General features: G+C 31.2%; 3 protein-coding genes, 1 long non-coding RNA gene and 2 other non-coding genes across 13 annotated transcripts; 3 read left to right on the plus strand and 3 right to left on the minus strand.

Annotated features, from left to right (window-relative positions):
• Positions 1-17,672: 17,672 nt before the first annotated feature.
• On the plus strand, positions 17,673-18,920 carry LOC149878675 (uncharacterized). Its single transcript, XM_090072050.1, has one exon. It carries the CDS (start codon positions 17,673-17,675, stop codon positions 18,918-18,920), a length of 1,248 nt encoding a protein of 415 aa, XP_089928176.1.
• A 7,906-nt stretch (positions 18,921-26,826) lies between these two features.
• On the plus strand, positions 26,827-38,947 carry LOC145193175 (uncharacterized). Its single transcript, XM_090071646.1, has 13 exons — positions 26,827-27,154; positions 27,743-27,773; positions 28,526-29,238; positions 29,889-30,134; positions 32,460-32,588; positions 32,800-32,916; positions 33,316-33,401; positions 33,520-33,704; positions 33,812-33,884; positions 34,073-34,178; positions 36,201-36,315; positions 37,594-37,748; positions 37,909-38,947. Exons 1-13 carry the CDS (start codon positions 26,843-26,845, stop codon positions 38,338-38,340), a joined length of 2,700 nt encoding a protein of 899 aa, XP_089927772.1. The 5' UTR covers positions 26,827-26,842; the 3' UTR covers positions 38,341-38,947.
• On the plus strand, positions 38,491-48,829 carry LOC149878676 (uncharacterized). Of its 5 annotated transcripts, none has more exons than XM_090071651.1 (6): positions 38,491-38,755; positions 39,063-39,177; positions 46,205-46,462; positions 47,301-47,402; positions 47,515-47,567; positions 47,854-48,829. In XM_090071651.1, the coding sequence occupies exons 3-6, from the start codon at positions 46,215-46,217 to the stop codon at positions 48,351-48,353; spliced, it is 903 nt and encodes a 300-aa protein (XP_089927777.1). In that variant the 5' UTR covers positions 38,491-38,755; positions 39,063-39,177; positions 46,205-46,214; the 3' UTR covers positions 48,354-48,829. The 5 variants fall into 5 exon arrangements, with proteins under 5 accessions (XP_089927777.1, XP_089927774.1, XP_089927776.1 ...); XM_090071650.1 differs by lacking the exons at positions 38,491-38,755; positions 39,063-39,177 and adding exons at positions 45,120-45,361; positions 45,805-45,937; XM_090071648.1 differs by lacking the exons at positions 38,491-38,755; positions 39,063-39,177 and adding an exon at positions 43,412-43,540.
• Positions 38,975-45,869, minus strand: LOC149878677 (uncharacterized). Of its 4 annotated transcripts, none has more exons than XR_016446891.1 (3): positions 45,736-45,869; positions 45,038-45,147; positions 38,975-39,111 (listed from the first exon to the last, which is right to left on the minus strand). It is a non-coding gene; the product is annotated as an uncharacterized LOC149878677 (long non-coding RNA). The 4 variants fall into 4 exon arrangements; XR_016446888.1 differs by lacking the exon at positions 38,975-39,111 and adding an exon at positions 44,516-44,681; XR_016446890.1 differs by lacking the exons at positions 38,975-39,111; positions 45,736-45,869 and adding exons at positions 44,516-44,681; positions 45,416-45,687.
• Positions 41,761-41,833, minus strand: Trnak-uuu (transfer RNA lysine (anticodon UUU)). The gene has a single exon. It is a non-coding gene; the product is annotated as a tRNA-Lys (tRNA).
• A 2,846-nt stretch (positions 48,830-51,675) lies between the features above and the next one.
• Positions 51,676-51,748, minus strand: Trnak-uuu (transfer RNA lysine (anticodon UUU)). The gene has a single exon. It is a non-coding gene; the product is annotated as a tRNA-Lys (tRNA).
• Between the last annotated feature and the right edge of the window lie 2,418 nt (positions 51,749-54,166).

The following is a 54,166-nucleotide window of genomic DNA, read 5'->3' on the forward strand; positions in this document are numbered from 1 at the left end:
ATCAGCATAATTTCAACCCGACTTGGAAAATCGAACAACAAATACATGGGAGATTCGTTCGATTCGAGCAAAGAGCCGTCCTTCATTCAATACTTGGACGCCAACAACTTGTACGGATGGGCCATGAGCAAACTCTTCCCACTCACGGTTTGGAATGGATGGTTGAAGACGAACTTTCCAATTGGAAATCGATTCCGTGCATTTTGGAAGTTGATTTGGATTATCCAGAAAGTCTTCATGACGAACACAACGATTACCCTCTGGCTCCTGAAAGAATGAAAATTGAAAAAGTGGACAAACTCGTTCCAAATTTCAACGACAAAAAGAATGACGTCCTTCTCAGCGAAAACCTGAAATTGTATGAACGATTGGGAATGAAAATTTCAAAGGTGCACAGAGGCATCAAATTTGAGGAACGAAATTGGATGAAACCATACATTGACCTCAACACCAATTTGAGAACAAAAGCCACCAACGACTTTGAGAAGGATTTTTTCAAGCTGATGAACAATTCGGTGTTTGGAAAAACCATGGAAAACATTGAAAAGCGAGTGGACGTGAGACTGGTTACAAAAAAGGAAGAAGCAATTAAATTGTCGGCCAAACCAAATTAAACCAGGCACACGATTTTCGACGAAAATTTGATCGCCGTTCACATGAAAAGAACAAAGCTGCTTTTCAACAAACCGATTTATTTGGGAATGTCAATCTTGGATTTGAGCAAGACTTTGATGCTTGAATTCCACTACGACTACATCAGAAAAAAATATTCCGACAAAGCAAAGTTGTTGATGACGGACACGGACTCGCTGATTTATTAAATAAAAACGGACGATTTTTACAAAGACGTTGCCGAGGATATGGAAAGCAAATTCGATACGAGTGAATTTGACAAAAACCATCCTGCCATTTAAAGCGTTGGGTTTAAGGTTGGTGCAAACAAAAAGGTTGGGATATTCAAACACTAAACCGGAGGAAAACAGATTGAAGAGTTTGTCGGTCTGAGGTCGAAATCTTTCAGAACTCTTTCAAAATCCATGAAAAAGAAAACAAAAGATGCAAAGGAGTCAATAGAAATGTCGTACAAAAATACGTCACCCACGACGATTACAAAAAATGTCTCGAAACAAAAAAAGAAAAGGTAAACAAAATGAACGTCATCCGATCCCATTTGTACAACATTTACACGGAAGAAATCAACAAAGTCTCTCTCAGCGCCGCTGACGACAAAAGAATCATTTTGGAAGATGGAATTCACACGTTGGCTTATGGATATTTCAAATTAAAAAAAAACCAAAACAAGAGGCACATCCAGAGCAAGAGGAAAAACCCGAGCAAGAGGAAGAGTCAGAGGCAAAAAGGTTGATCACAGAGTGCAGAAAGATAATCGCAGAGAACAAAGAAATTTTAAAGAAGTCAAAAATGTTGATCGCAAAGTCCAAAGGATTTTAAAAAATTTAACAAAGTAAAAAAAATGAGCAACAAAAAAATCAATGTGGAGGGAATTGTTTTGCCGAACGAGGGTTTGTCCACTTTTCAATTAATAAATGCAACAAAAAAACTGAAAATAAAAACTTTCGAGGAGTTTTTGTCAGAGACGAATTGCCCAAAAAGGCGATGAAAAAAGAATGCGGAATTGTCAACACGGGGGAATCGAGCACAGAAGGGTTTCATTGGGTGTGTTGGTACAAAGACGGGAATGAAAAGTTCAGCTTTGACTCTTACGCCCAACCACCTCTCGTCGAGCTCGTCAAATATTTAAAAAGCCCCGTCTTTTACAACAGCGAAAGAGTTCAATTTGGAAACACGTCTTATTGTGGTCACTTGTGCGTTTACGTCTTGAAAAAATGTGAAGTGGGAAACAGCTTTCAAGACATCGTCAACACCCTTTGGTGATTGCAAACCGAATTTTAAAAAATTTTCTCCATTTAAAAAATCATTGACAAATTCAACAGAAGCGATTTCAGCGTTTATTTCGACAATAATTCAACAGACTCAGCAAGCAACGTTTTTATTAAAACAGACGGTTCCAGCACCATCACTTCAGACATTGATTTTAATTCTCAAAAAATCATTAATTTGGCAGAACCAACCAACTCACACGACGCCGCCACAAAAAATTATGTGGACACGCATTCGTCTAGAGGAACTGGACGTTTATTGGAGCTGCAGACTTGAATTTAAATTCCCATAAATTAATCAATCTGCTTAATCCATCAAACGCGCAAGACGCCGCGACGAAAAGTTACGCAGACGTTTTGTTACAAAAATCCAACTTTTTAGGACTTGTTCCAGGATCAGGATTCACCAGTTTGGGTTTAAAGTCGCAAACTGTGACAGGATCAACCATTGCACCAGTATTCAGCTACGTAGACGGTCCTGGAGTTCTAACAAGGCTATGGCTTGCCATAAATGGAACCGGAACAACAGTTCCTGGACGCATCTTTATTCAAGTATTGGCAGATGGAGAGATTGTATTTGGAAATACTTCAACAACCAACGAAGGAATAGGAGTGGACAGCACTGCCTTTGCTTGCGACTTGCTCTTTTCCCCTCTTGGCGGACCGGTTTACGCCAACTCTTTGCAAGGTTGCTACGTCTACAACACCAATTCATTGGGAGGATATCGACTTACCGTTTACAACAAACTTAATCATCGAACTGGTCAATAATAATACTATATCCATCACTCACTGGATTCAACCCTTCATTTCCACATTCACCTCCATCCCTCCTCTTCTCTCCTCTGTTAAATTGTTCTCAGTGACGTTCAGATATCTAAACACTTCGTGGAATGGATCAAACTTAACCTCTTTTAACAACAAATCGACGGGACTCCTGTACCAATCCACCGCCTCCATCGGCTCCACCACCACCATTTCCTTCATAGAAATTTTGCAGAGGCGGACTCCATGCCCAGCGTCGCAGCTAGAAGAAGACTCGTTGTCACACTCAACTCCGGTGATTCGAAAGTTGGTTAATACGGAAGCTTTTACCTTCTTCTCGGACAAGCGTATTATTACGCCTAATTCTAAACCTTTTTAAATTTAATTTTGTGAAAAAAAAATTTCTTCGCGTATTAAAATGAATGAAGCTCGCAAAGTTAGAATCATACGAAATGAGGACGGAAAACTTCGAAGTTTTAAAACACATGATCCCATTCAAGTTTTAAAAAATAATGGAGCACATTGGCGCGAAATTGAAATTTTCAAATCACTCATCAAAGCAAAAAAAGAACAAGACCAAACAAAAAAAGAAAAAGAAAATTTTCGCAATGAAAAATTTAAACACCTTTTCAAAAATTGAAATTTTTTCTTTGCTAAAAAAAACTTCAAATTTTTTTTGATTTTTTTTTGAAATTATTTTTTTAATTTTTTTTTTGATCATTTTTTTTTTTTTAATTTTTTTTTCCAAAAATTTTTTTTTCCAAAAGATTTTTTTTCCAAAAATTTTTTTTTTGCCCCAGAAAATTTTTACCCCGCGATTATCGAAGTTTTCACAACGAAGATGAAAAAATGATTTTGTCCCAGATCTCTCATATACATGTAGTAGTTCAAAAAGTGACTCTATAATGTCTCAGGGAAAGTCTAAATAAATCCCCACAGCATAAAGGGCATTGAGCTTCAAGTAGCAACGGCCTTAAAAAAAACATCTTTAAATTTTAGAAAAAGTGTCTTACTGTACACAGTATTTATAAAAAGGCTCTTTGATGTCCCAGATTGACACAGCTCGTAATCTCATATATTGCGATTGCGGAATGCGTCAGAAATTTACCCCAATACCATAAAACCTTAAAAAAAACACAGCAAAAACTTTTCCTTCAGCATGCTTAAAAAATATGCATGCAAATATATTAAAACAGAGATATGCTTCGTACTAGGCATAATCAAATTTCACCACCACAAATCAATGTGTCAATGTACATTACTTTTTATGTCTCACTGCATACCACTTTTTTTTTTGTTTCAATGTACGTCATCAGTTCAGAAAACATAAACTTTCTATTGACTAAAACTTGTCATGCGAAATCACTAGAGGCGGCTGCACAATATGATTGAGAACAACTAGCTTGTTTTATCTTTATTACTTTACTTACAAGAACTGACTTTTATTTATTCGCGCACTTATTGCTTAATTTTCTAAAATAATATTTTTTGTTTTCTAGACTCAGTGCGTGTTTACAAACCTTTTTTGTACCATGCTCTGCCCTTTCTAAAATCTTTACGCCCCATTTGTACCATGCTCTACCCTTTCTAAAATTCTTACGCCCCCATATGTAACGTATTCATGAATTTTGATATTCAAAATTAATTTGTTCACTGAAGAAACTGAGTTTCCCTATGGTTTACTTAAATTTCTACCTCTCTGTGGGGCCAATGCCTTGTGCATCAATCAGAAGTAAGCATCTGCGTATCGTTATCGAAGTATCGAAGCTAACCAATACTTATTTACGATAATGTGTTTCGATATGATTTGGAATAATCCGATATGTTTCGATATGATTTCGATAAAATATCGTTTAAGTTTCGATATTAGCGATATCAATTTTGTATCGTATCGTTACCAGCGATAAATATCGGTTTAATTATCGTAAGAGTGTATAACGATATTTTTTGAGTTTCGATATGAAACCGATAACTTAACGTTTGGGTTTCGAGACTTTTCGATATTTTACGATACTCTGTATTAGATATAACTAAATGTTAAGTTAAAAAATTTTTTTTAAATTGTTTTGCGATATATATTTTCTTAATCTATTGATTAAAATATTGCTAAAAATAAAAATTCCCTGTTTTTTAACGCCATTTTTAAGATGTTAAAAACGTCTTAGCCGGTTAGGAGGACAATTCAACTGTTTATTTTTTCGAATAAAAACAAAAATACTCAAAAAAATAATTCATTTTTTAAAAAGGAATGAATTATCTTTTCTAAGCGGTTTTGTTTTTTCTTTTAAATAATTTTAACAATGGTGGTCAATTCAATTTTTAAATTAATAATAAGTACTTGTTATGTAATTAAAATATTTAGTTGAAATGTCGCCACTAATTGTAGTGAATGGAAACTTTCGGCTTCGGTATCGATTTTTTCTGCCTGATAAATATCTGATAAATATCGAAACTTTATCGTGAACATTTTATGAATACGATGTTATCTTGATATATCAAAACTTACAATATGCACATTCCAATATCTTATCGTATCGTAATAAGAAAAGTTTCGACACCCAGATTCTTAATCAGAAGTCAGATTCTTGATATAGCGAAACCCTGATAAGCTCAGGCGTCTCGAAACGTTTCGGGAAATTTCAATCGAGATTTTTATATCAAGATGATACGAGGTGATACGAGAAGTTAAGAGATTGGGTTTGAAAATTCATCAAAATATCTCGAAAATTTCGTAATGGCTCGTCAAAAAAAAAGGGTTAAACTAGTTAATCTGTACAAAGTACGCATTGTTGGGACAATTGACGCACGCGACAGCTGAATTGTTATTTTTTTTTTTTTTTTTTGCAGTGTAAACAGAGTTAAAAGTTAAAAAACTTTAAATGTTTAATGAAATTATTTCAAATTATATTACTACTATGACTTGCCGATTCTGGCGCATTGACATTTTTTTATATGCATTGACAGTTTTCAAGACACAATATCGATTCTGGCGCATTGACATTTTTTTATATGCATTGACAGTTTTCAAGACACAATATCGATTCTGGCGCATTGACATTTTTTTAATACCACATTAACATTTTTTATAATTCCGCATTGATACTTTTCTATACTTAAGGATTCAGGCGCATTGACATTTTTTTTAATACTTAATGAATTCAAGATGGCGTCGTGTTTTTAATTTTCTGCAATCATTTTTGTTGACTTACCTTTTTGTGTCTCTGCCTCGTGTTCTGAGTTTATATTTAATCATCATGTCCGAAGAGTTGATCATAGTCCATAAATGTAAAGCACGGTTTTATAATTAAAAGGTGGGTGTGAATTTCCATCCGAGTTTTTCAAACAGATGAGAGCAAATGTCGTCGTAAAATCGTTTCTTGTCAATGGTCTTTAAAACTGAAAAATCTTCCAAGCGACATGGATGACTTCTATTTTGAAGCAGCTGAAACAAAATATACTGCGCGTTCATGAAACTCTTTCTTTTTAATTCTTTCGGCTTGTCTTTTCCGTACACTAAATCGTATAAGAAAGACAGATCCTTAAAATCTTTAATCAACTGCTCTTCCAGATATTTTATATCGTCTCGCTTACCGACGAGCACGTAATAGATATAATTGGCATTTTCATACTGGTTCGTGTAGTTGAGTTGTTTTAAAAAGATCAAAATGTGTTCTTTGGTAATGCGGGAGTATTTCACATTGGTGTTTTCAGAATCGATCAGCAAGTTGAGCGCCTTAAATTTTTTCTCCAAATTTTCAAAGACTTCTTCAGGAATCTTGCAGTTTTGTTTGCCTTGATATTGTTTTATACACTCTTGAAAATGAATGATGCGCGAGTAAGTGTACTTGTTTACTGAATTGGATCGGTCGTAGTCTTTATATGAGACAGTTGTTTGTAACATTTCTTGTTGCCCTGAACACAAGAGGCAGTATTTTTTATTGCTGTCGTCCATTTCAAACTGGCTCAGGTCATCGTTGATGCAAAATTTACATTTAGTATGCAAGACAATTTTTTGGGCAATTTTAATATCGGTCCACTGTCGTTGAGAAAGCGTTTCTTCTGCAATGGTAAAATATTGACGTTGAAGTTGGTTTTTTTCTTCGTCAAATTTAGCACGGTCTTCAAACGAAAGCTGCGTCTGCAGGATGTCTTGATATCGCTGGATGAGATGGTTTGTCTTGGCGATGAACGTTATTTTTTCAGTCTTGCGTTTATCCAATTCATCTTTGGTCTCCATCAGATGCTTTAGAGCTTCATCTGACAGGTCGTGTTTGTTTTCTAAAAGAAGAAATATGGATCTTTAGTGCGTCATATCGTCAATGTTATCCTTGTCAAACTTTTCCATGATTTTCGTGTTTAATAAGACAATGCTCATTTTTTAAATGAGAGCGAGTTCATTCTTTTAATTCGTCATCGTATTTTTCTATTCTACAATAAACGATGTACAATTAAAAAAATTTGAATTTTGAGTTAAATAAATTTCTTATGTAATAAAAAATGGATGAAATAGATGAATTCGATCTTCTTTATATTCTTGAAGGTGAAGAAGTGAAATATCGTGATGAGAAATCTAGAAAATTTCTTAAATTAGAAAGAAACGTTCGAAAGCTTCCAAAGTGTGTTAAAAAATCGTTTATACAAATGATTCAAATGCTATCATTCGAAGAAGTTTTAATAAGATTAAAATCTGCTATTGATACATATAATCATATTGAAATGAGAAAAACAGTGAATAGAAGTTTAGTGCATGCTAACGATGACAAAAGAATTTATCGTGATTATAGTGAAGATATTGTTAAGAATACGAAAGCAAATTTCAATATGAGTAAAATTAAGGAATAATTTTATATATCTTTATATATAAAATTTACAAGAGTTTATTCATAGAATAGCACCTAAAAAGGGAATGCTATTAAAGGGTGAGTTAGGTCCGAGCAATAAGCCAGATCCAATAGATTGATAGCCTTTTCCATTTTTAACAAAGAGTCCTTCACCAATAGTAGGTTTCACCCAAGGTCTTAAAAAGACTCCTGATCCTGCAGCAGTCATTTTCATTCCACTTCCATTCTTTTTCAAGTAAACGATTCCTCTTCCTGCAATTTTATCAACCATAGCAGAGCCAGCAGAAGAGCCTACTCCTGCTAACAATCCAGTGGCGAGAGCAGGAACTACTCTTGTAGCAATAGTGCTGCCTAACATACCTAATAACGGTAGAAGAGCTCCGATGAATCCACCTTCAATGGTTGAGTTGTGTGCAAGTTGTCTTTTGCTTAATTTAAGAGTGACTCCTTTACCGGATTCATACGCTTTTGTAATTTTGTTCAATTGCGCATGAGTAATAGCGAGAATATGTTCACCGTTCAAGTCTTGATGAGATAGCCTTATATTGACATCAGTCTTGTCTTGAATCGCTTTTTTTATTTTGTCAGATTGACTTTGTGAAATGTTTAATTTTACTTTTTGGTAACTCATTTTTTAAATAAAAGAAAAAAATTATCGTTGAACAGCGCTGCTCGTAAAAAGGTCTTGAAGCACAGAGGTTATTCTTTCTCTCACATGAAATCGGAGGATAATGTCTTCACCTCTAAAGTCGATCAAGTTACCGTTTTGATCTACAATTCTTGTTTCCATTCTTGAAATTCTGCCTACTACTATGGGAAGGTAAATCAAGTGGAAAGGTTTTTCGGTAATTTTGTAGCCTGGAGGAGTGTCAGGATGAAAAGAGTAAATGTCAGATGTTCTTTTTCCGTTATCATAAGATGCTCCGATAACATCGTTTGTGATTCTGATGATGGTCACGTCGTCTATTCTCGAAATTGCTTCAGACTCGTAATAGTCAATATAACTTGTGACTTTATCCGGATTAGTCGGATCTTCTTTTTTCTCTACATAGGTATATTCCGCTTTATTAAATCCGAGAACAGGAGCTAAACTGTTATTCACGTTGAAATCCACCCAATATTTTGTTGTAGATCCAGGTTTTCCAAATTTCAGTGTAGATCTTAAAGTCATTAGGTTTGCACCGATAACAACACCATCCTTTCTATACAAGGTTCCAACTTGTTTTTCCATTTCCTTCTGAAGATAATCATTAATCTCGCTAATTTCATACGCTCCTTCTTCGATGTAAATGGTGTAGCTGTTTGAACCGGCGTTAGGACTGTATCTGAAAACATTATTTGTCGAATTGATGTTGGTATAGCTGTGAATAGTGTCAAAGCCAACAAGAGCCATTTCATACTTTTTATTAGGATCAATATCAATGGGGTTGTCAAACTCGGTTTGGATGACGCTGTTTCTTATGGTTGGAGTTTCTTTTTTTGCTTTTGTAAGGAGATAAAATCCGCTCATCTTTTTATATAGAGTTGGGAAAATAAAAATTGTCGAATCCGCTTCGATATTTCCCACAATCCTTTTTAGAGGATAAATCAATGACGGCGAATCCGTGAGGTTGTGACCAACAATATTTACAAAACTTTTTAAACTCTTCTATCTTCATATCGCTTGAAACATGATCTTGATAAATGTGGTTTATGTTTTTAAAGTCTTGAGGAAACAAGCAAATGAAATTGGCATTTTCTCTGATGGTTTGCCTAGGCAGCATAAAATAGTTTTGAGCAAGGTAAAAGCAGTCAACGTTAGAATGTCTTCCTCGGATATAGTATTTTTCACATTTGTTTTGTTTAGTCAATTGCAAATCGTCAAAGATCATTAAATTGTTTTTGGATGAATCAAGATCTTCAGGATTAGGCACATCGTCAGCCGTTTCGAAAAATTGGCATTCCATATCTTCTGTGGTATCCCATTTTTTTGAAATTTCATTAATAACGCATTCAGGGCTTACGTTTAATTCATCAATTTTGTTTTGAATGTTAAACAAATTAAGAATAACTTCCTTTGGCAATTTCTTCTCGAACGAGTTTTTGAGTATTTTATATTCTGGCTGAAAAAGGGATTTTCCAAACACTTGCAAATGATTATAGTCTAACCACCCAGGTCTTAAAAGTAAATTGAGTAGCAACGTTGTTTTTCCACATCCTGATTTCCCAATAATGATTCCACGTATACTTTTAGGCAAAAGCTTGTTGTTTTTCCTTTTGCTTTTATTTACATTCCATGACAAATCAATCACTTCCATTTTTTTATTATGTTGAATATAAAAAAATGTATTGTGTCAAATGCAAAAGAATAACAGAAACGAACAACTTGTACCATTCTATAAGCAAAAGCAATAGAAATATGCTTAAAGGAACTTGTGCCGTCTGCGGAAGAGGCAAATGCAAGTTTGTTTCTGCGAATGAAGTCAATGGAGGAGACTTGGTGGAATCGATCAACAATTTTTCAAAAAAAATAAAGCTTCCATGGGCAAAATTTCCAGGAGAAATGCACATTCCAGGAATGAATTTTGCAGGACCTGGCACAAACTTGGACAAAAGACTCACATCCACAGACATGTATCAAGATTGGAGTAAACCGGTGGATAGAGTAGACAATGCAGCATACCACCACGATTTAGCTTACAAATATTTAAACGATGTTAAAAGCAGAAATGTAGCAGATCAAATGATGCTTGAAGAAATGAACTCCATTCCAAACCCCACTCAAAAAGAGATTAACGAAAGAAAACTGATCACTCCCATCATCAAAGCCAAAGCTAAATTCGGATTAGGTTTTAAAAAAAAGCACCGGAGAACCTGAAATGGACGGATCAGCTTGCAGAGGAGCTTCATAAACCAGTCATTCATCATTTTAAAAGAAGAAAAGTGTTTGTGAACGACATCGATGAAATATGGGCTGCTGATTTGGTTGACATGCATTCGTTTTCAAAATTCAACAACGGTGTAAAATACTTGCTCATGGTGATCGATGTGTTTTCAAAGTATGGATGGATCGTTCCGTTAAAGAGTAAAACTGGAGTTGATGTAGCTAGCGCTCTAAGCAAAATATTTGAGGAGAGAAAGTGTACAAAGATGTGGGTGGATAAAGGAAAAGAGTTTTACAACAAGCATGTACAAGCTCTAGGTGTGCAATTATACTCCACTGAAAATGAAGAAAAAAGTTCTGTTGTTGAACGATGGAACAGAACGATGAAAGAGAGAATGTTTAAATATTTTTCAGCCAACAACACCAATAAATACATTGACGTATTAGATGAAATGGTGAAAAATTATAACAACACCAAGCACTCTTCCATCAAAATGACTCCAATGGAAGCTAGCGATGAAAAGAATAAAGGTAGGGTATGGTGGAACCTGTATGGAAAGGATCAAACATTACCAGCAAAACCAAAATTTTCAATGGGAGACAAAGTGAGGATCGTAAAAAAGAAGTCTCATTTTGAAAAGGGGTATACACCGAGATGGACTGAAGAGGTTTTTACCGTGTTAAATGTTCAGCATACGAATCCACCCACGTATAAAATCGCTGATGCTAACAATGAAGAAATACAAGGTACATTTTATGAACAAGAAATGCAAAAGACGCAACAAGACATATTCAGAATTGAAAAAGTCATTCGAAAGCAAAAGAACAGATCACTAGTCAAATGGCTAGGATATCCAGACTCTTTCAACTCATGGGTGAATAATGAAGAAGTGATTTCTATGAAAAAAATGATCTAAAAAATCGTAGATTTTCATTATTCTGAAAAACGAGTTAAATAATTTTCTTTTCTACATAAAAGAAATGAGTTTTATTACAATTGAAAATTTTGATGAGAGTAAATTATCAGTTGGAGAAATTTACGCAGCAACCAAACCAGTAGCCTATCAAAAATTACCGATAAAATATTCTTATTCAAATGGAGACGGTCCTCTTGTATTACGAACACCTATATTATTTTCGTATGGTGTATGCGAGAATAAAGATCCAGCAACACAAAAATTGACTGGCTATTCCATGTCCTTCGTTTGCTTTGATGCTAAGAAAGGAAAGACAGAACAAGAAGAAAAGTTTATTAGCACAATGGAAAAGATTACTTTGTTCATTAGAAGTGAAGTAGATAAATTGTCAGCCAAACTTAAAAAGGGAGGAAGAAAAAAGCAAATTAATTCAGACGAATTGACTATTTTAAAATATAAAGCTGACCATGCTGATGCAGCACCAGTGTTTTATGCTAAAATGTATATAACTAAAGGATCTAAAAATGAAGACGAAATATTCATTACTTCTGTATTTCATAGAAAGAAAACAGATCTTGATACACAAAATAGAGTCAAAGGGGAACGTGGTAATAAAAATTTGGTTAGATCTTCTGGACATGATTTTATCAATCAAAGATGTTATGCTATTGGAGGGCTTAGAATTGAGGGGGTGTATATCGGTCCTTCGATTGTGTCTATTCAAGTTAAACTGGTCGAAGCCGTCATCGTAAAAAATGCATCTTTACCTCATAGCATCATGATGTGTGAAGACATGAATTTAGAGGTGAAAGAAGATGAAATAGAGCAGGATGATGAAATGTAAAAAAACCCTTTTTAAAATTTTTCTGAATTTTAAAAAAATAATCAACGTTGAAGGAATTGTACTACCGAATAAACCTCTCACCAACTTTCAATTAATAGATGCTGTGAAAAAGCTCAAAATTAAAAACTTTAGAGGTGTTTTTGTGAGGGATGAATTGCCTAAAAAGCCAAGAGTAAAAGAATGTGGAATTACCAACACGGGAGATTCCAGCACAGATGGATTTCATTGGGTCTGTTGGTATAAAGATGGAGACAAAAAATACAGCTTTGACTCTTATGCCCAGCCTCCTCTCGTCGAGCTCGTTGACTATTTGAAAAGCCCTGTCTTTTACAACAGCGAAAGAGTGCAGTTTGGTAACACGTCTTATTGTGGACACTTGTGTCTTTACGTCTTGAAAAAATTACAGGAAGGAGATGACTTTCAAAGTGTTGTTAACACACTTTGGTGAAAAAAAAGTCGTGACTATATAAAATGATTGACAAATTTGGAAGAACTGAATTAGGAAGGTATTTTTATGATCCTTCCTCATCAACAACCATAACAGGTGATCTCTATGTCAGGACAGATGGAAACAGCACCATCACTGCAGATTTGGATTACAACTCTCATAAAATCATCAATTTAGGTGAACCGACTAACGCACACGATGCTGCTACGAAAAACTATGTAGATACGCATTCGTCAGGAGGAGGATCATCGATTGGAACTGCAGACTTGGATTTGAATTTTCACAAGGCGATCAATTTGAACGAACCTACTAATTCGCATGACGCCGCGACAAAAAATTATGTTGACGTCAGCTCGAGCATGAATGTGAAAGTAGATGGATCAAGCACGATCACTGGAGCCTTGGATTTAAATAGCCACAAATTGATCAACGTTTCCGATCCTACCGCTTTAAAAGACGCTGCAACAAAAGGGTATGTAGACACCAAAGTCTCTTACAACGCTATTTCATACACCGACATTAACATGACGTCGCACAAATTAACCAATTTAGCAGAACCTACATCAGCTTCAGATTCAGCTACGAAAAATTATGTAGACACGCATGCTTCAGGTGGAACAACTGTAGGTGTAGCAGATTTGGATTTGAATTCACACAAATTGATCAACGTGACTGATCCAACCAACTCACAGGATGGATCAACAAAGAATTATGTAGACTTGTTGTTGCAAAAATCGAGTTTGACCAGTGTCGTTCCAGGATCCAGTTTTACCAGTTTGGGGTTTAAGTCTCAGACGGTTGCGGCGCAAACCACTTCTCCTGTGTTTGCGTTTTCCGGAAAATCCGGAGTGCTGAGAAGATTGTGGTTGGCTTTATACAGCTCCTCTGGCACGAATATTCCAGGTCAAGTTTTCATTCGAATCTTTACTGACGGAGAAATCAATGTAGGGAATTATGCAGAAACAACAGAAGGAATTGGAGTGGATCAAACAGGACTTGCCACTGATTTGCTTTTTTCTCCTTTGGGAGGAGCTTTTTACGCCAATTCTTTGCAGGGATGCAACATGTATAACACCACTTCCTTGGGAGGATATTTCACATTGGACATGCCTTTCAGAAACGACGTCTCCATTCAACTCGTCAACAGAAATGCTACTGCCATCACTTACTGGATTCAACCGTTCATTTCCACACTTGCCTCCATTCCTGCAACCATCCCTCTTTACAAGCTGTACTGCAGAACGTTTCGATATTTGAACACCACTTATGGTAGTGAATACGTTTTGTTGAACACCAGCGGGAAAGGAAATGGTGTCTCGTTGAAATACATCAGGATGCACGTCATCGGCTCTTCTGGAAACTGGTGGGAATCAAGAGTCCGAATGTACGATGGGAATTTACCTCCAGGTAACGGTACTGTACTCACTCCTTGGACACCGTACAACACCAACAATTACACGTATTTTCCAGGATATGACGGTGACAGCACATGCATCTTTTCCTCTTCTGGATTAGAAGATTTTTATTTGTCGTCATGGAACGGCTCAAATTTAACTTCCTTCAACAACAAATCGACTGGACTTTTGTACCAATCCACTTCATCCATCGGATCGACCACCACCATCTCTTTTTACAGAAATTTTGGAGAAGCAGATTCTAACGGTTGCAGCTGTTAGAAGACTCGTTGTCACGCTCAACTCTGGTGATGCTCAAGTCGGTCAATCCGGAAGCTTTTACCTTCTTCTAGGACAAGCCTATTATTACGCATAAAAATCACTAGTGATTTCCATGAATCCGCAAATGGATATAATGTACAGATGAAAGAAAAAATTGAAAATGACTTAAATAAATTTCTTTTCATATAAAAAATAACAATGAGTATGTCAGATAATGAATTTTTAGAAGACGATTCTGATGCTGAGGATAGGCCTTACAATTGGCATATGTTGGTTGACCCTGAAGATGATGATCCAGAGGATATACCTAGCAATAATATTGAAGCGAGTGCAAACAGACTTATATTAGTTGACCCTGAAGATGATGATCCAGAGGATATACCTTACAATGAATTACCGAGGGAAGAGAGACGAGAAACAATAATTACAAGAACCCGTGTAACTGAAGATGTTGAAATTGTAGAAAGCGATCCTGAAGATTTACGTTATTTTTATTATTACGATGAAATGATAGAACGGCAATATGAGCTTTTAAACCGACGAGAAAATTATGAAACGAGAGCAAACAGAATACGTGATGAGAGAGAAAGAAATCAAGAACATGATATTATCGAACGACGACGAAGAATTGAACGTCCTCCGTCTGAAATAATTATAACAGAACCCACTGAACCTGGTGGAAAAATTAAAGTTAAACTTATTATAAGGAGACCGTCTGTAGTTGAAATTACATTAGAAGAAAAATTAACTCTTAAAAAACAAAAACGATATGAAATAATTGAAAGAGGACCAACAATAATATTTAATGGACGCAGACAATAATCATTTTATTCTTTATATGTGAGGAATAAAATGATGTATTATAAAAATTAATTTTTTTGTGATAATAAAAATGGAGAATCATGTGCATAAAAAAAATTTTTTTAATAACGATCGAAAGGCTCGTCATAAATCATATCTTTTTTTCGACAAGTATTTGAAGCATCCTCCTGTAAAAGTGGGAAGTAAGTATGAAATATTTACTCAAAAAGACATCACATTAAATAAACTGAGTCATCAGAAAATAACTTTTATGTTTGGAATAAAGCTTAAAAGCGGATTAGCTTTAGTGAATTTGAGGGAAAGCCTAAAATCAAAACTGGATTATTTCAGTCACAGCATCATACTATCAGAGTCGGTGGATAATGTGATCATGGAAATTTACAATAACAGCAAGTCAGATGTCATTATTAAAAAAGGGGAAAGTTTATGCTTTGTCAATTTCATTAATGAGTGAAAAAAAATATTTTTTTCGTTTAATATAAAATGGAATACAATCACGATGCTAAATCTAACGCAAAAGCGCATGGACTTTATCCAGTTCTTCCATCAGCTCCTGTAGATGAAGGAGGACATGTTTATAGGCTTCAAAAAATAAGCGAAGTCCAAAAAGAGATGGACAACGAGAGGAAAAAGAGAGTGCATCTCAGCAAAAAGTATCATCGCGCTTTCAGAATCATTTCTTTTGTAGACTCTACGTTGCAAGCAGGTGGTCTTGCACTTGGAGTTGTTGGAATTGGAACTTTGAGCACCATCGCTGCTGCTCCTATTGCGAATGCGTGTGAAGGTGCGGCTATTGGAATGGGGTTTTTATCCATTGTAGGAGGACAAGTCAACAAAAAACTGACATTAAAAGCGGAGAAGCATGAAAAGATTAAAGTGTTGGCCGAGTCGAAATTGAACACCATCAACAGTCACATTTCAAAGGCATTAGTAGACAACATTGTGAGCGATTCAGAGTATGAATTGATTTTAGACGAGCTTCAAAAGTTTAAGAGTCTGATGAAAGAAATAAGAACTAAAACAAAAATCAACATTGACGAGATAACTAAAGAGTCGTTGATCCAAAAAGGAAGAGAAGATGCAATAAAAGCGTTCAACAACATGTTTAAAAAATCATAGATTTTCCACGGATCTAAGAAAAATTAATTTAAAAAACATAGATAAGTTTACGTTTAAGTTTTTTCTTGCGTTTTAAAAAATGTCCTTTTTTAAAATACTAGACCCTAACAAGAGGGATGAACTGGTGAAAGAATTTGTTGAAAGAAGAAAAAGAATCTATCAAGATAGTTTGAATGAGAATATTTATGATGCTAATCTTCAGACTGATTTGAGCAAGCTTTACAAGCCTCTGATTGAAAGCAATAAAAAGATGATCAAGAGCATCGAAGAAAGACGCAATGAACAAGCACCTCCAAGTTTTGATGAGACAAATCATTTAGGAGACATTTCATCCGTCTATTTAAATAAGTATAATAAGCGATTCGTAAACGATGTTAAAAGAAATTTCGAACTTAGTAAAATTAGTGATAAATTATACTTTGGAAAAATGGAGGTGGAGGTGGATGGAAATGATATCATTGTTGGAGGAGAAAGGTATAAAGGAACAAAAGGCCTTTGGGAGCTTATGACAGAATCTAAAGCTCCAAACGAATTAATGAGCAATGTTACCGATGAAGATTTGGAAAATTATGAAAAAATTATTTTCAACTCTGGTGCTATTTTTTCTAATGCAAATCCAAACAAGCCAAAAGCCTCCAGAAGCGAAAAATATCGGAAAATTATAGGTCCTTTTTGGGATAAATTTAAAAGTGAAACTAAAGTCAAAAAAGGCAATGGTGTGATTATTCTTCCAAGCGATCCAAATGCTCTTGTGGAAAATCTCAACTTGAGTATCGCTGCATGGCATGCTGGAAATAAAGAGTCGAGAAATGTAGCCGTTTCCATTTGCGATGAGCTGTTGAGGCAGAATAGGATTAATAAAGACGAGTACAAGGCTATGATGGCGTATATCGATATGAAATAAAAAAAATCTTTGGAAATAAAAAAATGATCGTTTATAGAAATAGATATGTTAAGAAGCATATTGTAGGTGGAAGTGGAATAATAGACACGCTTAAGAATTTCTTGAGAAGAGCGGCATCTTCAAGCGCTTCAAGAGCGGCATCTACTTTGGCTAATAAAATTGCAAAAACTGAACTGGGAAGAGAAGCCATCATGGCTACTAAATCTGCAGGAAAAGAGCTGGCTTCTGCAGCTATTTCCACTGCTAAAGACGTAGCTATTGATAAAGGTAAAAAGACCATTGAAAAATTGTATGCCAAGACTGGAACTCCAAAGCCAGCTGCAAAGAATGATCTCAGTCTTAAAAGCAAAGAAATTATTTCGAGCATTGTTAACAAAGCAGCAGCAGCAGCAGCACCGGTTATGAACGAATATTCTATGTTTGGATCAGGATTGTCGAAGAACAACGCGATTAGAATACAAGACTTGGTAAAAAAGGGAAATGGACTTTTGATTGCATGAGGATGCAAAAATTTTTTTCTTTGATGTATAAAAATGGCAAATTCCGATGTTTTAAATTTTACAGAAGAGATTATGGTGGATGAAGAAATTGAGAGATTTGAGTTTCACGAATACGAGCCCGTGAATAAAAATATAAATGTGGATGGAGAAATAAGGATCAATATTGAGCAGCAAGATTTGTTCACGCTTCCATCTGAGGCATACATTTTGGTTGAAGGAAGACTTTTAAAAGCGGATGGAACTTCTTACGCTGATACAGATGTTGTTACTTTGGTTAACAATGGTTTCATGTACATGTTCAGCCAGATTTCTTATCATTTGTCGAATAACGAGGTGGAGACCATTTACGAACCTGGACAAGCTACCACCATGATTGGATACCTCAAATATCCAGTAGAGTTCCAAATTTCAGAAGGAATGAATCAGCTGTGGCAAAGAGACACGGCAGCTTTAGCAGATCTTGTCAACAACACTGGATTTAAGCAAAGACAAGACTACATCATTGTAAAAAGTGAAGAAAAAGGAACGTTTTCGTTTTGCATTCCTTTAAAGCACATTTTTGGATTTTGTGATGATTACGATAAAGTGCTCTATGGATTTAAGCATACAATTGCTCTTGTGAGAAAGAGCGATAGTGATGCTATTTTTAGAACAGCTGCAACAGCTGCAGGAAAACTGGATTTGACTAAACTGTCTTTGTTTATGCCTCATGTCACACCATCTGTAGCGGCTAGCAACAATCTTTACAAAATCATTGAATCAAAAGTAAATGTTCCAATTTCGTTCAGATCTAGACAATGCGACACCATCGCTGTTCCTGTATCCAATAACTTTAGTTGGAGATTAAGCGCAAGATCAGCTAGCGAAAGACCAAGGTATGTCATTGTTGGATTCCAAACCAATAAATCTGGAAGTCAAGAACTAAATCCTGCAGTCTTTGATCACTGCGACTTGAAAAACATATATGTCACTTTAAACAGTGAAAGATATCCTGCTGTTGATTACAATTTGGACTTTAACAACCAAAAATACTCAAGAGCTTATAAGGACGCTTCTAAATTTGACAATAGACTTTATGGAGTAAGCGATATCATAAGTCAACCTAATATATCTGCCTTAAACTATAGATACATTTGCCCTCTGTTTGTTTTTGATGTGAGCAAACAGGCTGAGAGACTAAAAACTTCAGTGGTAGATGTGCAAATAAAAGCTACATTTAATGCGAACGTTCCTGCAAACACCCAGGCTTTTGCTGTTCTCATTTCTGATAAATTGCTTAGATTTGAATCAGATGGAAGCAGATTTAATTTTGTTTATTGAAAGGACTCAAAAAATAATATTTTTAAAATAAAAAATGAGATATACGAAAAAGGATTTGAAAAAATTGCTGAAAGAAAACGGAATTTCCAAAACGTCAAACAATAAAATGTCATTATTAATGCTTGCGATTGAAAACAACTTGATTGATAAAAACATATTGATTAAAGACGTGAAGGAAGATCGACCCGTGGGTAGACCTAAAAAGGATTTAAATCTGTTAAAAGAAGAATAAAATGAAACAGTTTTTTCCATTTTTTCTAGAATGTAGTATCAAAGAGACTGATATAAATAAAAAAAGACATCTTGAGCTTCTTGCATTTGAAAGAGCAGGTGTGTTTCGCGAATCTGTTTACATCACTGAAAACGGAGATTTTAATATTCCAAAAGAGTACAACGACGAAGAGAGAGAGACAAGCTTTACCTACTTGTATGGAGTGGTGAGACAGAATATTCACGAATGGAAAAGAAAATCAAAGAGAATCTCAGTACTTGGAAAGTCTTGCCTAAAAAAGAAAAACTAAGAATGATTGACAATTATGTGCTTGGTTTGGATTGTGATTTCGAGGAGAAGAAAAAGATTTCTGGAAATCTAAAAAGCGCAATTTTAAATCATTCACTTGATCCTAATGATATTGTATATAAAAACTTTAGAATAATTTTCATCAATGACATAAATTTAAAAAAATCGAATTTGATTTAAAAAAAATCTTTACAAATAAAAAAGATGAAATATACAAGAAAACTTTTGAAAAATTTGTTAAAAGAAAACGGTGTTTCCAAAACGTCAGACAATAAAATGTCTCTCATGATGCTTGCAGTTGAAAACAATCTGATTGATAAAGATGTCATTTTGGAAAACTCGAAAGACAAGAAACCTGTTGGCAGACCTAGAATACATGAGAAAAAAGAAAAGAAACCTCTTGATCCAAAATATGCTAGACTTGGTTTAATTAGAAATAATCCTTTACATTTAAAAATAACTCATGTGGAAACTGGTGAGGTGACTGAGTACAAGTCTGCTTACGAGACTCATAAAAAGACAGGACATAGCTGGCAGTACTTTGAATGCAGAAATGGAAAAGTAATAGATGGTTACAAATATGAGATTTCTGGAGGAAGAAGTTTTTAAATTCAATATAAGAATTTAAAAAAATTGAAAAATGATATAAATAAAAAAATCTTTTGTTAATAAAATGGAAAACAAAACGGTGAAAGAATTAAAAGAAATTGTTAAAGAGCAAAAAATAAGAGGATACTCTAAAATGAGAAAAAGAGAACTTATAATGGTTTTACAACCTCCTAGAGTAGTCTCTGCTCCTGCTGCTTTTCGTAGACCTACTGTGGTTAGGTTTGTTCGGCCAGCTGTAAAAGTTTCTATAAAACCTACAAAAGTTTCAATAAAGCCAACAAAAGTAAGGATTGTTCCTTCCGCAGTGCAAAAGCCTCCTATTGCTCCAAAACCAATTCATTTGCAAAGACCTATCCTTGACGAACCTGTTTCAGATTTAACACCTGCTATAACACCAAAACCAGTCATTCCACCTAGACCTTCATTTTTTTCAAGTCTGAAGGCAACTACAAAAAGTGTGGCGTCCTATGTTAAAACTAAGTTAAATGATGTTAAAGAATGGGTGGAGCCTTACGTTCCCGAAGTAGTCAAGAATCAGGTAAGCAAAGCAGTGAACAAAATCGATGAAAAGATAAAGTCTATCAAATCGCTTGTATCAAAAACAGAGTATAAACAACCTGCTGTAAAACAACCTGTGGTAAAACCAATTAAAGTAAAGTTTAAAATGACTGAACATTCGGCAGAGGGTTCTGTAAGACAATTTTCTTATAGACCTTCTTCTCGATACCAAGACCTTGCATCCTTTTTTAATTTGGTGAGAGAGTCTGTCATTCAAACCATGGAAGGGGAAAGAAACACCAGAGTAAGAATTATTTTAACGTGTAAAATGAAATCTGTAAGCATGATGACTGGTGAAGAAGTGACTCGAGAAGCAAGCTTTTCATCAAGATCAGAGATTGTTCTAGCAACTACAAATGTAAGAGAGCTCATGGGTGAAATGGAAGGAAAAGTCTTGGAAAGTAGTGTCAAATACAATGCTTTAGGATCTAATTGCACTATATCTAAGATTTTAAGAATGGACATTAACTTTACTGATTACGAGCCTATCAGCGGTTCTTCCTATATTGAGCTGTCTAAAGAGCTGAAAGACAAAAAGGCAATCATCAACATGGAAAACAAGGACGATCAATGCTTTAAATGGTCAGTCACTCGAGCGTTGAATTTAAAAAATAGAGACAACGAAAGAATTGATAAAGACTTGGTTCTAAAATCAGAAGAACTGAATTGGGAAGGAATGGAGTTTCCTGTCAAGCTTAATAAAATCAACAAGTTTGAAAAGAATAACCCAGCGATTAGCATTAACGTCTTTGGATACGAAAATAAAAAACTTTACCCTTTGCAAATATCTGACTTTGTAGATCGAAAGCACTGTGTTGATTTGTTGTTTATTTCAAACGAAGACACTGACCATTACTGTCTCATTAAAAGTTTGAGTCGCTTATTGTCAACACAAACATCAAATCATCAGCACAAAATGTATTATTGCAGAAATTGCTTACAAGGTTATGACCAGGAAGAAAAGCTTCAACAGCATCAACCTTATTGCTATGACAACGATGCAGTAAGAATCGAACTTCCTAAAGAAAGAACGACCGTTCATTTTAAAAACTATAACAAGTCTATGAGAGTTCCATACGTTGTCTATGCAGACTTTGAAAGTTTCATCCAACCTCTTAACACTTGCACACCGAATTCGAAAGAGTCGTACACCAGACAATATCAAAAGCACGTTCCAAGCTCCTTCTGCTATTATATCAAATGCTTTGACGATAGCCTTTACAAAGGAGAACCAGTCATGTACACAGCTGAAAGCGAAGAGGATGACGTAGCTCAAAAGTTTATAACCATGCTTGAAGCTGACCTTATAAAGATTCTCGACAAGATTGATATAGTAAAAAAGAAAGTGGTAACGGATGAGGATGAAAAGAATTTTGAGACTGCAACTCTATGTCATATTTGTGGATCAGATCTTAACAGTGACAAAGTGTGGGATCACTGCCATTTAACTGGAAAGTATCGAGGAGCTGCTCATAACAAATGCAACTTGAATTATAAACTTCCAAAATTCATACCCATCATTTTCCATAATTTGTCCGGTTATGACAGTCATTTGTTCATCAAGAAATTAGGTGGAAAGCTCAATTGCATACCCAACAATGAAGAAAAATATATCAGTTTCTCGAAAAAAATCAAAGTAAGAGAATTTATTAATAAGAAAGGTAAACTTCAGGAAGTATGGAAAGAGCTAAGGTTTATCGACAGCTACAGATTCATGAGTTTCAAGTTAGAAGATCTAGCTAAAAATCTAAACAACGACCAATGCAAAAACGTTGCTCAATATTACTCTGGAGAAAAGTTTGATTTATTAAGAAAAAAAGGTATTTACCCTTATGACTGGGTGGACTCGATTGAAAAGTTCTCCGAAACGCAATTACCTCCTATTGAAGCATTCTATTCCAAACTGAATGATGAGGGAATAAGCTGTGAAGACTATGCGCATGCAAAAAACGTTTGGGATGTATTTGGATGTAAAACGTTTAAAGATTATCAAGAACTGTACAACAAGTCAGACGTTCTGATACTTGCTGATATCTTTGAAAATTTCAGAAACGTGTGCCGTACCTATTACAAGCTTGATCCTGCTTGGTATTACACCTCACCTGGTTTGGGTTGGGATGCCATGTTAAAACTAACTGGAATTCGTTTAGAGCTTCTGTCTGATATTGATATGCTTAATATGATAGAAAAAGGGATACGCGGTGGAATTTGCATGATCAGCAAACGACATGGAACTGCTAATAACAAATACATGAGTGATTATGATCCTTCACAACCTTCGAAATTCATTCAGTATTTAGACGCAAATAATTTATATGGATGGGCTATGTGTAAGCCTCTTCCTTTTAGAGGATTCAGATGGATGACTGAAGAGGAGCTCGCTAATTGGAAATCCATGCCTTGTATTCTCGAAGTCGATTTAACCTATCCCGAAAGCCTACACGATTTACACAACGACTATCCTTTAGCTCCTGAAAGACTAAAAATTAATAAAGTGGACAAGCTCGTTCCTAATTTAAACAACAAAGAAAAATACGTCATTCATCATGAAAACCTAAAACTCTATGAACGACTTGGATTGATCACTACTAAAATTCATCGAGGTGTCACCTTTGAAGAAGAACCCTTCATGAAACAATACATCGATCTCAACACTGGATTAAGAGCAAAAGCTAAAAACGAGTTTGAAAAAGAATTTTTTAAACTCATGAATAACTCTGTCTTTGGAAAAACCATGGAGAATATTCGAAAGCATGTTGATATTAAACTAATCACCACAAGAAAAGAAGTCTTGAAATTGTCAAGAAAGTCTAATTATGATAGAAATACCATTTTTGATGAAAACCTTACTGCAGTTCATATGAAAAGAACAAAACTCTTTTACAACAAGCCTGTTTACTTAGGACTAAGCGTTCTAGACATAAGCAAAACTTTGATGTTTGATTTCCATTACAACTATATCAAACCTAAATACGGAGATCGCGCGAAACTACTCATGACTGACACTGACTCACTCATCTATGAAATCGAAACGAAAGATTTTTATCAAGACATTTCTGGCGATCTTGAAACCAAATTTGACACGAGCAACTTTTCTAAAGACCATCCTGCTATTGAAAACGCTGGGTTTAAAGTAGGGTTAAATAATAAGATTATCGGTATGTTCAAAGACGAGGCTGGTGGAAAAATAATTAAAGAGTTTGTTGGACTTCGTCCTAAGCTCTACTCTTACAAAACCTATGAAAAAGAAGAGAAAAGATGCAAAGGGGTTAAAAATAAAGTCGTTCAAAAACACATCACTCATCAAGATTATAAAGACTGCTTATTCAGTGGAAATGAAAAGCTTGCATCCATGAACGTTATCCGATCACATCAGCATAACATTTACACCGAAGAAATCAACAAAGTCGCACTCAGCGCTAACGATGACAAAAGACACATCTTGCAAGACGGAATTCACACGCTAGCCCTTGGACATTACAAACTAAAACCGTGCTTTACATTTATGGACTATGATCAACTCTTCGGACATGATGATTAAATATAAACTCAGAACACGAGGCAGAGACACAAAAAGGTAAGTCAACAAAAATGATTGCAGAAAATTAAAAACACGACGCCATCTTGAATTCATTAAGTATTAAAAAAAATGTCAATGCGCCTGAATCCTTAAGTATAGAAAAGTATCAATGCGGAATTATAAAAAATGTTAATGTGGTATTAAAAAAATGTCAATGCGCCAGAATCGATATTGTGTCTTGAAAACTGTCAATGCATATAAAAAAATGTCAATGCGCCAGAATCGATATTGTGTCTTGAAAACTGTCAATGCATATAAAAAAATGTCAATGCGCCAGAATCGATATTGTGTCTTGAAAACTGTCAATGCATATAAAAAAATGTCAATGCGCCAGAATCGGCAAGTCATAGTAGTTATATTAAATATATAATATTTTTTTATTCAACAATATTGTCATCTTTTTTACAAAGAATCAGGTAAGAAAACACTTTATTACTATATATTTTTATAATTTATTGTTTATTTTGTTGAGTCTTTTTACTTTAGTTCATTACTTAAAAATTTTTTTTAGGTTTTTAACAAGATGACAAAGTTAAAATATTAAAAGTGAATGACGTCAGTGAAATAAACAGTTATATATTTACACTTACAAGTTTGAATTGTCATGTAGATGAAATGTCGTATTGAAGTAATTGGCTAATTCCAGTACAAATTTTGGTAATCATTTTCCGGGAAAGTGCAAGTTTTCTTTTGTAGTTCCTAGAACTTTTTAACGATCGGACGTATTTAATTATTGTCCTGGAAAATTTTTTTTTGATTTTGATCGTGATATTTGATTTCATTTTTTTAGACAACATGGTTCGTCCAAGGACAGAAATATGGAAGCACTTTACTGACGAAAGAGTCATCGAGAATGGCATTGAGTTTTTGCGAAGTGCAACATTGACAACTGTGGCCATGTCTCCAACCTTACAGACGGAAAAACCAGTGGTATGAGGCATCACATGATTAGTTCTCACTCAGTGATCTGGCTGACTTTGGAAAAAGAAAAGGCAGAGAAAAAGCGCCAAGGAGATGTTGCCTATCAGAAACTAGAGCAGGTGAATTGGTGTTTTAAATCATTTAAAATTAATCTTTATTAAACTATTTTTATTGAATATTAATTGTTTCATTGTTGATTTAGGATTTTTTAATCATTTTTCTTTTGTTTACTTATGAATCCAAAACCTTTTTTAGTTTTTACAAAAAAAGGTACTTATTATTACTTTTTTTAATTTTTAGTTATACGACGAAGATGAGCGATATGAGCAAGAGCAAGGAGGACATACACCTAAAGTCTTAGAAAGAGGAATTAAAAAGAGGAAATTGGTAGGACCATCAACACCTGAGAAAGCCAAAAAAATTAATGCATACATAAAGTATAAGCCGCAGGTTAAAGAGCAGCTACGAGGAGACATAGAAATTGCCAAGTTCTTGGCCAGATGCAACCTTCCCTTCAATCTGGTAGAAACTGAAAAAGGAGTCGAATGTTTCACGATGAGGACTGCCAACGGCTGCTTAGGTGGCCATTGAAATAATGTTTTGTTATTTTAATCAAAATTTAGCTACAAAAATGAACAAAAAACCTTTTGTTCCAATAATTTTCAATATATTTGAAAAATTAGAAAACTTGTCTCGTAATATCTCGAAAAACATCGAAAAAGTATTTAAATCTCGTTAATTTCTCGTTATTCTCATAGTATTGTCATGTTTCGAGAAGGGAAATTTCGTGACCAATTCTCAATCGAGAATCTCGTTACTTCTCGTAACCTCTCGAAACAAGTTCTCGAAACTTGTGAAAACCATGATCGAAACTATTCTCGAAAATCAGTGTCATTTCGAGATCTCGTATCGTAATGTCTCGTAACAAAAATAGTTTCGAGACTCCAGAGCTTACCCCTGATCAATGATATATTATATATACTAGATGTCTAAAATCGATCCGAAAAGTGAAGCCGTGGAAGCCATTACTAATTCGGGCAAAAACATGCATTTTTTACTTTTATTTCGCACGTCGGATATAGCTTTTGCCCTTATTACAAATGGCGGATTCAATTTGTAAACAAAATAAGCGGCTTCACTTTTCTTCTTATAAAATCCCGCAAGTTAGACATCTAGTATATATAATATATCATTGCCCCTGATAGATATATAACGAACCGAACTTCGATGTAACAAGCCTAACTTAAAAAACTATTCATCGTTTTTTAAATAAGTTTTAATTTTATTTTTGGTAAAAACGAATTACTTTCCTTCAGATATTAAAATATGGAGGCTCTACAGTATCGAAATCTTAATCATATAAATAAAAGTAAATTATCTATAACTGTACAAATTGAACAAAGCTATATGTTTTTTAAAGTAAATAAATACATGTAAATAAATAATAAATACATGTAAATGTGTGTGTGTGTGTCTATATATATATATATATATATATATATATATATATATATATATATATATATATATATATATATATATATATATATATATATATATATATATGTATATATATATATATATATATATTTATATATATATATGTATATATATATATATATATATATTTATATATATATATTATATATATATATATATATATATATATATATATATATATATATATATATATATATATATATATATGTACCTTCTTTCAGTCTAAAAATAATAATGATTTCTGATCTATCAGTATCTGCTAAAGAGTTTGTTCCAAAAAACAGTTGTTCACTTACGCTATCAGCAAAAGCTGCTGAGTTTATCCCTGAAAATATAAGAAATGTTCAAAAGAATTTTGAAAATAGACCAAAGCACTCTGAGAAATGCTCTATATCAAGCAGTTCTTCCAATATTCAGCATCAAAATTCTTCATTTCATGAAACACACAAAGACACCAATCCTAAAGATAAAGTTTCAGTAAGAGAGTTTCAATTAAAACAAGCAGAAAAAGAATGTAATATAAAAAAGAATATCAAAAAAAGTAAGGTATGTAGCTATTTAAAAAATAATGATAATAGAATGAGAAGCACATTTTGAAATTCATGCTATATTTCCCTGTTAAATAAATCTCGGTGTATATCTAGAGTATTATGATTTTTTTCTTGTAAATTAGCTTTTTTGTAATCTCTATAATATTATATTGCTCATAAAAACTGTTTTCTGTGTGGATAAAAGTAGGGTCAAGTTCTAATTTTATCAACATAAACTTTGGTCTTTTTGATACTTTTTGAAAAATTTAATTAAAAAGTTTATATTTTGTTTTTCATATTTTGGAAATATTTGTTTGAAATTTTTTAAAAAATCTTAAAAATTAATTTTCAAAATATTGTGGACTAATTTTTGAACTCCCATTATCAAAAATTCTTTTATAAATTAAATGTAGCAGCTAGTATATTACTTATTTGTGAAATGTTTTTATATACTGGTGATACTCAATTAATTATACTCTAGCATCTATTTTGATTTTTTGTATTTACTATAATATAGCTTATGTTAACAAGTTGAATGTTTTTTATATTTTATCTGAATGCAAATAACTTTAAACTTTAACTTTTTATTTTTGATTTTCCACAGATGGTTCCAGCAACTCACACTGATAAAAATGGTAGGTTTTGTATGTTTTCATTGAATAAATTTTTAAATTTAAGGCCTTCTTGACAAGGTCAAGTTTTTAAACTGTAATTCTTAAATCAATAATTTAAAAATTTGATTGTTTCATTTTCTTTACAAGGGTGACCACCAACACGAAATCATCTTTGTCAAAAAAGTCTAATATCATTAAAAATAATTGTAATTAATTAGAAAATGGTCGTTTCATTTGTAACTTTGAAATTACAAATGCTGTTTACCAAAACTACTCTCCAGGGTTCTCCCGCTATTTTTAAGATTTTATCTAAAAATGCGGTAGTTATGCAAAAAAATTACTTATAAGTTTGCTGTAAAAGAAATGACTGTTTGGATTACTTTTGTTTATTCTCTTACCAAAGTTGAAATAAAAGAATTAAGGCTTCTGCTTTAAAAAATTTCATCGAGGTGTTTTTGCATTTAAAACTACTTAATAGTTTTATTTTATAAATTTCATAACAAAAATTTTATAACATTTCAAATATTGAAGTATACTAAGCAATTTCATAAAAAAAATATATTGAAGTACAGTAAGCAATAAAATAAAAAACTTTAAAAAAGTTAAGCAGTTAATCAAGTTTCATTTTATTTGTTGAAACTTAAAGAGTTGTTGGAATATTTTTAAATTTTTTATTTATTTATTATGTTTTATTGATAAAAGTAGAGTTTAAGTTTTCTCTGTTTATTTATGTTAGGTTTCATGATTTGTTTTCAAATACTCTTTATTTCTAGAAAAACCTACCCAACTCTCATGGAGTTCAATAGTTAAAAAGGTGCCTAGTTCTCAAACAATCAAATTAAATGGGAACAAAACAAATGTTTCTCCAATGCATAAAGAAAGAGATATAAATACAACATCACAAACATTATTTAAAAATGAAGATTATATTAAAACTGAGAATGCAAACAATTATAAAGTTAATTTAAAAACTAATATATCCAAGCATAATCAAAGACATTTTCATGAACACTTCCCCAAAAAGAAAACGGAAGATTTACAATGCAACTTATGTTCATCCAATGAAAACCAAAAATATTTCATAGAAAACCAAAGCTTTCATGATAATAATAATCCTCAATCCAATGCCCAGCTCTTTCCCATGGAAAAAAAACAAAACCTTTCAACTACTTCAGACAGTTTGAGCAGAAATTCACTTAAAAAGGCAGATAAAAAAAAACCTGCGAACTTAAGAGTATCATTTAATAGCAGTTTACAGAAGCAAGATGAAAAATCACCAGTGGATGATCTTCCTGATTCTGCTAGTTCTTGTAAAGGATTAGTTAATGTTGATAAGGATGCACAAACTCTAAAGCTTTTAGAGAGGCTTAGGAAAAATATGGATGCCATTAGTTCAAAAGAGATAACTTTTAACCCTGATATTGCTGTCCCAATATCTTCTGCAGTTACCACATTGTCCTACAGCTCAGTTGTAAAGAAAGTCATGGTAAGTTTTTTAAATGAAATATGTAAGTTATAAAAAATGTACATAAGTGCGCTGTTGTTTAAATTGGATGTTTAAAAACTTTTTTGTATTAATCTTGGTTTTTTCTATTTTTATATTGAACAATTCATTCAGTTAAAAGTTCAACATTGAATTTACTTGTGTAAATTTATTCACCTTTTTCTGAAGTCCTTCCAGGATTTTTATTGTTCATTATATTTTATTTGTCTTCTTAGGATGATAATTGTAAAAGTTCTTAAGTTCTATTTGTAGTTAAATTTAAAAAATGTATTTTGAATTTTTTTTTTTTTATAATAAAAAATGTGCCTTATGTGAAATATTTTGATAATTTTTTTTTGAATTCTGAAGTAAGCAATATATTCCTATTTATAGATATTATAATTAAATGTGAGTTTCTATTCTTGTTTACAGTTATTTATGATGTGAAATTCATCACTTTTTCTGCTCTTAACATAAAACAAATAAATTTACCAAATTTCGATAAAAGCTGAGATTTTTATAAAATTACTTTTGTATAACAAAATGACCTATTAGGAGATCATGTTTGTGTAAGTATCTTTATTATTTTTTTGTAATCATATCTTTTAAATTAGATTTTTAAAGTAAATATGACTTTCTATTGTTGGTTATAGCCTATAAGTAGCTCTTCCATTGAAATAAGCAAAGATGATGAAAAACCAGAGCTAAGTGGATTAACGCCTGAAGAGAAAAAAATTAAAAAAAAGAAGATGAAGCAGTTGAAGCGGAAAATCAAAGCAAGAGAGAAGAAAATTCTACTAACCAAAACAAAAATGGTGGAGGTTAAAGCTCCAAAAAAACAATCAAATAAAGAAGCAATCCTTGACTTTGGTAGTTTGTTGGACCGGCTAACATCTGAGGTACTAGAAATTATTTTTAAAATGTTCTTATTGTAGATGTAAATAATTGTAAAAATAAAATCAAAAATTTTAATATCATCTGTTTTGTTGAACTGTAAAACTTGTTCACATAATTTTTCTTTCAAACATCAAATTTATACTTATATCATTTAATTAGATATTTAATAATATATAGTAATAATAATAAATTATAGTGTGTGTGTGATCAGAAAAAATATGAAAAAGTAGGGGGATGGAGTGTAGTAGGTGAAAAAAAAAAGATTTTTCAATTGACCCAAAAGCATCCCTCTGAAATGTTTTAAGTGTGTATCTGTTCTTTTAAAGTTTTTTAGAAAATTATCTTTTACTGTTATAGTTTTTTGAAATTATGCTGTTGTAACTGTTGTAAAAGATTACATTAGGGTAGGGTGGTGAGAACTGGGACAATAATATGAGCTTTATCCATTTTTGTCACTGCTGAGTTCCATACACGTAAATATGTTGTTTTTATGTTTTAAGTGTGATATTTCAACGTCACTTCAGATGAACTAGCTTGCATTTACTGTAAATAATGATGTGTGTCACTTTTGTTTTGATTTGTTGGTATTTATTGGTAGTGGGTAGAAGTGGGACACCCTGGAGAGAAATGGGACAGCAGATGGGGAGATGTCGAGCACAATGGGGTGAAGTGGGATACCACTTAAACTTTCATTCTTTTTTGTTCATTTAATAGAAAGAAAAACATTCAATTATTTTACTAAATTTTAGACACATATTTTATTATGTTATCCAAATGATTACAAAAACATAATATTTTTTAATAGGATATAATACAATAAATGTAGACCCCTATTACTGGATATTTAATTTTCTGAAGTCCAGGAAGAAGACAATATCACCCTTTGTGCGAGATGTTGTCCCCTGTAACACAGGCATATGGAGAAGAGCTTTGTTCTCCTCCAAGTCAACTGGGTGTTGATCTGGAATATATGGATGTATAAATTTATTCTCCACTTTGGTACTTTTTCTTAAATACTCAACAACCATTTCTTCAGCAACATCCAAGACTTTGGCCACATAATATTTTAGTTTCATGCTCTTTTCAGAATGAAGTTCAATAAGAATAAACATGTCCTTCTTTCACAGCAACATCATTCACAGCAACAGGACCCAGATGAATTTCTGGCGAACCATCATCCTCACTCAATGCTGTACTGTCATCATCTGTGTCATTCAACACCATCAGTACATCATCATCCTCATTATTGTCCGAAGTGTTAGCATTGATTTATTTATTTTCAGTTCCCTCAAGCACCAGTTTTCTATTTGACTTCTTCACCTTTCTTTGCTGCCACAGTTCAGCCTCTTCTCTGATTCTTTTCATTTCTGGACTGGACTTGGCTTTCATTGTTCTCTCTCTTTTATGTCCTCTGGTCTGTTCTTTTCTCATAGATGCCTGAAACAATACAAATCAAAAGAAAATTATTAGGCTACTAACACCACATAATTATTAATGTTAAAGTCAAACAAGAACTATTATTCCTATTCCTTTTTTCTTTTCAACAACCTCCAAAACAGCCTCTAACATTGCTCTTGGAGGTACTAGTCCTGCAGCTGTTTTTCTTTGATATTTTCTAGGCTTTATACTTTACTGTGGACAAAAAAAAAAAGAAAAAATATATCAATAGTATAGTTTACATTCTTACTCAAATAGTATTTTGTTGATTAAAAAAAAAATGTTGGGAGAAGTGGGACAGTCATGGGAGAAATGGGACAGCCTGTCCCAGTTTGACCCATTGCTAGTTTCCACACCATATTTTTTCTCACTAGCATACACCTACAGTAAACATCATATCCTTTGTAGAGTAACACATTAACATTGGTAGCACTATTACATCAGCATTTACAATCATTTAGCTGCAATATCTATTAAACAATTAACTTTGAAAACATATTTAAAAAGATAAGTTTTGAGGTTTAATATCAAATTATTGGCGCTGTAATTACTGTAAGAATCCAAGACTGGCTTTCATCCCACATGATAAAAAGGAAGTCAAGGGCTGCATAAAATGGTTTGCAAATTTTGATTGGCTGAAAAAGTAAGAAACTAAATGGGCTGTCCCAGTTCCCCCTGTTGTAGTTCTCCCCACCCTCCCCTACTATAATATATTTTATTATATTGTATTACATTTAGTAAAAATTTATCTGTACTATTGTCTGTATCCTTTGTAATATATATTTGTATTATCATTTTTTAACCCTTTGTACTTTTAATTGTCTCTGTAAAGATAGCCTTTGATTCTTTTGTAATTTTTGTTTTAGTTTTTGTTCATCAACTTTTTTTAGCACTTAGAATCTCAAAAGATGGCGAATAAAAAGAAACAAAGAAAAGCTGTGTCAACTGGAGTAGTGTCAGTTGTTGCAGGGATGGCAAAGCGAAATACATTAGATGGAAAGAGAAAAGTGAGAGACAAGGTATGTTGCAGTTTTATTTTTTACTTGGTGTCTTCAATGTAATTATCTCTTAGATTATGCAATCTGTTTTCATTTAAATTTCAAAAATTTTAAATCAGTTTGGGTTTTAATGCTTTTAATATTTCTATAGAATTTTACGTTACGTAAAGTAGATTTATTATGTTAAGTCAAAAGAATGCAAGGAACTGTTTTAAGCATTCTGTTGCTTTAGTTTGGTGGTATGGTGTACGGTGGAACTCAAAATCTTTTAGACAGCACAGCTCCTATTATAAAACGTGGGAAAGAGAGAGAAACACCAAAGAAAAAGAAGCCAACCCTTCTGAAAAAAGTAATTACAATGTTGTACCATTGTAACTTTTTTTTGCAAGTTGTTTTTATTAATATAAATAATGATATTTTTTACAATCAATTTTTTTAAAGTAAACTAGTATAAATTATAGTTCTATAGAAATGCTGAAAGTCCATTTTAAATAGGAAGGCCCAGTTACATAATTTGTTGTAAAAATAGCTTTGTGTAAATTGTGTTTTGTATTGTGGTAAAATAATAATTTTGTAGTTGCATATTTGTTTCATTAAATTCTTCCATCTTGTTTTTTTTCTTGCTTCCTTGTTTTTTTTTCTCTTGTTTTCCATGTTTCTTTATCCTTTCAGTAAAATGTGAATCCAAAGTTGTGGTTATCACCAAATAAGAAAAATAATTTTGTAAAAATTTTTTTTTTTTTTTTAGATTATAAAACGTGAGCGTGAAAGAAAACAGTTAAATAATATGACAAAACGAAAACAAGACCCTGAAAAAGAACAACCATCTACTTTGTATGTTTTATATTCTTTCTTTTTTTTTTAACTTTTGTTTGAAATTAAGTTGTAGAACTTTTTGATGGTTGTTTGCATCCAAATTTTTGCATTACTTTTGTAAATATCGCAATAGCAGATCTAATGATTTGGTAACAACTTTGAATAATGAGTGCTTATCAATTAAAGATGAGCTAACTGAAGTCAGTGATACTGTTGTAGAGAACTCTTGTCTATCAGACAATTGCATTGCAGAGGAATCTATTGAAATCAAGAAGGAAACTGTTTCCCAGAATACCTCAGATACCAATCCTTCAGACAATGGTAGTACTTTTTTTTTTTTTTTTTTTTTTTTTTTTTTTTCAAAGATTGTTTTTCTCTTTTTTGGTTGTCTTGTTTCAATCTCATCTTCCTTTTTATCATCTTTTTAGATCCAAATGTTGTAAAACTTTGTAGCCTTCCAGAATATGTTAAAAGAGAAATTCATTCAAGAAAGTTTCGAGAGTATGTACTTTGTTCTCAAGAGTTAAACAAAGTTGTAATGCACCTTATTAAATATTTCATAGTTTACATGTGGTTTTTTTATTTTTGTGTTTATCTATCTTTAGCATATTTATAATGAATCCAATGAGATTTACAAAACAAGTTTTTGGCATGACTAATATTGTTCGTGTATTTTCAATGTAATTTAGGTATTGCAACCATCTGTTAACCAAGGAGATCGACAATTTGACTCAGTTACTGTTATTAGATCTTATCAAATACCAAGACAGGGTTTACCATGAGAATCGAATTAAAGTAACTAATCATAATTTGAGTTTTATTTATAGCAGAGATTAGCAAAAAGTGATTAATTGGTTATATTTGCTCATTTTTATCTCCACTTATTCTAGATTTCCTCAAAATTTTAACCTATTATTTTACGCTGTTATTATTCAAAAGTATTTTCAAGCACCTCAATGAAATATTTACTTCTTATTGATTTACTACTCTTTTATTTTTATTTTCTTTGCTCTTTCAATGATCAAGTTTTCTTTTTTTTATGTTTACATTTTTCTATATATCAAATATTTTTACAAATATATTAAATGTTTTTATACATATTAAGTAATTTTGTAAATATTAAATATTTATATATATACAGTAGCATGCAAAAGTTTACAAACAGCGAAAATTTTCTAGTTTTTTTGTCATAACTTTTTGCCTTTTCACTGAAAATTTATGGAATTTTTAAAAATTGCTCTTCTAAAGTGATTACATAGTATAGTTTACTCAAAAAAATGAAAATTTGTTACGGAAGGAAGAATTTCAAATTTTATTGAAAACATAATCATGCAAAAGTTTTTAACCAGTTTTGTGCCCCCATTTAAAAAATCAAAGTTTCAGTAAGAAAAACATTTTGTTATTAAAATTACTTTAGTTTACTGGAGATAATATTTAACTTATATTGAATTAAAAAAATAATGTGAAAGTCTAAGGAATTGTCACTAGAAAATAAAAATTTAATAATACGTGCTGTAGAGAAGAAGATCCTTATAAGCAAATTTCTGAGCTTTATGATGTGGCAAAATCAACAATTAGCTTACTAGTTAAGAGATATAGAGACTGTAAGACACTCAAAAACAAGCATTGTCTAGGAAGCCCAAAGATAACTGCAGAACATCAAGACAGAATTTTGGTAAGACAATCAAAACAAGATCCCCGCAGAAGTGCTGTTGAATTAAATGGTATTTTGAGCAAGAATTATGGTGTTAAGTGTATCACATGCATCAGTAAAATCTGTTTGGTTATCAACCTGCCAAGAAAGCATTAATATTGTTAAATAATTGCTCAGCACAAATGAAATTTGCAAAAGATCATTTGCATTGGACTTCAAAAGAATGGTCAAAAGTCTTATTCAGCGGCGAATCAAAGTTTTGCATGTTTGGTAGCGATGGTATAAAGTACATGAGATGTCCGAAATGTAAAAGATTTGCTCCTAAGTATCAAATACCAACAGTTAAACATGATGGTGGCAATATAATGGTTTGGGGAACTTTCAGTTGTGATTCTATTGGTCCACTTCATCACATTGAAGCCATAATGGATTGGAATGTATATTTAGGTATAATCAAGAATGTTATGCTGCCACATGGAAAGGGCAAATGCCTCTTGGTTAGATTTTCCAGCAAGACAACAATCCAAAGCATTGTATAAACTCTGTCAAAAATTTTTTAAATTAAAAAAAAATTTGACTTTTGGACTGGCCTTCCCAAAGTCCAGATTTAAATCCAATAGAACATCTTTGGAAACATCTTGATCGTCAATTGAAGGGCAAAAAACCAACCAATAAAAATGATTTATTCAAGATGCTTTCGGATTGTTGGGCAAATATCCTCAAAGATGTGCTTATCAAATTAGTTGACTATTCCTTGTCGGTGCCAAGCAGTATTAAAATCTAGAGGCTATCCAACAAAATATTGATGTGCTGTAATGAAAAAATGTGGAGGAGTTAGAAATAGTATCTCTTTTTTGAGTTTTTTTTTTATTCATTTATAAACTTTTGCACGAATTATGTTTTCAATAAAATTTGAATTTCTTCTTTTGGTAACAAATTTTCATTTTTTTTGAGTAAATTATATTATGTAATTACTTTAGAAGAACAATTGTTAAAAATTCCATTCATTTTCAGTTAAAAGATAAAAAGTTATGACGAAAAACAAGAAAATTTTAGCTGTTTATAAATTTTTGCACGCTACTGTATATATTCAATATTTATATATAAGTTAAATATTTTTACATATCAAATAATTTTATATGCATCAAATATTTTTTTTTCAGTTTAAACAAAAAAGACGGTATGTGGTTGGTCTTCGAGAAGTTCTCAAACATTTGAAGGTGAAAAAACTAAAAGCAATTATTGTTGCTCCAAATATTGAGAGAATTTCATGTGAAGGTAAATTTATTTTCTCCTTAAGGTCTGAAAAAAAAACTAGCTTTGCAGGTTTTTTTAGTTTAGATGTTGAAAAACTGAAATGTTTTTAGTTTGATTAAAGAGAATCATGGAAGAAAATGTCTTATGTATTTATATTGTAAAAAGTTTATTTTATGAAAATTAGCTAAAAAAAAATATCAAAAACCTTTTCTAGATCTTTTCTAGTTTATCATTTTTTAAATAAGAATTAAGTCATTAATTAAGATTTTTGCTTTATAAAAATTTTGCTTATTTTATTTACATTACAGTATCTTATTTTAAAAGTTCCATATTTTGAGGTTACATTTTAGTGTGTGTTTTTTGATGTTAACGCCAAGATAAATTTAGAAATGTTGCACCTAAAAGAGTTTGTGAAGGTAGTGAAAAGATGAATTCTTGAGGTTTGGGGTAAGCAAGTTAAAGCTGGGTTAAGAACTTTTTTTTTGAAGTGATCAAATCTTATCTCTAAAATCTTAAGTCTAAAATCTTATCTCTATCTATGAGATAAAATCTTATCTCTATCTATGAGATAAAATCTTATCTCTATCTATGAGATAAAATCTTATCTCTATTTATGAGATAAAATCTTATCTCTATCTATGAGATAAAATCTCTATCTCTATCTATGAGATAAAATCTTATCTCTATCTATGAGATAAAATCTTATCTCTATCTATGAGATAAAATCTTATCTCTATCTATGAGATAAAACTTATCTCTATCTTGTTAATAAGTTATGAATTGTGAAGTGCAAGGAGACTTTCTACTTCAGTAGAGAGAGTGTTTTTGCACTTCATTAATTGTTTACAAAAAGTATGACATAAAAATATAATGCAAAAGTATAATATAAAAGGATAGTATAAAATGTAATATAAAAATGTAACATAAAATTATGATATAAAAATATGATGCAAAAATAAATATAAAAATGTAATAAAATTATGATATAAAAATATGATGTAAAAATAAATATAAAAATATAATGTAAAAAATAAATAAAAAAAGATAATGTAAAAATATAATATAAAAATGAATATATATTAATAGTTAGCAGGAAGTATTTTTAGGTATAAGATTTTATAAGTAGCATAGTAATTGTGTAGCACTTTATTCTTTACTTGAAATTTGAGAACTCTGTCTTTTTTCAAGCTAAACTTCTTAATTGTTTAAATGAATCATAAATGCATCATAAATCATCATAAATCATCATAAATCATTTCTTTCAAAAGATAAAATTAAGAGCTTGTCATTTTTTTTTAGGCGGAATCGATGACTACTTGACAAGCATTATAAGTTTATGTAATGAAGACATGGTTCCAATTATCTTCGCCTTGAATCGACACACTTTGGGGAAAACTATGAAAAAGAATGCTCCTGCTAGTGTTGTTGGTATCTTTAATTATGATGGTGCACAGGTTAGTTTCTGCCTTTTTCAAAACACTATTTTTAGACAAAAATAATGGCTCTAAATTAGTTCATAAAACTTTATTTGTCGATTTTGATTTTGTAATTGACCATTTTAATAGTTACTGTAAATAGCCATTGTTATATAGTTACAAATCTTTTTTTCTCTAGGATAAATTTAAAGAATTGATGTTGCTTGTTGAGAAAGCGCGAACTGATTACAAGAATAAAGTAAAACTAATTACTCAAGAGTTTACAAATGAGCTCAAGAAAAACGGGAATATTGAACTGTGTGTCAAAAAAAGATTTTCTAAGAAATTAATTCGACACCGACAGCCTTATACCAAACACAGTGAACAAATGTATTTTGTTTACCCTGCAGCTCCCCCGTTTTATCAAGATTATCATGAATATCATCCAATCAAAAATAACTTTTTTAATTACTCGCCGAGTCAAACGAACTATTATTATCATACGCAACCCTCCCCTGTCCTTCATTTAAATCCTTCGTCAAGTTTTGTGGGATCAAATATAAACCCATCTCTACAAATAACAGCAGCAGAATATTTAAAGAATCAAATGCTGGAGAAATTTTACTCTTGACGAGCAGTTATTTTAAGACAAGAATTATTGAGCTCAACCTATTGACGCTTACTAATGTTCAAATTTTTGGAGTGGAGCGTCTTGATTTGAACATCATTTAGTGCTTTTGAACATGGTGTATATGATTCATTACATACATTACATATGTTTATGCATGCATTGTATGTGTATTTTATATGTGAATCGAAACAATTGAACAAAAATGTTAGTGAAATAAAGCAGTTAAATGAATATTCGCATCGATGTCATGATGATATCGATAATTCTTTCTATCGATATTTGTACTAATTACGAAACAAATCTGTTTAGTGGTTTAGTTGGTCGGCGTGAACCAGAATCGTAAATAAATAGAGTTTCATCACTTTGTTTTTACAAGATCATAAGTGATAAAGTGGTTGCAATGTTTTATGGGAGTGTACGTGATACTGTTTATAATATTTTATGAATTGTTAATTTATTCTGGTTATTACATTTTATGAGTTAATAAGTTATTCTGGTTGTAACATATTACGAGCTGATAAGTGATTCAGGCTTCAACATTTTATGAGATAAAAAATGATACTCTTTGTAACGTTTTATGAGTTGATTATATAATTCTGGTTTAAAATCTATGAATTTAGTTGCCATCATATTATTTAGTTGCTATCATGCTATTTAGTTGCCATCATGTTATTTAGTTGCCATCATATTCTTAATAATTGTTTTCTAATCTTTATCTCCAGTTGTTCGTTTTCTCAAATCTTGTTCGTTATCGTTGGTTCGTTATCGGTTCTGAAAAATTAGGAATGAATTTTTAATGTGATCCCGATTCCTTGGAATCTTCACAACACAAAAAAAGTAAAATTTATTTCTTATATATGATTAAGAAGATAAATTATCAAATGTTTTTTAATGTTATGTTTTGATATTAATTTTGCAAACATTTGTTAATGTAAACTAAATTTGATTGAATGAGTAAGGACATAAGTTTGATCATTCTTCAAGTTGACAATTAGGAATCTTTCTTCTAGTAGATGAGTTTACTAAAAAGTTAAAAAGTACAGACAAACATGCAGACAAAAAAGAAACAAACAAAAAAAAATCCCAAACACAAAAGAAAAAAAAAAACAAAGGAAAACAAAAAAAACAAGCCATTGAAAAGATAAATCACTATGCTTTTAAATTGCTTGGTGGGAGAATTAAAAAAAAAACAAACATGAAGTTGATGGAAAATCCTCGTAAACCGAGTTAATCGAGTCGCTGTTTTACAACCCTACCAAAAAAATTAATGTATGTTTGTAATATGACTGAACTGAGATGAAGGATGCCAGAGCTCAATTCGAAAATGAATTTTAAAACTGGCTTCACAATTTCAAAGCACATAGTATCTATCATTTCTAATGAACAAAAATAATCCATGTGTATTATTACTATATTACTATTTTCACCATACTATTATTTTACATATTTTATTATTATGTATTATTATTTTACATTATTGTACATATTGTATATTTATTTCTTTTTTAACACTTAAATAAAAGTCTGTGGAATCCCCCTCAGAAAAATTGCTTCACAACTTGACTTTATCAAATGATGATAACACAAAAGAAACTTTATCGTTTAAAACTTTTTAGTCTTGATAAAAATCTTTCACATCTTATAATCTTTGTAAACTTAAAATGGCGCACTCTTATGGCATTTTATAAAATTCAAGTTATTCAAAAGCTTTTAACATATATAAAATGGGTAGCAAAGTTAATTAGTTGTTGATGAAACGTAACTAATTCTTTTTAAAAAATACTCTATCAAATTCCTCATAAAGATTTTTTAACACAGCTTAACATGCTTACTTGGCTTTTTCAAAAAGTATTTGGAAGAAAATGACCCATAGAAAGAGTACGCAATATTTCTTAATGCATAAAGCCTTTATCAAAATAGTTACCTTCTAACATCCTTCAAGGAACCAATACCTCTCAAAACATCCCGCTCTAGGAGGTGAGAAATATGTCACTCTCCTGTTTCAGTTTTCACGTTCATTATGAGTCACGTCATTGTTGTCTGATCTCTGGTTTAAATAGTTTCAGCATAAGGTACTGTGTTTGTCTGGTAGTGGTGGGGTTATATCATTAATGGTATAACACCATGACTAGATAATTTTATTGATAAAGGTATGGATATTTTTCAATCACCATATATAGATAGCTATCGATCTACGCAGTTGCCTTTCCAAGTTATGCATGTTTAAGTAAACGTCTTTTATTTTTATTAGTATTTTTTTTTTTATTTTTTTTTTTTAATTAGCAATTCAATCGCGGTTTCAAAATTATCACTGTGAATAAAGATTTTATGCAGCAATTTAATAATCACAGGTTGTTAGTTTTAGGGTTAATACTTAAGGCAATTCCCAAGAAAACCTTTTGAGGTATGAATATACACATACGGTAGAGTAACTATGCAAAATGTTAAAAATCTTTTACCTTTGTCTGAGAGAAGCATTCAGTTTTTAAGATTTTGATGAAAACCGCATAATACATTTTGATTATTTTGCATCAATTTTAATTAGTGAAAGATATAAAATAAGAACCGTCTAAAAATTATCATCTACTTGAAATTTGATGATTATTTTACATCGATTCAAAATTTTTTCATAAATCAAAAAATGTCTTATTGCATGATTACAACAATAGAAAAAATCTCCTTTCTCACCTTGAATTATGAAGTTGGTTTTCAAACCTGTTTACAAATCTATTGTGAACAAGTAACTTTTTATTTCGCACCTGAAATTCAAAAAATTCCTAATACAGATAAAAATCATGAAGATTGCCGCAAAACAATTTGTTTTTTGTGCGTGCAAAAATGGGAATTGTGTTTTTTTGTATTAGCAAATTTGTGAACTTATAATACTTATGACTGAAAAAGTGCTCAAAGTTTTAGAAAAAATTTTGCATAATAGTTGAAAAAATTGAACACTTCAAGCAATCATATCTTCACTTGTGTATCGCTGTGACTCGTATAGAAGATGCCATTTTTTCCATGTCCCAGAACTCATTGAAAGTTATAGAATCAAATTGGAATCATTTGCACAGAACTGATTACTCTAATGGTTTTGTAGTTATTTTTCTTGTAGAAACGAATCTATTGTTTTGTAAATCAATAGAAAAACTACTTATTTTTGTAAAACTAATTATTTTAACTTTTTTTGTGATGTTATTTTTGAAAAGGTGAGAGAAAATATGGCATTCTTGAAATTTGTGAATTGAAGGTGTTTTTCATAAAAATTTTAAAAAATGTAATTACTCACTCGGTTAAATTAAAATATTTTAAAGTTTCTTGGGAATCGCCTTAATATTAAACCTGATTTTTACTAACCGTATGATTGTCAGAACTCAAGAGAAAATTAGTTAACAGAAGTTTTAAATAACAAAGCCAAAAATAGTGCGCCCGATGAGGGACTCGAACCCGCGACCCTCAGATTAAAAGTCTGATGCTCTACCGACTGAGCTAACCGGGCATACCATTTTAGAGAAATATTAATTTATTAAAAAAACTTAAGCCGTATTTTTAAGTCACTAAATTATAAGAAAGAAAAAGATATTAAAATATAATTTACACAACAAGAAGACTTCTCAAATAAAATATAACTTCTATTTAAACATTAATTGTGAATAGTTTGAATTTTTGAAAATTATTTAATATATATATAGAAAGGTGGGGTCGTAAAGGACCCCAAATATAATACTCCTAGATTTTTTATTACCTTGAATGAACTATTTACATATTAAGTTCCCTGTGATTTATACGGCTTGGTGTAAAATATGACTAAAGTCATGTTTAGCGTAAGTATGTATCATTTAATATATATCATTAGTAGATAAATATTTGTTGTGTCAAAAAAATTTAATTTAAATGATCTTATATTGATTTTTAAACCGAAATCTGTAACTTCCGGCAACAATATAAGATGGTCTTTAAATTTAGGATTTCGATTCGCTTTGAAAACATAAATAAGATTTCGTTTTAATTCAGAATTTCTCAACGCTGTTTATCTCCGCATAATGAATTGAATGATGTGTTCATAAAAAAAAACCCAAGGCTGCTTTTTTTTTTTTTTTTTTTCTGATTTCAACCATATCCATTACAACCCGTTCAAATGAGTTCAGAGTAAAAATTTGTTTGTTTATCAACTAATCCAAAACATCATAAACTTAAATTAATAAAAAAAATAGTTTGATTTAAAAAATAAAATGTGCTTCTAATTTTTGTCGTACTATTTTTAACAACAAACGTAAATTTTTGTCGTACTATTTTTAACAACAAACGTTAGTATGATATTTCGATATATCGTGATATAGTTTGATATATTTGAAATATTTTGGAATTTGTCATAAAGGATCTTTCACAATAGCGGACCAAAGAGTTCAGATAAGCTTTGATATATCCTTGAGTTATTTCAATAACATATGACTATTTATGATGGTATTCGATGATATTTGGTCTGATGATTTACCAAAAAATTTTCTTTCATTATTTTATTCCGAATTGACAAAAGAGTTTATCTTTTCGTTTATTACAATATATGATAAATATTTTTTAATTGTGGCCCGTTCTCAATCAAAGCTGCAATACCGAGATCCCTCGGAGAGCTTCGTTTTTGTGTTTACAAATTTTGTTCTTCTCATTCAAAAGGGCAACAAAAGTTTTCCTGTTGAAAAAAAAAACTTTGTAAGAATTTTGGGTAAAGTTACAATGCGTTCGAACTTTTTACCCTAAAATTCTAGCATTAAGTGACATTCATTCGCATGTATATAACAAGATTATGTAATCATAAAAAGAAAATTATAAAAACAAGACATCAATGAAGATTTTAAGCATTTATAATCTGAAAATTAGGTTTTTTTTGGATGCAATCACTGGTTGTCATGCGATCGCCGGTTTATTTTTTTTTAAGTCAGCTGGATGACTGCAAATGAAAACAAATGCTTCTCGAGCAAGGTGGTGTTTTCTAAGCTTATTTTATTAGGTCCTCATTTATGTCTCAAACCAGTCGCAGCGGGAGGGTATTATAGCCTATTCGATAAAAATAAAATGCCTTTTAGCCGTAAAACATTATCAAAAGTTGCTCGAAAACATCGTTTGATAAAAATTTGATTTGTTAAACAAACTGCTGTCTTTTTTTCTTTATTGTCCGTTGAAACTAAAACTGCAGACACTTAAAAAGGTAACAAATATAAAAAATATTTATAAATCGTGGAGAAATCCATTCCATAACGAGTTCTTATTTATTTAGTATTATTTTTTTTTTACATATGTATTATATACGCAATAAATTTGAAAGAACAGAACTTGAAAAAGGATTCCCTATTAATGCATATGGTGAAGTTTTAGTAAATGATCACTCAACTGATCAACTTAGTTCACTAATGAAGATATCTTTTGAGGATTCAAGATTCTTGAGCAAAACTCGTAAAACAAAAGAGGTGTAGGTTCTGTTTAAATAGTAATTAACTACAGAAGCTTAAAAATTTTTTTTTTCTTAAAATCTTTTTTACAGAATCAATTTTGTAACTAAATAAATTTTTAAAAAGTTGTAGAAACTAAAAAACAATGCAAAAATCAATTGTCACGTTGTCAAAAAGTCATTCAATGAAGAAAACGAGGCTCGTGAAAATTGTTTTTTAAAAAAAAAAGGATGAAAAAATTATAATATCAAAATTATTGTTTTGCGTTGATCAGTTAAAACATAGGAAATTGTGACGATGCTTTTAATAACAGTTGGCATTGGCATATGTGAACATTCTGAACTTCTATTAGTTGCTTTTTAGCATTTATTGAAGATGTTTTTATACAAATATATGCAACTGATCAAAATATTAATATGGTAGTTTGATTCTGCAGATTATGAACACCCGTTTTTACTTTGGTGCAGTACTTTTTTCTTTAGTATGTCTGGTTATCTAATAACTCAAAATTTGAAAGGCTTTTTTACTTTTTTATTTTTTTTTTATTTTTAATTTTTTTAATTTTTGCGTTTCTTGTCTTCACACATTTATTGGTTACTTGATGTTTGTTTAAATTTGATATTTTACTTGTAATTGAAAATTGGAGATATAATTATCTTTTTAAATATTTTTATTTTGTGCGATGGTAGATTCATTTGGTTTTGTTTTTAAGAAAAAAAATTTTTTTGGTGCACGCTTTTAAAATAAATTTTGGATTACAACTCTAAACTCATCCAAGAATCCAAAAAAAATCCAAAAAGCTCTTTTCCTTCTCAAAAAAATATTTGAAGTTATTGTATCTTCGCATAAACCAATTTGCATCTTCAATTTGTATCTGCGCAATAAACTTTGCGTAAAATCCTAAGGAATAAACAAGAAACCGTAAGGAATCCCAAGAAATCCTCAGAAATTCTAGGAAATCAGAAGAAATCCTGCCTCTGCGTTTATAAAACGGTATTTTTAAAGTTGTTTAAAAAGTGAATGCTTAAAAAGTAAAAAAATGGTTTGAACAAACATTTTTAAAAAAATTAAATCACTTAATTTGTTTATCAGCATTATATTTGTTTAGTGGGAGAAATGAATTAACAAATTATGAGCGATTGAATGAAAAAAATCGCTAACCAAATATTAATCAAATAAGTGTTATTTCAAATAATTAGCGAAATGAAATATTAAGCACCGAAATAGTTTTTCTTAAAAAAAAAAAAAAAACTAACTTCCAGTTTTTTGGCAAAATTAACTTTTCCGCTTTCCGAATGCACCATTAAGAATCTCAAATTTGCCGCCGGTATGTTTAACAATTACAACACTGAAGCATTGTGCATAACTATGAGTGAAATCGAGATTTTAAATTCATTACATTGTACTTTATAATGCGTTTAAGTCTTCATCAAAAGGATCCATAAAATAATGGATATAAAAAGCTATAACTCATTTTATTCCGGTGATAATCTGGCCTTTCATATAGTAAGTTTGTTGCATCACTAGAGCTTTACGCTGAAACTGCGCGTAAAACAAATGAAAGTCATAGTTTTAAATGCGTATGATTTTTTTTTTTTTTTTTTTTACCTTTTTTTGTATACATTGCTACCAACCTTTTAATGCTTGTAAGAAACACTCTAGTCTAGGACTTCTTTCACGTACTCTATGCAGCCTTTCGTGTTGTACACTATTTTCTTGTACGTAACGTTTTTGGTGGAAAAAAAAACTGCATTAAAATATTTTCCCTCTCTTTAATTTATTTCTGTTAAGTTTCATTTTTTAATTTCTATTTTTATAACAATAATTACAAGATCTTTTTGAGAAAAAAGTTTTATCGCCGTAATTATCAACTTTATTAAAAAAAAATTACAAACGATAAAAAAAAAAACAACGATAAAAGCGTTTTAGATATTTTAATGAAGGTATATGGTACCTGAAAATTTTGTGTTAGGACTATTTAATATAACTTCCTTTAAGCTCAAGGTCACGTTGTTTTGTCCAGGCTGTTCTACATCTTTGTTCACTGCCTTTGGTCAAAATAGATTTGATAAGGAGTGATTCGCTCTAACGCGAATAAATGTCGGCATGGTGGAAAATTGAAACAGGATCGGCTAGTTTATGTATCGGATTTAATCGTAAGTTCTCAGACAGCTTTAAGTCATACTATGAATCAAATTTTTTAAAAATATGATTCAATTATAGCATTGAAAAAAGCATCAGTTAAGCCCCTTTTCTTTTTATTATACTTGTGTTAAACAAATTTTGTTTCATTTGTTTTCTCTTTTTAAGTCAATTATATCATTATAAATAGGATTTTATGTTAAGATTTTAATGAATAGAAAAAATTTTTTTTGATCTTTCGAATTTTAACTTTACATAAATTTTGTTATATCATCTTTAAGGGTAAAAATAATGAAGCTGACACCACCATCAACAAATTTCCAGAATCGAATCGATCATAATTACGAATTTGCATCTGAAGAAATCTTCAGAAACAGGACAATCACAAACTTTACGGTATCTTCAGAAAGCGATGTTGATAGCTCTTCGAATAATGAAAAAGGGAAACACTTCATGATTATAGTCATCATAAGTTTTTGCATATTTTTTGGCTTTATAATCATCTTCGTTGTCTACGATCACTACAAAAAAGTAACCATGTAAGTGTTTTCTTGTTTCTAATGAGATCACGTTTAGCTTTTCTTAAGGAAAATTGAAGAAGCTCAAGGGAATGTTTAACTTTTCAAGAAGGAAACTCAAGGGAATTAAAAAAGCAATTATTTTGTTAACTGTTTGTTGAGGACATGCGTATATGCAATTAACAAACGTTTTTGAACAAACATTTTCAGAAACGAACAAACGTTTTCAGAACAAACATTTAGTTCTGCTCTAAAACATAATTGTTATACATTTCTCTAAAGGATCCGGCTTAGATATTGCTAGACTTCAATTTCTTGTTATCACGTATCTGTTTATTTGAAATTAAACTTTAAAAACTACGCCATGCATATAGTTATACATGATATATATACTACGACATATACATATATACTACGCCATATATATATATATACTACGCCATGCATACATGATATAGTTATACATGGGTATAACTATATCATGTATGCATGGCGTAGTTTTAACTACGCCATGCATACATGATATAGTTGGGTTTATTGTTATAACTTAACAACCAAATATAATATAAAATCCAATTAAAACCTTGAAAGTGGTCAAAACTTTTTCATTGACATGCTAAAACGTATAAACAAAGAATGAGTCTAGATTCTCATAAGAAGAAATATGGAATTAACATAATAATATGACGCATGATGTAGGAATAGAAATAGAAACTCTTTAGTTAAAGCTTATAAATTTCGGCAATAATTTTTCTCTTAATTGAAATATATATATATATATATATATATATATATATATATATATATATATATATATATATATATATATATATATATATATATATATATATATATATAGGCAGAAAAAAAAAGAAGAAGCCAAGTTGAAGCCCAAAGAGAGTCAACAAGCGACGATTTCAAAGAAAACCTCATTGGTTGGATCAGGACAAAAGCAGCTCATGTGAGTATATGAACAGCTCCGGCGCTTTGTTTAATGGCTGGAATATTGCAACCCTTTTTTTTTTCTTTTTAGCGATAAAATGCTCCTACTGTTGTATTTTCTGTTATTTTAGAATTGAAAGAAAAGTTAGCGTCAACGCAAGAAAAATCAGTCAAGGAAGTCGAGGTAGTAAATTGGAATTATATTTTCTTAAGTCGCGTTTAGAACAGAAAAGGTCTTAGTAAAATAACATCGCCAGTCGTTTTTTAAGGAATCATCACTGGGGAAGATTTTACGATTTTTTAAATCTCAATAAACTTCAAAAATTAAAAATCATCTATTAACTGAATAAAGTTATTTCATGTAGCAAAGAACTCAAAATACGGTGTAAAATGATTTTTGGTGTTTTGCAAATAATTTACACTTACTTAACCTAGTTCAATGTGAAATTGTTAAATTTTTCAATCTACAGGATCAAATGGTCACGTTGCTCTGGGTTATTTGCGTTCACTATCCGAGTCCTCGTCTAACCAAAATGGTAGTGATGTAACAAACGAATCCTTTCCGGGCGCAAATAAAAATGAACTTTCGAATTACAGAAGAAGTAGCATATCTTCAAAAAGTTTTCAGATGATAAAAAACGATTCCTGTCTATCCAACGGCTTTTTAGACAATGTTTTGATACGATATCGTAGTAATTCTGTAAGTGTCCCCTTAAAAAACGTCCCAGATGTTGATGAACCTGAAGAAGATCAAGATGAGAATCTGCAAGACGTTGAAGGATCAACCAGCTGTAATTCTTTTCATAAAAAAAAATCAGAAAGCGACAATTTGTCACAACGGAAGGAAGAAGGTCTTCAGATGAAAATTGATGTAAGTTGTCCAGAGAGTGAAAATAAAGAAACGGAACCATTTTTACATGAAGACAACACAAGCATAACGCTTTATGTGCCAAATCAAAATAATAAATAGTTATTTCTGACTATAAGTTAACGAAAGTTTTAAATGAAAAAAAACCTGCGGAAGTTGTGCTCACTTCAACAATAGCAGCTACCATTATGAAAAAGGAAATTGTCAAAATCTGTTAAAAGAACTCAATTGACGCGGGAGAGCATGCCGATTACTCCACTCCTTATCAGTGAAAGATATCTCGAGAAACAAACACTAAATTTTAGAAAAAGCAAAACTTCCCAATAACATCATCAAATCATCAAACTGCTAACCAAAGTAACGATAATAAAAATGAATTGAAAACCATGAATAATGATAATAAGAATGAATTAACAACATTAGATAATGATGATTAAAATGATTTGACAATAATCTGTAATGAGAATCAATAATATCAACAAAAAAAAACGTAGAAAAAACTTCGGCGCTGATAAAACTTATGACTTTTATTTATTATCTGTACTTTTTTATGTCTGCAAAATGATACAACACGTGATAAAAATAATCATAGAGTAATTAGATCAGAGGTTCAACCCGAACCTTCTCTATCTCCCCCTCCCCCCTATCCCCTCCTCTACAGAAACCTGTAGAAATTATATATTTTATACTGAGTATAAAAGAACTTTATGTGAAAGTATCTCATAATGTGGTCTCGATTTCACATTTACGTTCATACCATGAACCCAAAATAGTAACTCAGTAATTTGTTCAAATGAGACACCCCAACAAATCATTTACAGATGGATATTGACTTGTCTGAATACCGTGACTGAGCCGCCCCTCTTGAGCTATCTATACATTCAGTCGATCATTTCTTAGTTAAAAGTTTCTACCAAGCTGAAAATATTTACATTAGAAAAAAGAATCCCCTTAAAGTTCAGGAGCTAACTAATTTGTAGAAACACCGCATATGAGTGGAAATACAAAACAAAAGTTCCTGGGGATTCCTGATTTGATTAGATTTTATGATTCACTGAATTTGTATAACCCGTATTTATGGCGGGAATAACTCACTGATCTCAAAATATAACTGGATAGCGTATTCAATTTTCTTTTTTAAAAAAATTTGAAGCCAAAATTGGCCTCCCAAGATGGCGGCGATCGGAGCTCTTAGCGGTGATCGATGTACATTTTATAAGGCTTTTTACAGAAATATGAAAGAAAATAAATAGAGTTTTGAAAGAAAAACTAGACTATGAAATAAGGTTTTAAAAATTTTAAAGAAATGAAATGATTTTAAAAAAAAATCAGACAAATTACTTAGATACTAAGGTACAAAATATTCGATATACTTTTTAAGTGCAAATTACGATTAAATAATATTTATGCATAATCTATGTACCTTTTAGTTCTTAGTTACCCAATGCAGTGTGCTAGAAGGTTGATAACATAACTGTATGGTAAGCGGCAGTGGTGTCTACTTACAGTTTTGACAAATTTTATATTTTCAATTTTTGTAGCAAAATACCAGATATGTACATGCTGCATGAACTATTAGCTGAATGCTGTGAGTACACACAACTCAGGGGTTCCTTCTAGGATTATTTAATACATAAATGTAATTAATGGATGTAGTATTTGTTAAGAATTTTAAATAAAAAGTATTATTTTTTAACATAAGTTATTTTACTTATATATTATTCTTTGTAATATTCCAGCTCTAAATGATTGAGTCGATTGTTTTTGACTTGTTATTTAAATCAACTTATTAAAGGGATTTTTTGATAACATATATTTTGTATGTTATCTAACATTATCAACATGTATCTTATCAAGAAATGTATGATACCTAAATTTACAATAAACCATCTGCATTAAATGTTGGAATGCATTAGTACTTTCTTTTCATTTCGAACAAACCAGTTTTTTAAAGTTCAAAGACAGAGGAGGTTTAATTAAACCAAACAAAAGTGTTGTTATCATATGCGAAGAAACTGAAAGATGTTTCTTAAGGTTGCTTGCCTCAATAAATGGCCACTTTCCAAATAAAATAGGAATTCAAAATGCCATTTCTAGTGCTGTTTTAAGATCAGTTGATTACTCAAAAATATTTAATGAACAAACTTCTCATATGTTTGACTCAACTATAACTGATAACCATTTATTTGCACTGATTAAACTTATTTCAGAAAACTATGCAAAAATACGTTTTTATCACCTGGGTAAAGAATAAACTGCCAAAATAACTGGAAAAAAGCTCATAAATAAGATAACTGGAAGCAATTAACAAAAGTTATCACTAAAATATTTTTATAATAAATTATATGATATATATATATATATATATATATATATATATATATATATATATATATATATATATATATATATATATATATATATATATATATATATATAATAACTCTAGAAGAAACCTCTGAGTTGTGTGTAATCACAGCGCTCAGCTAATAGTTCATGCAGCATTTATAATTTTGTAGTGGCTATCTGATAAACTAATGCCTAAAAAATATTTTATCTTAAAAAAAAAATCAGCTGCCTACCATGCTGTTGTGTTATTAACCTTCTAGCACACAGCATTGGGTAGTTAAGAACTAAAAGGTACGTAAATTATATAAAAAATGCTAACTACCATGGTGTGACCTAACAAAGTCCTATGCTTTAAGAAAGTCCTAATTTAAGAAAAAACAAATATCGTATATATAAGTTAAATATTTTGGGAAAATAACTTACCTATTTTAACTAGATATCTGGTTAGTTAAAATAACTTTATTTTTCTTTCTAAATGTTTGCTTTATATATACGAAATTTGTTATTTCTTAAATTAGGACTTTCTTAAAGCATAGGACTTTGTTAGGTGACACCACGGTACTTGAAATTTGAGATTTCTGCACAACCAAACAAATACTTTTTCTTCACTATCATTAAACAAACTAAATTTTAGCAAATTAAAATTAAAACTTGTACTTAGTTTTCCTGAGAATTTTTGTTTTATTACTTTTATTGTAAAAAACGAAAAACAGAAAGTTAATATAGAATATTATTGTAAGAATTTGTTTTGTTAAATAAAAATTTATTTATATATTTGAAATTTATGTAAATATGTAATATTCCGTTATTTTCATGAAAAAAAATCTTATGTTAAACAAAAAAACTAGATTTTTATTAGAAAATTATATATTTATCAATATTTGAGCTTAAGAAATAAAACTTGATTATCATCAATTTCTTAATTTTCATATCACTATTCCTTAATTCCGCCGCCATCTATCTTGGGAGGCCAAAACTAGCTTCAAAAAAATTTTTCGTATACGCTATCGAGTTATATTTTGAGATCAGTGGAATAACTATTTTAAATGAAAAGGAAAATTAAAAGAAAAGCTGGCGCCCGATGAGGGACTCGAACCCGCGACCCTCAGATTAAAAGTCTGATGCTCTACCGACTGAGCTAACCGGGCATATTCAGAAATGAAAATAAAAAATTTAATATAGTTCAAAATATTCTTTTAATTTATTTTAAATTTAAAAAATAAAAATCAAAAATATGAACATTCTAAGTTACTTTGTTGTCGTTATTGTAGTGACTATATATATTTGATTAAAGCCTTATATTTAATATTGTATTTTGTTGTGGGCTCACAACAATTTAATCAAATGTATAAAAAAGTTCTTAGTGACGATCCGAGCGAAGAGTATTATATTTACTAGAAAAAGATGCTAGCTATTTATTTAGAAAAAGCAGTTATAACAGCAGATAGTAAACTTGAAGTTTTATTTGTTTTATGCGGAGTTAAAGCCTTTACATTAAATCAAGATTCAACCTCATTCAACGAAGCAACAGCAATACTTGACCAAAAGATTCAAAACGGTCAACGGCTATCATGATGTAGGTATTTGCGTATCTGCGATTTACGGCACCGATTTTAAAGTTAAATCTGTGACCATTTTTTCACCGCGTGCTCGAGGTAGGTGTCGTAAGGATGGATTTTTCTCGTCTTTTTTTTAGAATGTTTTTTGACTTAGATAATATTTTAAAAGTAGAGTGTTGTAAGTTTATTGCAATCTGTTTTTTTTTTGCAGTTACTAACGTTTTTAGTGATTTCATTGCTATTGAAAACTTCATTCCTGTTCTGGAAGTGAAGGGATGATGGGTTTTTTTTCTAACTTTTGAATCAATTTTATATATCTATTTTCTATGTACCTGCCAAATTTTATTAAAAAATAATGACACGCTCATATTCTATTTTTGCACGCAGTAAAGGTACCAAATATTCCTCTGTTGGAGAGGTTGGGAGGGGGGGATTCAAGATTATGAACCTTTTGTATATTTGACTTTTTTATTCATTAAAAAATTGTTTTTTTAGAAAAATGAAACTTTATTTAAAATATTGGTGATTTTTTTAAAGTATTCAAAATATGATTTACACACAAAAACACACAAAAAAAACCATATTCTGTTATTAGTTGAATAAAAATATAACCGAGGCAAAGTAATGCGCTAAAAACTAAACAATGAAGTTCTATTATAAAACCACCGTAAGCCGAACGCTAATTTTTTAAGTTAGGTGCAGTTTTCTTAAGCATTCCTTATAATGAATTTTTGTCACTTAAGTGAGCATAACTTTTAGTAGAATCATTAGTTTTTTATGAAATTTTCACCATCGTTATACTGATTTAAGGTGGCTCACCCCCTTCAAATCTAAATTTTTATCTATAACGGTTAAAAACTTGTTTTTCATTTTTTATATAAGGAAATTCTATTAAAACTTTAACTTTTTAAAAGAAAAATGAAATTTCCATTTTTTGATGCTGAGTCAGCATAATTTGTCCAAAATCTTACCTTAGCTAAAACAATGATATCTTGAGTAAAATTTGCACTGAATACACCATATTTTGCCAAATGGTAGCTAAATAGTTGCTCCAGGGCTGGAACTAAAATTTTTTTCAAATGTTAAAAAAAACTAAAATGGCAGCAATAAACGTGCAGAAATTGATTTATTGCCTGTGTCAGTCTAACAAACTACATTCAAACTAATTAATTTATACTTTAATTGTTATAATTCTAGTTCCAGCCCTCATAAATAAGTTAATCAACATACTGTGAAAATTTGAAGAAAAAAGCTTGAACCAAACTGAAGATATTAACGTTTTTGTAAGAAAAACATATTAAAATAAGAAAGTCTTAAAAAACACATTTAAAAAAAAACAACATAAAAGCAAAAAGTTTTTTTTATAAAAAGTTACTAAAAACTGCCACTAGCATAAGAGTTCACATCATCCTCCTCCTTCTCAATGTCTAAATAACCTTTATTTATTGATCTTATATGTTTTCTTTGTTTTTTATTAATATCAGTCAATTTTCTTGACATACTTGATTATCACTTTTTATCTTTTTTGTAAGCTCCTTTTTTCGAAATTAACACCTCCAGAAAACCCAAGCATTTTAAAAATGCAACTTAAAGAAGAAAATCCATCATTACAATTTAAAATAGAATAAACAGATATTCCAAGAATTTTCCTTGCAGTAAAAGTAGTTTTAGGGCATCACTGCCAAATGAAACCATTCAATGACTCATTGCAGTTTTGTGTCATCCCATGTAAACACTTTCTTAGCATTTCAGGGTTTGACAATTCTTGAAAAATAGGTTTAATTGCCACAGGTAAATTAACTTTTATCCATAGCTTGTTATACCCATAACTTTATCTGATTGCCATTTGCACTAACTGTCTTTCACTTTTAAACAAAATTGATGACGATTGACTTCATATGGAAAGTTTGTACAATGGTAAAATACAGCTATTACAGAATTTCCTATACTCAGTAGGCTATTTTTATTTTGCCTTATAGCCATTTCAGCAAAGTTCTGAATTGTGTC

Source organism: Hydra viridissima, unplaced genomic scaffold (assembly GCF_058129835.1).
Source record: "Hydra viridissima isolate aposymbiotic clone 2 unplaced genomic scaffold, HvirCarnegie_v1 scaffold_14, whole genome shotgun sequence".
NCBI classification, from domain to species: domain Eukaryota; kingdom Metazoa; phylum Cnidaria; class Hydrozoa; order Anthoathecata; family Hydridae; genus Hydra; species Hydra viridissima.

Bases quoted from the DNA above. Each gene is read 5' to 3' on its own strand.
- LOC149878675 (XM_090072050.1), top strand. From the start codon at position 17,673: ATGGTGGATGAAGAAATTGAGAGATTTGAGTTTCACGAATACGAGCCC.
- LOC145193175 (XM_090071646.1), top strand. From the start codon at position 26,843: ATGATTTCTGATCTATCAGTATCTGCTAAAGAGTTTGTTCCAAAAAAC. The intron at 27,774-28,525 runs GTAGGTTTTGTA...CTTTATTTCTAG, and splicing joins AACTCACACTGATAAAAATG to AAAAACCTACCCAACTCTCA. The intron at 33,885-34,072 runs GTATGTACTTTG...AATGTAATTTAG, and splicing joins CATTCAAGAAAGTTTCGAGA to GTATTGCAACCATCTGTTAA.
- LOC149878676 (XM_090071647.1), top strand. From the start codon at position 45,339: ATGAAAGTCATAGTTTTAAATGC. The intron at 45,362-46,204 runs GTATGATTTTTT...ATCATCTTTAAG, and splicing joins AAAGTCATAGTTTTAAATGC to GGTAAAAATAATGAAGCTGA. The intron at 46,463-47,300 runs GTAAGTGTTTTC...ATATATATATAG, and splicing joins CACTACAAAAAAGTAACCAT to GCAGAAAAAAAAAGAAGAAG.